Genomic DNA, 72,089 nt, shown 5'->3' on the forward strand with positions numbered 1-72,089 from the left:
TGGCAACATGGAACAGAGCTCACTTTTGCCTGACTACAGTGCTGACACTAGTAGGATTTTATTTGTGTCAGTAAAAATAAGGGCTGCCATTAAGGCAGGGAGACCTAGTGCATGAAGTGCCATTTTTATCACCACTTTCCTCAGCATAACCTCACTTTAAACAAAAGCCACAAAACAAGAATGCCTCCCCAATGCTTCATCTTGTTTCATTCAGGTTGCCAGAGAGCAAGCAAATTTCTCACAGGCAATGCCTGCGTTGTCGTGCTTTGCTGGTGACTCATAATTCTGGTGCAATTTATTCAAGGGTTCTAATTACTGGTTCATGGGTAAAAATGAACAAAGGCACGATATGTAGGTGTCCCTTTGCCCAGTGCCTACTCACTGCCCGCCTGTGCAGTTTTGAAGCTGAAAGAGCCTCCATCTGAATTTGGAGGTTCATGATTTGTAATGTTCCACTTTATTCATGGTGCACCAAATGAATGTTGATAGAAGGTTTTCTTGTGTAGTGGGTAATAAAAAAAGCAATAAAGGAATGTTATTCCCCATACTTTGTATGGAAGGAATCAGGGACACAGGTCTGGACCCAGAGTCTTGAAAAGACTTATCTTTAGGTGTCTGACCATCAGATCCAAAAGATCACATGCAGAGAAAGAGACAATTCAAAACAGAAGAAATGGTTTGCTGGCCATGATGCCAGCAAAACCCACATTGCTCAGACTTAGACTCAAGTCACAAGTAATACTAGGGACAGGCACATCCTAAAATTTGCCCGTCTCTTTGCATCTGTTCCACTGCAGGTAACCTTTTCATAACGTTTTCAACCTCACTGGCTTCCTTAGAGCGAGGAACTTGAACAGAGATGGGAATTGAACCTTTTTTCTTGAGGTGTCTAACCACCAGGATCCAGGCTATTCTGCATTGAGATGAATGGGGAAGTGATAGATTGACCACTTCTTCCATTGATGCCAATTCCATGTGCAGCCCAGAGGCTCCCTGCACCAGACGGAAGTAAGGAAGGAAAAGCGAGCATGTTAATCTGTCTTAGTTTCAAGTGGGATAGAGTTAATTTTCTTCCTAGTAGCTGGTATATCACCGTTTTGGATTTAGTGTGAGAATAATGTTAACAACACACTGTTGTTTTAGTTGTTGCTAAGTAGTGCTTACACTAGTCAAGGACTTTTCAGCTTCTCGTGCCCTGCCAGATTGAAGCTGGGAGGGGGCGCAGCCAGGACAGCTGACCCAAACCGGCCAAAGAGATATTCCATACCATATGATGTCATGGTCAATATATAAACTGGGGGGAGTTGGTCAGAGGGCAGCAATCACTACTCAGGAACTGGCTGGGTATTGGTCTGCAGATGGTGAGCAATCGCATTGTGCATTACTTGTTTTGTATATTCTTTTACCATTATTATTATTTTCCCTTCCATTTCTGTCCTATTAAACTGTCTTTATCTCAACACACAATTTTTACTTTTTTTTTTTCCCTGATTCTCTCCCCCATCCCACTGTGGAGTGGGGAGGGGTGAGCAAATGACTGTGTGGTGTTTAGCTGCCTGCTGGATTAAACCAGAACATAACCCAATGCTTTTGGCATGTTTAGGACAGGGGATATTTCATGCACTGAGCTCTGCTCCAGAGGAAGGCATCCCATGCCTTTTTCCTATCAATTTTTCAAACTGCTCTGGGGTATGGGCTTTTCAGATCTGACCTTTTATCATAGGTCCTGATGCTGCAAATTTTTGCATCCTTGTGTTATCCCCCACTGATTTCACACTCGGGTTAAGTAGGGAAGCCTGCACAGTCATTGAACATGTGGAGAGCAAGCTCATTCTGAAAATTAGTCCCAAGACCCCTCTTGCCCCTAGCCATGTGAACAATGGCGCAGTGACCATGAGAGAGAATGGTAGACGCATAGCTGGGAGCTCTGCCCAATTTTCTGATATTTAGAGGAAGACCCTGTTCCTTCCTCAGGTCTATGGCAGATCAAGATTACTGCTTGTGCTCCATGATCATGGAAGAGTGTAATATGAAACTCTGCTTTGGAGCTCCTGGCTTGGGCACTGCTCCTGAAAAGCAAAGACTTGTCACAGAGTGAAGTCAAGTCACTTTAACAATGAGAAAAGCCTGATTCACTCATTCCGCTCACGGTCTCTGCATCCCTGGGTTTTTTTAATCAGTTTCATGCTGGGAAGTGAATCAGGCCCAAGATTAAAGCGCGTCCACATCTGAGGAAAGTTTATGAGTGTGTGTATGAGCGTGAGCATGTGGGCGAGGATTAAAGCGTGAAGGATAAGGAGAAGCCAAAAGTGAAGTGTTTTGAATTACCATTCTCTGCTCAGAAAGCTTTCTTCAAATTGCCCAAATAGATATTCCTAGATGAAGCCTCTTGCATCTATTCCATGGCAGGTAATCTTTTGGAAAAAAGTGTGCTTTTATTGAGTGCGGTAATTATTTCTTACCAGTTTCAATGGCAACATTCTTAAGAACAGGAAAAATCATCTGTCTGCTTTGGCCAGTTTGACCTGCTAGATATTTCTTGAGAGTTTTTGTGATTTTACTGGCTTACATGAAAAAAGCTCATGGCCTGCCTTTTGCCAGACCAGAGTGGAAAACAGCACAGAAAATTTTGACATGGATACAAACAAGCCTGCTTCGTCAAGAACATGTGTTTTGCACCCCAATAAATCGAGACATTAAATATTTCTTTTGAAAATTCAAACATTTTCTTTATGAAATGCTACAGAAGTAGTAGCTCAGGTGCCTCCTGCTCCCCCATTCTCACTTTAGACTGACTTTCCTACAAGAATTACATCTCCTACAATGCATCATGAGCTCTAATTTGGTAGGAACTAGTGATGCCTCACATCAGTTACATCATCCTAGTGGAAAATGGGAGACGGGTCCATCTGAGTCCAGCGCAGAGAACTAATGTAGAGCATGGGCTTCTGCACTACATCTACCTCAACTCACCACATGAATATTCTGGAGTTTAAAAGTCTGTTTTCATTTAAAATCTTCAGAATACCAATACTCTCCCTTCTTTTCCTATTCAGAAGATACAACGCAGAAGATGATATGCTGAGATTTGGAAACCCAATTTTTCATTGAAAAACAGTCAACAAAAGCCCTACATCTCATTCTTTTGAAGCTTAATATTTACTAACACCACAAATGGTCATAACAGCCACTGTTGTAACAGAAAAGGCCAGGGAAAAGAGAAGCTGTCAAGTAGACACAAATTCCACAGCAACCAAACCTTGCATTTTCAAGCCACCACTAAACATGATGGGTGGTACCCGGGGTACAGAAGAAATGGACTTGGAAAGGTGATTTAGCAGAACAAGGGACAGGCTGCAGAACCACAGCCTGTTCTGCACTGAGGGGTTTAAGAGAAGGCCTTGGCCTCCAGTGCTGTCAGCTTATTGCTCGTAAAATAGCTTAAATGCACTTTACAACTTTCTTTAAAGCAGCAGATGAGTGTGAAATGTGGCAGAGAGGAGTTTTCAACCAGTCAGCTCCTTTGAATAACAACTATCTTCTTTCCAAAATTTAAATCTTGTTCCCATTCCTCCTCCAACTCATTCTCTCAGCCATTGCATCATTTATGTTTCCTCTCTGACTTCTAGAAAGAGTCATTCACATGAATGATGAGATGGGGAAGAAAAAATGTGGTAACTTTGTTTTGTCTACTGCAGTTGTAGCTTCAGCTTCAGCTGCTTTCAGTTGACAGTTTCACTGAGATCATGATGGAGAAAGGACTTCATGGCATGTCCTGCTGAGCAGAGTAACTGCAGAACAGCTCAGTCTTTCCCATGGAGGCAGTGATGGGGAAGAGTATATCTGATTAAACTTGCTTGAAACCAAGTGACAAAGTTGTTTCACCTGTAGGAAAGCAATTAATTATTGTGAAAGATAGAGCTAATTTTGTGCTGGAACAATCTGGAACAACATACTGTAATCTGTTGTGTGTCAGCTGAGTTACATCTTCCCTCCACAAGGAACATATATTAGAAATTCAGTACCTGTTTCAGTACAAAGTGCTCTCTGGGGAGAGCCATATTCCAGCTAAGGAACTGAGTCCTTTAAGGTGGAAGCTCTGTTTTAGGGAAGATATCTCTTGGAATTGTTTGTGTGAGATGATATGCCTCCTGTTTTCCTAAATGCTGAGAAGCAGAGAAATAAGAGACACATCACCACCAGGGTATTTGGACCTTAGGATTGGGTCATTGAGAGCCCCATTGCCTGGTATCACAGGCACCATATTAAATAACCCCCTTCAAGAACCTCTCAGGACACATCTTGTAATGTTTAGATTTCCTACCCTCCCTAGTCTTACTGGTTCCAGGCACCTCTGCTCCTGATTTCTGATCTACATTGACTTTCTGTGCATTACTTTCCTGCTAAGTTAGGCTCCAGAGAATCCTATGGGGAAAAGAAACTAGTTGCTGAATTTTTCTGTGTGTGAAATAGTTAGCAGTACATTAGTGAGAGATAGACATGTTGGACAACCTTCTTCTGAGAAGCATGACTACAATTTGGCCTGGATACCTGAGCAAGATATAAAAGGCAGTGGCTTCTCCACTTGTTGCTGTTCACTTTCATGCCATATGTAGTGAAGGAGGTGCTTTCTAATCTGGTGTTCAAGAAAGACCAAGTCTTGGCATATAAGGAACTTGGAGATCCACCAGATCAAAACTTGTGAGTTAATCTTGATTTCATAAAATTGCTTTTTTTTTCTCCTTTCCTCTACCACTAAGGTTTTTTTTTTTTCTCTTTAGTATACTGTGCTTGCAAATATTGCTTTTCCCTTATTACTTTCCATTTTTTTCACTCATCCACAATTCAAGATTTATTGCCAGGGTAGGACTTCATTCTCCCTGTTCCCCATTATTTATAAGAGAATTGCAAGTAGCAGGTATCTCAATGTTTTCTGTTCCATCTCTGAGCTTGTTGGTCTCTTCTGACACAGCTGACTTTCAAGGCTAAGCAAGCTTCTCAGTACTGGTTTAAAATCAGAGCTTACCCTCTTGAGGGTAGCAGCCTTTGGCTGCATCTTCTGGGTACAATACCTCTAAAAAGATGCTGCCCAATATCTGCTGCTTTGGCACAAATCCTTACATTACTCTACACTATTGTTGAATGCCTGTAAAATTCACTCACAGAACATTCACATTGCTCCTTACTTTGTGAGGTGACCTTTCGCAGACATACCATGAGAGCTGGAGATGTTGCAATTCCTTAGCCCTTGACATTGCACTACTTAAGTTAGAGGGCTTGCAAACCAGGTGAGACCCCAAACACTGTACTTGTGATGTCTGCTGTAAGCAATATCACAAGGTTTCAACAGGATCTTTAGAAATCAGCTGGCTGGTCCCAGCTGTTCTGCCACCCCATGCACAAAAAATGCTGTTGTAACACGCACTCAGGTAGAGAGAGAATTAGTTTTGCACACAGAAAGGGGATCCGAACTACAAAAGTCTATATGCCCTGAAGAAGTGTTTCCAACATCAGCAATGAACAGAGGGAACGGACCTGCTCTAATGCATTTTCTGTGCCTTAACTTTCTATTGATATCTCAGAATCACAATTTAACTCATCTGAAAAGGAAAAAAATATCTTTTCTTAATTTTCCAAAGTGACTTTTCTACGGCCCTTTTAATGGATAGGCTTATAATAATAGCATCATTTTCTCTTACTGCAACTTAAAAAGGAGGCAATACATTAATGTGACAAACTTAGTATCATTTGAACTAATGAGAGTCAGTCTGGTCAGAAAGAAGCACAGGGAAAGAGGGGTCGGTTTCCCTAAGAGGCCCTTTGTGGCAGTTCAGTAGCTCAGCTGCTACTCTCAGCTTGGAGTACGCTAATGCAGAGAGATCAGTCCAGAAATGCCTGTGGGCAAAAGTGAAATCCAACCAAAAGGGTTGAGCGAGTTCATGTCGTGCCCTATTTCCCAGGCTGAGGAGTCACAGCATGGGAAGACAGGGTCCCTGTAGATGCCAGGGAGCTTTAGCTTAGCTAAAACCTCTTTAGGCTCCAAGGAGAAAAAGTGCAGCAGACTGCACTGGGGCAGACACGTTGTTCTAGACCACCTGCATTTTCTTCTAGCCAAGCCCTGAAATTCCTTCTGGAGGAATTACATCAAGGGGACCTTGCATGAAAAGCCACATGCAGTGCCTCCGTACAATAACCTGACAGCACAGGCACAGAGCCCCGGAGTACAGCTATAACTGACACATGAGAGACAAAGATCTGCACAAAGAAGTGCCTGTAGTTCATCTTATAAGTCTTTATTAGGTTCCCAAAATAAATGTCTGCATTTTTTCAGAAGAGTTCAGCACTGAGGAGATCCCTTTCAGAGTCTTATTCTTAAGTATGGTTACCATTAAGCAGGATATTCAGATCCCATACTGGGAAGCCCAGATTAGCATAACCACATGCAAATTTTCACACAGTACAGAAAAGAACCAATTTCAGAGTATAAAGTTAGTCTTTTAATAGCTTTTTTTGATCCTCATATTAAAAATCAAGTTGCCCCTGTGAGCAGTAGGGATGACAAAGCCTGGGTTTCCATTGATTTGTGTCTCATGACTGGATTTCCAGGAATTTAACAAGATGAAAGCTCCAGCTGAAACCTTTGTTGCCCTGAAGGGCATGGATAAGGGTGCACCTCTGTACATGGGACTCACATGGCTGATTTGCTCATAGGGGACACTGAAAAGATATTTCTGGGCATGTATTTTTGTGAAGCTTGCACGAACAAAACATAACAGACCTCTTATTTCTTTCAAAGTTGGATCCATTTAGAGAAACTGGCTCTGAAATTTTTGGAAATGAATGGACTGACAGAGGTATCAGACAGACTTATTAAGAAAGCAGGCCGAAGATTAATGCAAGTTTATTTGCAAGTTAGTATTGGACAAATAGGAATATCAATTGTCAAATATCAGAAATTGCAATACACTAATCCATTTAGTTTGTCTGCAGAAATGTCTCTCTTACACAAAGGGACAGATGCTTTCTCCTCTACTCCAATTGCCAGCCTGTATACATTTTTTTCAGTGGCTCCTTGTGCAGTTAAGAGAGATCACAAAGACTGCAATGCTCCAGGCAGGAGCATTAAGTCGCATAAAAACCAAATGTTCTCTTTTCCTTCTGTGTTTTCCAGCAGTACCTGGGGTTACACATACAATTTGTCAGACTTTGTGACCAGCACTGCCTATGTGATCCCAGCATCCCAGAACACTTGCAACTGTGCCTTTTGCTGCAATGATGTGACCCACGGAACTGTGACAGTTCTTTCACTGGCTTTCCAGCTTGTTCTTGCAAATTCTGCTTGGATAATTACCATATATAGTGCAATAAATCTATAGTGCAATAAATAATAGCTTATGTCTACTTATACAAATAAACAACATAAAGTGAAAATTCCTCAAGTGTTCGATGTTTATTAATTGGAGCAAATACAACTGCCTGTTCTATCTTTCTCCACCTCTCTCCCATTGTCTGCTTGCATTTTGTCAGAAACTTTGGCTTTCTATCTCTGGAGCCAGCACTGTCTCTGTGCTGCCCATTCTTACAGGAACTCATAGAATCACAAGGTATTTATCAGGGCCTCCAGCTGCTACTACAATATAAGTAATTTTATCAACCTAATGTTTTATTTATCTGCACTTAATGTTCCTATTTAAAGGGGAGTGAATGTGGGAATGGAAAAGTTGGGGGCAGGGAGCTGAGGCAAGTTATTAAAAGTTGCACCACTTGAGCTTTTAAGCTTCTCTGTCTGAAGCTGCTGAGATTGATGTGAATGCATCCATATCTCTCATGCAAATTGTCCCAGAGGCAGCTATTTTGGGCAGAGTGTATATTCATTGTGGTGTCACAAAAGGTCGATTAGGTCTGCCGAAATTCCTGGTTGATGCTGATTGATTGTGAGTGACGTTTAAGTCTTTCAAACTTCATTATCTAACCCGTTCTCTTCAGGCTGAACATGGATGTGTTCCTTATGCAACCTCACAACAGACTTGTGCACAACGAATTGCAGATTTAGGAGCTTTTTAATTATCTTTGTGTATGGAGGGAAAGAAACCGTGATGATATTCTTCTCATGCTGAGGGAAGTTCTTTTCAGCCTCCTGCAGGAAGTGACACAAAACCCAGTGAGATGAGTAAACAGGGCTCTGCTCCCGAAGCAGAGAAAATTGAACGGATTTTCCTCAGATGTTCCCACAAAACCATACGTGTCAGCTAATAATGACGTAGAAAATCATCTTCACCTGAAAACCCAGCTTGTCATAGAAAGTGCTAACCAAGTGAAAAGAGAGGGGTGAAATGGGAACTCTTTTGAATCCTGAAGTCGAGTGTTTGACTTCACATGGACCCTGTAATTCCTACCCAGTGGTGCCAGCTACGCTGGTGCAATGTATCTTTACTTCACTAATCTACTTTGCAAAACTGCCAATTTTCACTTCATCTTGCTGAAAAGAAGAAACCTAATTTCTACCGCTGAAATGTAGCTTTGCAAAGAAAAGTGATGGTCTGCTTGGAAACTGCACATTTTGGAAAACGATTTCTGAGGAAAATGTGACAGCACTGCAGCCTGATGCATAGGCACACACATATATACATATATATAGGAGTGAAGGGAAAGGAACAACTAATGTCTGCTTTTCATTTTCTGTGTAGATTTCTCCAGGTTAAACTCTAAGGCTTGGCAGGATTGCTGGGTCTAGCAATCAAGTGATTTGGGTTGAAATTTACTTCTGTGGAGATGCTTGAAGATACAGATGAAAAGGCTTCCAGCAATGAACATACTGAAAGTGGATGGAAGGAGCCCAAATCCTTTCTCCCAAACTTCCCACACACTCCTTTTGTGTAAGGAACGTGGTCACCTGTGGCAGTGTAATTTCCAGTATCTCAAACAATGCCTGGAATGATAAGCACCTACTGGTTCTCATGATTGGCAACTTTTGGCAGGCATTTAAGAGATTTTAAACAACCCTTAATCCCTCACAGCTGTGACTGAATATAGACCAAAAGAATTGGCATTCCCTCTGCATCCTTTCACTTTAAGTATAATCATTTGGTGGCAGTGATCGTGTACATTGTCTTTAACCGTGGAGGAAATTAGCTTTAATTTAACAAAGTGATTGCATCTTGGCTTTCAGAAATGCCTATTGCAAGCATTATTCAACACATCCCCCAGCCCCTGGGCCCAGAACAGCACCATAAGCAGCAGAACACAAATCCACACATTACATCTCTAGCTATCCCCTTGCATAGCTAAAAGGCAGCTTTGTCTTAATGACTCAGGAAACATGGTGCTTCCAACAGCGCTCCTTCCCACTTTGTCCAGCACTACGTGTGTGTGAAACCAGACTTTGCTGTGGTACTTCATTGTGGAGCATGATCTTGGAAATATGGGGAACAGCATGTTTCACCTGAAGTCTGTCGTATGCTGCTGGTGCTTTATCTCTACTGTTAGTAGAGCCCCTTCCCCTCTTTTCCTGTTTGTAAAACTTCCCTGCTTTGGGATTTTTAAGTGCCTGCTTTGCTGTAAGTGTGCATTTATTTCCTTTCTTGAGTCAGGGGCCAAAGAGTGTTATAAGAAGAGCACAGGTAAATACAAGTGTAATTTCAAGTCAGAGGAACCTTTAGCAGTTACAGAAAGATGAGAGTAAACATAATCATTACACAGTCAGACCATTTTCATTTATTTATAACACCTCAGGGCAATAACTGGTTTGATGGGGCTATTTTAAAATCATTACCCTACTATTTTCTGTATCCCATCCATTCAATTTCCCACTAAAGATTAAACAACCCTCTTGGAGGAAAATATCTTTTTATTAAAGTAGCTTTTAAGAGACAGGTACTACGCTTTTGAGGAATTAAGTATTTACATTCATATGAAAGAAGAACTGTAACAGAAAGAAGCATCTTTTCTTCCAGGCACTGAAAATACAGCTATGATTTAGAGAATCCCCTCTCTACTGTAAAAGAAACATACTCTTTCTCTCCCACATTAATTCTTCCCATCACGCACACACTGCACTCTTAGTCAGAAACAAGGAGAGACCACAAACAAACATTAGCCAAGTGAGATTTTCCCTAATAAATTTTCCAGCTGACCCTGCAAAACAACTCAGTGCAAATACTTGTAACTAATTGAAAGAAAAAAGTCATCAAAAAACCCCACACTAAATCACTTTACCTATTCACCGTAACAGAATAGCTAATAAGATATGTAGTTGATTGGAAAAACAACTTGGACTGATCCTGACAGCAGTTGTCCCTACGGCATCATGACCTCAGCCCATGTCAGAGGAACCTGCATCCTCAAACACCCCCCACGCAGCCTGGTACGGGGTGAATAGGTTTGTGGCCTTTTGGCGGGTTTTCTTGGGGGCACAGGCAATAGCTGGTTGTAGGTACGGGTAAGGGTACACCTAAACCCCGAGCACTTGCAGCTCCCACAGGAAAAGGTGAACTTGCACATACCTTTTGTGTTGTGGGATCCTACTTGTGAATGTGGGATTTGAAGATTTGGGCTTACAAATAGTTGTAAAAGGATGTTGCAAAATCTGTTTGTGTACAGTAACATTTTTTACGTTACTGGTTTATCCATTGTATTGCTGATATTGATCCAGAAAGTATAGTTGACTGATTGGAAGTCAATTACGTGTCATAAAGTAAAACGATAGACTGCTTCAGTACTGATCTAGTTCAAACAACGTCAGCCAAGCAGTTTTTCCCTTCAATACCCATTGCACAATCACCCATTGTTGCAGACACATGGAAGCTACAGCCATGCGCTACACCTCACAGGGCAGGCCGATTACACATGCACAGTGGTGAGAGAGAACCTCACAAAAGTGTAATCCTCTTATTTCCTTCCCCATCCCCAAGGCTGGGACAAAATAATTTTTCCCTCTTTTGAGAGGACTTTGTGGCACCTGTGATACCCTCTGTGGTAGTAACAGGGGGATGAAGAGGTAACTGAGCAAGGCTGCCTGACTTCCCACCAGATTCAGACAGACTGGAGACAAGGTGGTAGGTCTCGAAGCAGTGACATGAACCCTGACCATGCATGCTTATGTTGTCTGGCCCCAGCCCCAGCTCCTGCTATACCACAGGCACCTTGGCAACCGCCAGCAACTCCATATGACTTGGGTCCCAAAAGGGCATGGCTGACTTTTAAAGGGTAGAACTCCATACAATGTTTTTGGTCACAGTAGGAAGGTTTTTCAGGGCCTCTTGGTTTCTGCATGAATTATACCTCATGATCCTGGTCAATATACTCTCCTGGTTTCTGCTGGGATAGAGCTTATTTTCTTCATGGTAGCTAGTATGGAGCTATGTTTTGGGTTTGTGCTGAAAACAGTGCTGATAATGCAGAGATGTTTTAGTTGTTGCTAAGTAGCGCTTACACTGGTCAAGGACTTTTTCAGCTCCCCATTGGTCTGCCGGGTGCCCAAGAAGCTGGGAGGGGACACAGCCGGGACAGCTGACCCCAACTGACCGACGGGATATTCCATACCATGTGACATCATGCTCAGTGTATAAAGCTTGGGGAAAAAGAAGGAAGGGGGTGATGTTTGGAGTGATGGCGTTCATCTTCCCAAGTAACTGTTACGTGTGATGGATCCCTGCTTTCCTGGAGATGGCTGAGCACCTGCCTGCCCATGGGAAGTAGTGATTTAATTCCTTGTTTTGATTTGCTTCCACACACAGCTTATGCTTTACCTGTTAAACTGTATCTCAACCCAGGGGTTTCCTCATTTTTCTGATTCTCTCCTCCATCCCACCAGGGGGAGTGAGCGAGCAGCTGCGTGGTGCTTGGTTGCTGACTGGGGTTAGACCATGACATATCCCCACAAGGCAGCCTCTTCATTTCACTTCAGCTGTGAGCCACGTTTGTGCTGGGAACTTGAGTTGTCCCTTTGCTTGCTGAGGCCCTGATGTACTTAGGGGTTTCAGCATCTCCACATGCTTGTGTAAGCTATTTCTGTTGCCATCTCGGGACGCTCTGTTGGATGATGATATGATGTCAAGTCACATTGCATCCAGAGAGATGCGAAAAGACAGGTTTTAATATACGGTGCTACTCCCATATCTTACCCAGCCTCGGCTCTGGCAATTAATTCTCCAGCTCAGAGGTTCAAACTTCCCTTTAGGGCCACTGAGAAAACCACACTTCGTGAACTCTGTGACAGGGATCCTTTCCTCTCCCACCTCTAGATGCCTTCTTTGTGCCTCCAAGAGCTTAAAGAAAAGGCAGGAACTTTTAGCATTTTTAGTGGCCCTGTCATATCATTAGAGGCTCTTGCTCCCAAGAAATGTCTCATCCTCACCAGCATCCCTGCAGAGGAAGGGATGGGACATGGCATCATCCCTGTGGCAGAAATCCCCACATCACAGTCCTCTTCCTAAGACCCTTGCGGGGAAATTGCCAGTGACAAAGTCCATCTCCCTTGAGCAGCGGCTAGGCAGTGGCAAAATTTCTTGTTCCCTGAAATGAAAGCAGCACATATTCTACTTGGCATTATGCTGCCAAATCTAGGGGCATCAGTGAACTCAAGAAAATTACTGGGAAAACAGTGTCTTGAAAGCTGCCCCTAGGTCTGCAGCCAATCCGTTCTTGAGGTAGGTGCTATTTCAGGATCTCACAGGAGTCACCAACACCCCTTCAGATAATTTTCCCTGAATTGATATTCCTCTTCCTCTGCGTTCCTGAATTAGTATGACCTTTTTAATTGCTATTATTTCCCTGTTGTTCTTATCATTTTCAACTCTTGAGAAAGTAAAAACAGCACAAAAGGAAAAGGAAGAGCAATATTTTTCTCTTGGCAGGGCTCATCATGGAGTGCAAAGAATTACTGTGCCTCAGCTAAGCTTCTCTGCCTGTTCTTGGTCCACTACAAAGGGAAACATCTTCCTCTGGGGCTCAGTTGGGACATTTTATTTCCCAGAAATGGTCAATTGTCACATTTCAAATAACATTTGGTACTTGTCTGCAGCAGCTTGTTCACCCACCTGAGGCACTCTGTGGGAGGCAGGCAGACTGTCCCTCTTTTACAGCCATATATTGTATTAGCCACCCTTATCAAGACCACATTTCATTGCAGGGTTCACAGTTTAAGTCACTGCTTTCACATGAGATCTCAAGCCCTGTTTCAAGCCTTTTCTGTTATTTTATAGACCAGTGAACACCATTTTGTTTTATCTTCCTGCCTTATGGTAGACATTCTTTTGTCCTTAAAAATACTCAGGCACAAGCTGTGCACAGATCTAAAAAATAGCAATAACCACAGTCTGATGGAAAGCTGAAGCCCTTTGTATGAGAAAATAAAAATAACAAAAAACACAGAACAAATGCAAAACCAATGAGAAACACACTTATCTTGTTAGTCCTGGCCGTGAAAGGACTCACTAGTATGGCTAAGAAATGTTGATTTCAGAATTTAAGACCGGTAGTATGGGCAATAAGGAATTTCTCCCCAGCCTTGTCTGTTGTCACTGCTTGGCTTTCTACTCAGAGCATGCATTCTTCTTAAAAGTTTTCCTTTCCATTTAGCCTGTGCTAAGCTATTTGTTGTTTTATACTAAACTCACATCCCTCGTTTCAATCCATGCGCTTTGTTTCCCTCCTCTCTTGTGTTTAGAATCATCACTGAAGTTGATATACCTGCTTGGGTGCAGACCTTCTCCCTAGGTCTTGGTATTTCTGTGGCTTCAGGCAGAACTGTTCTCTTCTGCCTATAAGTCATAGTGACTAGTCATAGCCAAGAGAGGCAGAGAATAGACACGTGCAAATTCTGGTCCTACATCTTGCTTGAATGCAGAATAGGGGCAGTAAGTTATTGACAAGTCCTTAAAAACATTTTAGTGTCACTGGATTTGCTGGGACTAGAGTGGACATGACACATGGCACAGGAATATTTTAGCCAAGGTCAGATCAAAGCTCTTAAGGTACTCACTTATCAATAAGTGCTTATTCTTTATAGTTAGGTCTAAAAGTGATTTATTCTGAAGGCAAAGGGGGCTTATCTGCAAAGTAAGAAAATGCCTCTGTCTGACACTTCGTTATACAAACCCATTTGCATAGGAAGCACTTTGGTATTGCAGTGAAGGGGCATAAAACCTGCTAGGTGCTGAACATTCATGGCCTTGAAATTCATTTAGGCATGCTTGTCCTTGGGATCATTATGCACTTGAACTTAGCAAAGCACCCTTAGCACACACCAGGATTGGGACCAGAATTCTTACCATATGTAGGGTGTGAGTTGGTTCATCTTTAAAACTAATTTTAAATGTCGACTTGTGTAACCTTCAGTGTGTCCCTCCAGATGAAAATGACTCAGTCTTACCCCAGTAGATAGATCTCCTTGGAAAGTTCATGCATAAACTGTATTTAAGGAAAATAGCTTCTAATTATGCAAAGTTATTAACAACCATCCCATCTGATTGTAATGAGGATAATTTGCATTATTCCCAAACAAAAAGCTTCGTTAGAAGAGAGTTACGGCTGAAATTCATTTTGCTACCGTCCAGCTAATGATCAGAAAATCATTATTCTACTTTCTTTACAAAAGTTCTACAGCTCAAAAAAGTTGGAATGGCTGAAGATGAATAGTTAACAGTCTGCCAACGTGTTCCCCATCACTACATAACCCTCTGTCATTCAGTCATTCACCACCATGGTTTCTTAATTTATTTCTCTTTTATAAGCTTCCTTCTGCTCTTTGTTTCTGATAGAAATACACCATTGGATTTACATCGCACTTTTAAATACAGTTTTATCAAACTTGCTGTAAAGGGCTCCAAACAGACTACAATCCCAGGATTATTTTGGTTATGCCAGAGGACAGTAAGATCTTGTACCAGTATTATGTGGTGAAGCAGAAGAACATTTTAGCTATTAGGATCAGAGTGATCAATCCATTTGTACTATGAAATGTGTAGATGATATAATCTAGGGAGAGCTCCTGTATGGAAGTTTGTGTTTAACAACGTGGTTTATGAGCCTGTACAGGATGAATGTACACAGTGCATAATAAATAATCTCTTAGTGCTACAAGCTGAAGTTTCAAAGCAGCCTAATAGAGTCATGCATCTAACTCCCTTATGTCTTTGAGACCCTAGACACAATATACTAGAAATAGGAAAGGGAATTGAGTAGTAATTACAAGCATATTTTGAAACCCATAGAGGAAAAATATGGATTAAGAGCATTGTAAATTGAGAAAGGAGAGAATGGTGAACTATGTTTTTTGGAGCTAAAGGACCAATATACTTTTTTGGCCTTGAAAGTTTATATGAATTATCTAGCAATTGTACAGTATGCTTGTTGCACTGTTTTCTTTGCAGAAAGCTCTAATTCTGTTCAGGGTTTGATAGGTTATTTCCTTTTTGAAAAGTAAAATTAGGTAGAGGGCAGAGGGAAAGAAATGCAGCTGGTGGATATGTGGGTTTCTTCTTGATGTTTTGTGTGAACTAAATATTATTTAATAGGCTGTATCCACACTAGGAGCTGTGATGAGGGATAATGAAACCCCTCATCTGCACACGGAGAACCAGCAAAAGGAGGCAGCTTCTTTGCTAATGTTAATTGGCTTGGTTAATGAAAATCAAAAGAGAATCAGTGGTTTTCACTACCTGAGAATCTCATCCAGAGTGCTTAAATCTCTTCAAACAATGTAAAAAAAAAACCTAGTGCAAGGTTTGTGTCATATTATGATCAGGTAGCAGTCGGCTGAAATTTACAAGCTTTATTGCAAATACTGCAAATGTATAATGTCACTTATTTGGAATTAAAAGCGAGTGTATGTGTACAGGTATGAAGAGAAAGACCTGACTTTGGTTTGTGTTAAGCTATATATTCCTTTATATCTAGCCATTTAAATGTCAGTTACTTCAGGGGTTATTTTACTGCCTACACATTTTATATTTTTCAGTAGATATTTGCTTTGGCAGTCCTAAACACAGATATGTGGAACTTCTTTGTGCATTGCCAGTAGTAATCACTTTCAAAGGTAAGGAAGGAATTTCTGTGTCTGAGGGAGAATCCCTGGGCTACACACTAATTGTAGGGCCTGCAACACTGGAAAAACATAACCCTTCTATTAACATAATTCCAAAATCCCAGTGAGGCTGCTTGAGCTTTCGTTGACAGTAACAAAGAAGAATTGAACACCAGAATCAATGAAGCCCAGATTTCTATGGATTTGTGTATTGTGCTCAACTGCAGTTTCCAGGGGAATATAACTTCTGACTGAAGTATTGCCTGTGTTTGGGGAATCGATCCAGGATGGATTCTGCATGGATTCTCTAGTCTGTAGTAAAAGGTGGTCTCCTCTTGTACTTTTTTTCACTTCTATGGCTCTCAAAGTCTCTTCTTTCTAGCCAGATATTTGCATTAAAAATTAGGAGCTTAATTACCTTCTACATCTCTTCCCTTTCTATTAAATTGGATTGAAATCAGGCAGCAGGTTCAAGAGTCACTGGGGGGAAACAATTCAAAGTCACACAGACATGCTGAATCTATGCATAACTGTGTACATTAAGAAAAAGAATAAAATAAAGAAGTTCCCAATTCAGGCAACTGAAACTGCAGTCATTCTATGACCCTTCAGCATTGTTTCCCCCCATCTTCCTTCCTCATAATACTTTGCTGGCTCCTCTCCTCTAATTCTTTGTCTCACTGTTCCTATATTTTTCCTGCAACCCTTTGCATGCATCTTTCTCCCTGTTCCTACTTCTGTTTTTCTCTTGGAAATGTCTTTCTTATCCTTTTCTCCCTGGAGGTTCATAGCTCAGCAGGGTTGCTTTTGCTCTGGGGTTACAATCTAGAAAACAAGGCAACAGAGGAATTTTGCTTTGAAATGAGAAGCTTGCCTAAACACATCCAACAGATTCAGCAGGAACACTTTTCCCTCCCTCCTTCCCTATATACATTTGGTTCTCTTAATTGTTCATCCCTATTCAAAACCATTTCCTTGGCATACACATTTTCATTAAATGTAATGAAGGAAGGACAATTTAGCATCCTACCTGTGACAACCCACTGATTCAGACCATGATGACCTATTGTGAATACTTGGGCTTCAGTCAAGATTTTGATCAGTGGCAAGAAGTAACCTCTGCATAATTAAGACTGTAGCCAGAAATTATTTATTCTGAGCCATTTTAATTTAAAAGTCCATTAATGAGATAAAAGATGAAGGTATCTTTATAGCACTCACTGGAGGAATATCTGAAAATTTGTAGTTTGTCTTACTAACTTCATATTCTGAAAAGTTTGTCACATGTGTAGTCTGCAGCAGGGGGATAATTTATTTGTGGGTACACTATAGGAAAAGCAGAGAAGCAGCTTGTAAAATATGGAGTTTGAAAAATTTGGTGTAAATCATATCTGGAACAATTTGAAATTATTCTTGCTCTACTGTCATGCAATAGCTTATGAATGGTTTGGCCTAGAAACTTCAAATATGATTTATTCAAAAGGTCCTTATCCCTCCCACTCTGCATAAAAAGAGGAGGAGAGGGTTGGTGAACTTGGAAGTTATCCCCTGGAAAAGTGGAAATAGCAGAGCAGCCTGATGGGATCTGAAATAGCTTATTGGGTTTGTCACTGATACTGTAGGCTTCTGAAGTCACAGGCTAGGAGAACAGATAACAGCAGTCTGTATTGCTGTTGGAGAGGGAGCTTCAGTCTCCTTGCAGCCAGCTGTTCTTTTAGTCACATGCCAGCACCAAGTCTTAATACATAGGAAGTATTAATATTACTATCACCATCCCACACACACAGCACCCTTGCATGGAACTTCTAATTCTGTAACCCCTCTGTTAGCTCCATAAACCACCACACGATGAGACACACAATCATTTTCTCATTGATTCTTGTTAGTCTCCCAGCATCATATCATCATGGGAACACTCAAGAAACATGTAGGAGTGAAGAAAAAGTGGTTTTCCTTATGATGTATTTTCTACCATCATCATGTGCTCTCTATTGGAAACACAAAGCCAGTTTATCCCCTACAAAGGAAAGGGAAGTAAGTGGAGCAAGAGGCCTCCTTGGCTCAACCATGTCCTCCTGGGTCTACTCAAATCCAAAAGGGAAGCATACCAGAGATGGAGAAGTGGAGGATTATCCGTCAAGAACTACAAGGGCATTGCCAGAGTGTGCAGAGATGCCTTTAGAAAAGCAAATGCCCAGCTCAAATTGAAACTGGCTGTAGATGTCAAAAATAACAAGAAAGAGTTCTTCAGATATGTCAACCATAAGCAGAAAAAGAAGGAAAACATAGGCCCACTGTTAAACGGAAAAGGAGAGTCAATCACCAGTGATGCTGAAAAAGCAGAGGACCTCAACACTTTCTTCACCTCTGTCTTTACCAACACTATTGGGTCCCAGGCTTTGGAAACGAAATAGCTGGTTGATCCAAACACCGACCCACCATCAGGGAAGGAAGAGTTAGTAGATGAATTACTACAGCAGCTTGACCCCTACAAATTGATGGGCCCTGACACCATCCACCTGAGGGTGTTGAGAGCGCTGGTTGACATCATCGCAAGGCCACTCGCCATAATCTTTGAGAAGTCATGAAGAATGGGGAGTGTCCCAGAGGACTGGAGGAAGGCAAATGTTACCCCTATCTACAAGAAAGGCTCAAGGGAGGATCCGGGTAACTATAGGCCCATCAGCCTTACTTCAATCCCTGGGAAAGTTATGGAACGAATCCTCCTGGGGGCCATCACAAGTCAAATGAAGCATGCGATTGGGAAATGCCAACATGGCTTCACTAAAGGCAGATCGTGTTTGACAAACCTGGTGGCCTTCTATGACAAAGTGACTTGCCTGGCTGACATGGGGCGGGCAGTGGACATTGTCTACCTGGACTTCTCCAAGGCCTTTGATACAGTCCTCCACAGTCTCCTTCTGGAGAAATCAATCATTGCGGCCTAGACAAGTGGTTTGTGCAGTGGGTGGGGAACTGGCTGACAGGCTGCACCCAAAGGGTGGTGGTTAATAGCTCCTTTTCCAAGTGGCAACCTGTCACAAGTGGAGTCCCCCAGGGATCAATACTGGGCCCAATGTTATTCAATATCTTTATAAGCGATCTGGATAACGGCATCAAGTGTAGCCTGATGAAGTTTGCGGATGACACCAAATTGAGTGGGGAAGTAGACACTCCAGAGGGAGAGCCGCTCTGCAGGGAGATCTGGATAGGCTGGAAGAATGGGCCAACAAGAACCTTATGAAGTTCAACAAGGAGAAGTATAAGGTCATGCACCCGGGAAAACATAGTCCGGGAGTGCAGCACAGACTGGGATCCACCTGGCTGGAGAGCAGCTCTGTGGAAAGGGACCCGGGGGTCCTGAGGGACAGGAAGCTCAACATGAGCGAACAGTGTGCTGCTGCAGCCAAGAAGGTCAACAGGATGCTGGGTTGCATCAAAAAGGGCATCACCAGCAGAGAGAAAGACGTCATTATCCCAGTCTATTCAGCACTTGTCAGGCCACACCTGGAGTACTGTGTACAGTTCTGGTCCCCGCCATACACAAAAAGAGTGCAGACAGGCTGGAAGGGGTCCAGAGAAGGGCCACCAAGATGCTCAGAGGACTGGGAAGCCTGCCATATGAGGATAGTCTGGGAGAACTGGGATTGTTCAGCCTTGACAAAAGGAGGCTGAGAGGGGTAGCCATCACCATGTACCAGCACTTAAGGGGTAGCTACAAAGAAGATGGAGACTCCCTTTTTACAAGGAGTCACATGGAGAGGACAAGGGGGAATGGATACAAGTTGCTCTTCGGGAGATTCTGGTTGGACACGAGAGGGAAATTTTTCACAGTGAGGACAGTCAACCATTGGAATAATCTACCCAGGGAAGTGGCTGACTCGGCCACGCTGGACACCTTCAAGAGTCATCTGGACAGGATGCTGGGCCATCTTGTCTAGACTGTGCTCTTCCTGGAAAGGTTGGACTTGATGATCCCTGAGGTCCCTTCCAACCTGTGATTCTGTGATTCTGTGATTCTGTGATTCTGTGATTCTGTGATGTTGATGCCACCCAGGGCTAAAAAACTCACTGTAATTGCAGCTCTAGCAAGAAGAAAAATGAAATCCGAAAAGTAGCTGTCAGATAATTACAGAGCTTTATGCTGCAGGCTGCACGTGTGAATTTCATACCATGTTTATTAAAAATAAGTACATTACAACAGGAAACCTTATTCGCTTACATTTGTGAGTGTACATTGAAAGTTTGCAGAGCAAATGTTATACAAATAAGCTCTTTAAAAACACCTGGGATTGAGGACAGTGTTAAAGCAAAATTTACTCCTTCCCCACTCAAAAAAAACAGGAAGAATGTGAAAACGTAAAGCTAGGGCTCTTCAGACAATAATGCTTTTGTCTCCATAGTTGTATCCTGTACACTCTCCTACAAAAGTAAATACAAGCTTGTTACATATACCCCAGCTCATTAACATTGCATATTGTCCTTCTATCAATTTAAATATTAATAGATCATTGTATATGAGGAGGATGACTCTTTTCAATAGCAGAAACTGATGGTCAGAAATTGTATCTCGAAAGGTTTTTTTCAGCAGAAAAATGGGAGTTCCAATTAAAGAATGCCTACTTCTGCTTCTGGGAGTGTGCCAGGTGTGTGCATGGAATGCCTTTAAACCTGACTTCTGTCATATTTTGCTTGGCAGTCTGCTGTGCTACTTCATCTTGTAGTTGGCTTCCTCTTGTCACCACCGTAAAAGAAGTTTGCAGAAGAAGTAGAGCTCCCACACTTCCACAACTACAGACACTAGGTAAGTGGATGTTAAGAGTTTTCATCCAAATAGTGAACTTGCTGCACAGAAGCTCTAGAGATCAGGGACCTAAACTAACTCTTAGGTGACTTGGTAAAAACAGTATTAGCAAATCATATTGTTTGTTTTTGTGCCAAACTACTTTGGCCTTTGACTTTCCGCCCCCAACCCCGGCTAAGAAAAACGTGAGGATTTTTTCTCCTTTGCATTTTTACAAGAAACTCTTGACTAGTCCAGAATATAAACAAGCCTTATGAACTTCAGTTAAATGGGTGGGAGACAGAAAGAAGTTTTCACCAGCCTTTCATTTGATGTGAGTTTTGAACAGAAGACAAAACATCATCAGCCTTCTCTTTCTCATTTTTATACTTCCATGCAGCAACCTGGAGCTGTTGAAAACTGCCAGTAAATGAACCAAACGGGAGTTATTTTTTTCTACTCCTCAGTGAAAGAAAGTGAGGTTATTCTTTTCTCTCCCACTTAATGGTTCTGCAAATCTGCCGGTGTGCAGGTATGTTTTGAAAGCCTCAAATTACACACCAATTGTTAAGAGAAAAGACAGCCAATACTCTGTGCAAAAATTGGCAGTAGCAATAGCACTCCAAGTGCTATTTGGAGCAGTTAATCACTAATTTTACATTGATGCTACACAGTTTTATTCCATTTAGTGTTGACTGATACAAAATGGCATCCATGGTAGTGAATTAGTGAGAAGTGACCTGGTAGAGAATTAGTGTAAATTCTCTTTACAAGGCAAGTGACTATTTCCGTTATACATTAAGCTTAAAAAAATGTTAGTAATCCTAGCTAAAATCTCACTACATATGTTTCAGGGAAACTTGAATTCTCAGGAGTCTGTTTTTATTTCTGGAGACTGACATGTCAGATTCTTGAGCCCTAGGCAGTAACCTGCAATTTTCCTGTAACAGATTTCTTCTGGGTTTGCACTGAAACAGCTGTTTACTATGTCTTCTAACTCCACTTTCCATTTCTTGAAAGCTTGGAAGCAAGAATTAAATGCTTTCTTTTCACTCTGCAGAACTGTCAGGGAGGGGGGTTAACATACATTTATTTCTACAAACTAGTGATGGTGAATATTACACCTAAGTATGTGTTTGCACAGTAGTTCTCAATGTGGAGTCTGTGATGTCTGGCCTATTTTTAGGTGAATAAGCAAGACTTACATTCCCTGTACAAAAGCATTAATTATATTCATTTAGGGATCACAGATCCATAGCTTGAAAACCATAGTGTCTGAGGAAGCAGATGAGTAGAGGGTACCATCTGTAGGTCTAAATAACTTCATATAAACTGCCCCAGGATGCAACCAAAAACCAAGATGAAAGCTAATGCATCCTGCCTTTTCTTCTGCTACCCACTAGTTTGCCTCCTTCTCTGCTTTCCTTCAAGGAGGCCAATACAACCAAACAACTATGTTTATCTCTTCCAGATGATCATGGCCTCATCCTTTCTAATACCCCTCATAAAATTCATCTTCTGCTATGGGATATGTTTGAATAAATATCTCATATTTTCTCCTTTCCCTCAATTTTGTACTATCCACCTCCAGGCAGAAACAAGAACCCCACTGTGTCTGGAAAAGCCAGCACATGATTAAAGCCATCACAACAAATAAATGTGAAATAGAAATGCTCGTTAAAGCTGGTGAAAAGAGAGCCCCTTCTTGCAGCTAGTGACCAGCTCAGTCCCTGCCAGTGGCTTTGTTGCTCCTGTTGACTTGAAGTCTTAGCACTGACTGAGGGGCAGCTCATGTCAGTACCCAAACTAGCTTTTTTGCTTGCTTTGTAATTCCCACAGGCAAAAGTTATATGAAGTATCCTTCACAAAAGACCTGAAGCCAAGTGTCTTCTCCACACCTTGCTGTGCTGTGGTAGCCCTGCCCTACTGCCTCTTTTGCTTCCACCTTTCCATGGAGCAATGCAGGCAGGTGCTCCCATTTCTCTTCACTGACAGAGGCTTTAAGGCCTCTGGTGTTTCCAGAGCAAGAGTCAGGGACCCTGCAACAGGTTTTCATGGGAACACAATGCCACCCAGACACCTGGTTCCCCTTGAGTGCCACAGTTGGTCTCTGTAATGAGTGTTTAAATATGCTGTATGACTAGTGTGTACCTATGATTTCTGGGGCTTTATGTGTGCTGGCATTTCTAACCTCAAGTAACTGTTGGTTTTGCTGTTCATGAAGACAGATGGCGACATGCTGCTCCTTCCTTACATAAACACACATACACAAGAAAAGGCAGAGGGAATAGAAATAGATAAACAAATGCACAAAAATGGTAAGCATAAATATTGCAGATGTAGATAGGGTAAAAATATACGGCAGGCAGATCTCTAGAGAAACAGATGGATAGCCCACAGCAATAAGCAGTGGTTGTCTATGAAAGATGGGCAAATGCAGTGTTAAATGACTTGTGACTCTTCAAAATTTAATTTGCCATGAAAGCCCATCATGAATGATGCAAGGGCAATACCTGGTGGAAAACTATCCAGCACTACTTTTTTCTTCTTAACCTGTGGGATGGAAAGTTATCTGACGGGTTACAATAAGCAAACATGAATGCAGATACACAGAGATATTTCAGCACTTGACAGCTTTCAAAGTTTATTGTCAAACCAAATTAGCAGAAGTCTGCCATGTATGAGCAGGCAGAACAGCAGGCAAGATGCTAAAATGTCTTCAGTGAAATCATTGCCTTCCATGGTATTCTTACAACCCTCTCCTTCCCCTTGACCTCCGTTTGCTAGTTCATAAGATATTAAGGTGTCAGCAGCCAAAAGCAACGCTGGGGAAGGTTACAGCAACGTTATTTACACCTCATTCTCTTTCCTACTTAATTTGCTGGTATCTGTCAGTTATGATAATGCCTGAGGAAAAGGTAAGGGCTTTTTTTTACTCTGTAGTTCTTAAAGAACACTTTTAAGCACTATATCTCCAGTCTCTGATAAGCAGACTACAGTTGAGGTTGTAACACAACACTTGGAATGGAGATAAAGTACCCACAGAAGTCTGGCTGTCTTATGGCTGTGGAGGGACTGTGAGGAAGAGTGATGCAAAGAATTGTGCGGTTACTTACACATGCTGGTCCTCAGAGACTTCCTTGTCCTCAGTTTGAAACCCTTGTTCTCTATTTATCTTATGATGCATTGGTTTGGGTAGATAGCCAGCTGTAGTGTGCAAGTTTCCCACAATATGCAATGGGAACTGTTTTGTCCACAAGGCAACTGAACCTGCCCTAGAGCTGATGTCCCCTGATTCACCTGCAAGCTCCTCCTCTGTGGTACTTCTACCTCGTGTGCGGCTGGTGTTTCAGTGCTTTGCTAGATTGTCCCATATGAATGTTTTTAAGTTAAATATGTATTTATATGTGCACAGTGCTCAGCCCTTGTTGGTGTTATGCAAAAAACTGTGAGCCTTAGTCACACTTCCCAGTGGGGAATCCCAAAGCTCTTCAGACAACATTATCCCTCTCTGTCCTTATTCCATTGCATGCCATCAGGCCAGCTTTCAGAGATGCCCCTCCTCTCAGCATTCAGTCTTGCGTGATGTCCTCAGGGAAGCAAGGAATTAAATGGAATGTATTTTTAAAAGAAAAGCAAGAAAGCGCTACTGCTGGAGCTGAATAAAGTTGAGACAGCTCTGTCAGCTGCATGTCTTCACATTGCAGGGAGCTGTCAGTAAGCTCTTTAAAGTTGGGGAACTTATGCAGGCAAAACAATTGTGTGTGTCACTTGTAATCTACATGCACAAATTGCACCATGTTGAAAGCATGGAAATTCATTATTATTTATATAAATAGATCTTGTAGATTTCATTAAGATTAGGTCAGGCTGTGGAGTTATCACATAGGCTTGTTTGCACTTTTGTTAATCTTCATTTGCAAATGCTGATTAGTGCCACAAAATTCTTTTGCTGTTTACTGCAAAATCCTGCTTCTCTTCTTTTTTTCTTGTCAGGAAGACTCAGGAGGAAGGAGAAGGGAGGTGGAAAGGGGGTTTGGACGAGATGAGGGGGGTTGAACAAGATCTCCAGAGGTCCCTTCCAACCCCTACCATCCTGTGTGATTCTGTGAAGAGAGAGAAGGGAGTTTCAAAGCCAGCAACCAGAACCAGAGGGAACATGAAAGTAGATTTACTTGAATCAGGAAAGGAAGGGAGGGCAGGAGAGAGAAGCTCACTTGCTGTCTTGACATCCTAGGTGGAGCAGCCTCAAGCAGGATTTCCTGATAAGGAAGCAGTGGTGCAAGAACAGTGCAGTTCAGTGGGATCAAAACCCTTGGGACACAGAAACACTTGAAAACTGGGCAAGTGGTATTTTCCCCTTGCTTTCCTGTTCATACAGTCCTTACATTCCTCTGAACAGTAATATACAAATCCTTCCTGGTGGCCCATCAGGTGACATGATCAATGTCTGTTATCTGCAATTATTTGCTCTTCTATTCTCTCCAGAAGGAAAGGGAACATACTGAGTATACTGTATTATTTTGGACTATTTCTGTTGGGTTGCTAAATTTTGTCCTTTACATGGACTGACATCTACAGTGCTATTATCAGCTAGCTTTCAGATCTGAAAATAAAGAAAAAAAGTTATTTAATTGATGTCATTATTTAACAGGTATTTGTTCATAGTGCTAATTCCTCTGGTGAAATGGGGCTCCAGGATAAGAAGCCAGAGAAGGCTGCATGAAGAGGAAGAAGCAACAGAACCTGGAGTGCCAACACAGTGTAAGCAGTATTGAGGGAGGAGTATGTGTAGGGCCATGGGGAAGCAGTGAGTGATGCTGCAGGGGATTTGTATGTGTGCATGATAGAAAATGCTCTCACACCAGGCCTGGAACATGATCCTTGCCTGGACAAACTTACCTATAATTTTTTCATTATGTTTTGTTCCAGTCTCTGCTTCCTGCCATGCTATATCAGAATCCCATATGAATCACAAAAGGAGAAATCTTGTCTCCTCCTTTTTTTCGAAACATTTCCTTTCTTGTAGTTACTCCTTCATGTCTTTATTTAAATTCTGACTGGTCTTCAAACACCTTCCCAACAATATCTGATAACTAGGTCAGTTTTTTAGCATCCAATTGTGTTACCAAATACTGAACATGTAAGTCAGACTATTTAAAGTACATGAGGGGTGCTGGCTTGCATAGTCAGCATTCAGCTTCCCCCAACCTCCATTCTAGAATAATGGCCCTGGATTGCTCTTCAGTGACAGAGCCCATTACTGCATGGAGGAAAAATTAAACTGCTTTCCAAAGGTCCCAAGGGTGGAGACCATGGGAAGCACGTGCAGCGCTTTCTCAAATAAAGTATTCACCGCAAATTTTTTTCGAGTAATATGCTAGAATAAATTGTAAATAACAATACAAAATTAAATTTGGTGAATGCGCTGAGGGGTAACCCTTAGAGAAACCTTATCTGTCTTGAATATTCAAACACATCAGCTTGTTGGGCATGATGGCAATTACTGCACTACATATATTCAATTTGCTTTTGTATATACAATATTATCTTCCATAAGGAACAGTAAACTGCAGAATATATTTCAGTAAACACTATTCTGAGTAAACAGAAATGGCTTGAGTGTGCACTTCCGTGCATAATAATATAGCAATGAAATATTGCTCTGACAGAGCTGTTGACTGTAGGGGAGATCACATCCTCTGAGAAGTTCTTCAGTGTTAGCAGGTTCTTCTTTAAGGGCTGGGAGAGACAGCCTTTAGAATTTCTGGTGTCTCCTAACGTAGGGTGGGAATGCAGGTGTTCTTTTTGTTCTGGTAAATTAAAGAAAAAATGATGGTAGTTCCATACTACTCATACTACTCATACTCATACTCATACTACACATACTACTATGAGTAGTTCCATACTACTACTCATCATGGATGTACTACCAGTCCATCCATATATACCCATATGAATGCATACATACATATGCATGTGCGTGTATATATATCTGCGCATATATATATATGCATATTTGCCGGGTTATGGGTTCTCAACCTGTGAAGGTACTCTCTGAAAGCTTAAAGCAGAGGTGCCCCCTAGCTGGTAGAGGAGGCTTGTAGAACCACTTTGTCCTATTTTTTTTCCTTCTTGTAACCACTTCTGTATTCTTCATGTGACTAAAATGATATCTCCTCTTATATTTCAGGTGCATGTCCAACCATGTGGTAGGCTGTGCAAACCACCCTTTTTATGTTACTTATTACAGGAGCACACAATTAGCCATCAGCCAAATACATCCAGCAAGCTGGATATGATCTACTGTACTGGCTTTGAAGAACCTGCATTAAAGAACCAGTATTCAGGCCTGGAGCAGAACAGGAATTTTTCGACTAAATACTTGTTGTCAGAAGATGCTGATTGATCGAAATGAAGCTTTTTGCAGAAAAGGGCTAGCTCCTCTGGCATTTTCCTTTGATGCTACATGTTGGCTTCTTTTCAATTAAAATGTTTTATTTGAGAAGTCAGGATGACCTTTCTTTTTTAGAATAGAAAGTAAATTCTAGTTTAAAAATGAGAAAAATTAACACATCTATTTAAAAATGTAGTATTTTGAAATGTTCAGGAGAGAGCAGTTCACTCATCCAACTGATCATGTGGAAAACTGAAATATTAGCATCCTTCTCACTTGAGGTGGGATTCTTTTTAACCACTCTTACCGGTTTTCATGATGTTGTTAAAATTCTTCCCTTATTCAACTGCATATGTCTCTAGTCATAGTACTCTTCTACCTGTGTTTCCTTCCTCTTTGCAGAAGTTCTGCACCGTATGCAGTGATATTTTCAGCCATAATTCAAGGGTATAAGCATTATGTCCCCTTTTAAAAGGCACCCCGTGTCTTTGGGAAAGAAAATGGCCACAGTATGTACACATGCACTTTGGGATGTGCATGTTTTTCTCTTGGTTTCCTCCCCTCCATGTACTCGATGCCTGTTATGTTGAAGGTTTCAATACCAAATTCTCTACTGATAAAAATGGGTTAAAGTTCATTGTAATCAAGATAACTGCAATTCTTTACATGAGTAGAGAATTTGCTCCATTTTATCAGTTTTTTAAGGTCCTTCTTCCTACTGCTGCACTCCAAGCTTCCTAGACTGATACACTTCCCCCTGCTCTTTTTGATGCGTCTTCACTGTGGAGGCCAGCAAGCCATAGATTCAGTGGTGGAATTGCATCACATTTGCTTTTTTAATTACAATGCAGTGAACTGAGAACACTTGTAAAGTCATGGGGTGTGATGGGGTGAGAGGCTAAATTCCAGCTGAGGTGGTGGGATGTGGGGTATGAAATTTCCAACAGAGAGGACAGTAGCCTTCGTCTAAAGAGACAATAACTTCTTGACACACTTTAACTCAATCATTTATGATTATCTGACTCTACCCTTGAGCAATAAGGATAAAAGGCTCTTGTAAATTGACTTAAAGTCCACGTAAAAGGTTGCACCAGTTCAGTTAAACTCATTTTAAACCTGATTATTTAAATCAATGCCACTTTTATGTGCAGACAAGATCTAAGTATTATGCTTTGTGGGTGTAGTGAGTCCTACAGAGGGAACTGAAATGGCCAATTTTTCTCACAATCACACCCCACTGGGACTGAGAAAGGAGTTTTAAAAGATTGAAATTTGGCTTTCCTGGACACTTTGCTATTCAAGGTATTCCAAAGAGCTTTTCAGTAATAAGCTGGATGCTGGTGCTACAGAGACTGCACAGACAAACACAGACACTGTTAATTCAGCAGCAATAGCTCCAAAAGAGCTATGGAGGTTAAAGTCTCTATTGCTAAAAGGGAGACTGCTGGCAACCTGCTTTAGAAGTCACTTCTCTGGGACACCCCTGTGGATGGCCTTCATCCTGATGAGCCTGAATTTCCATCTGACACCAGGTGCCATTACAATATTCATGTCACTCTTTAGGAAGCTGTACAGCAAGCTTACATGCATGGGATGTGTCCTGGGAAGTGAGGGGAGGATGCTGTGAAGGTGGACCAGAATAGACCCCTCCTGAGGGGGCAGATATGGAGGCAGAAGCCAAGAGACAGGCTAGCATTGCTGGCATGGAATGAATAGATTATGGTTTCTGCCAAATTCAAGCTGCAGTGAAGGACTTTCAAACCCTTTTTCTTGGGCTGCCTTGGTGCTTGACAGCTAGACTGAGACTGAAGGCTGCTACTGGGTACATAAACAGTCAGAATCAGCTTGCAGTTGTGACACACACACACGCACCGTTGCATCACCTGGAGGCATCCCAAATAAATGGAATTACCATTCCCACCAAGCCAAAGCTATCACTATTAAATTAGGTTTGCTCTGAGAGATGCCCTGTTTAAAAAAGATTTCCTGATTAAGTCCAAGTGGCATGTATTTTAATATATTCTCTTACCATACACATGTGGTTTTCCTAATTTTATTGTTTCTTTGACCCCAAGTTTCTGACTGTCATAGGATTAAGCCCTTGGTTTAACCCTTAAGAGCAAAAGCTCTGCATACACAAGCCCATTTATCTTTGCAATGTCATTTTCCCTTTTTATTAAAGGGAATAGAGCGGGTTTCAAAAATCTGGGCCTTGGTCGTGGAGGAAAATGATATATGCAAAGCTAAAGCTAACACAGTTGATTAGGGAATCAGCTGAAACCTTCAGCAGATTGCAAGCTGTTGAAGGGTGGGTGCAGAATGTGTATAAACAATCACATGAGTATGAGGTATTTTCAATTTTCCTGTCAGAGTATCTGCTCGTTCCCTCACAGCTGGACTGGAATGAGCCTGGCCTAACTTTTCTCTCTATGGATGTTCAGGAACGTTACAGTATGACTTCTCTGCTCCATTGTTCCCTTCTTTTTCCTTCCTCAACATCTGTTTGCAAGTTACCAAACTAGAAACTTGAAAATTTCTGGCATTGAAAACTGAATGGATTTCCAGTGTTTCAAATGATGGTTTGAAAACCTTGAAGAAAAATATCAGAAATCAAATATTTGTAAAAAATTGTTTGTGTCAAGAAGGTTGGAAAGAGAAGCAGAGGGGAAAGGAGAGGGGCAACCCCATTTCTCTGCCAGAGCAAGAGGAGGCAGGTCAGGAATATGACCCAGAGTGACACAGGAGCTTCATGGAAAACAGCCACATTCAGAGAGGGCTTGTTACAAGCCAAGGTAACTCATCACAATCTTTTCTTTTTTTCATACAAGACACAGTGTCCACTACTAGCTACAGAGCACCTCACTGACAGCCATGATGAATCTGGAGTTCTGGTGCCTGATCAGCTTTAGCTCAATGTAACACACTTGTGTCCTGTACACATGTAAATTCCCAGTGACAGGACGCAGCCTGGGAGTGCACAAACATCTGGGGAGGATAAAAACACTTCTTAAGCCCTGATGTTCAAACATAACTGGCAGTCCTGTCACTCTGAATATGCCACCTGATACCAACAAAGAAAGTGTGCAAGTAGATATAAGGAGGGATAAGAGTTAACTATTAAGGTGGTTAAGCATCAGAACAGGTTTCCTAGAGATGTTGTGCAATCTCCATCCTAGGAAATTTGCAAAATTTGGCCAGACAAGACATTGAGCAATCTGATCTAGCTGTAAGTTTGCTTCACATTGAGCAGGGTTTTGGACTCGAGACCTTCAGAAGTCTTTTCCAAGCTGTTATTCTATATTTTGTGCAGCTCTTCTTCCCAAGTAACAGGTATTCTCTCTCTACATCTTCTGTTGAAATTAATGGGAATGATATACCTAAATCTCCTGAAGACCCCAGCCCGTGGTCTCCAGACCTCTGACCCACAGTCTCAGACAACCTGCTACTCTGAGCAGTTATATGAGGAGCTACTCACCTGGCTCAGCTTGGAGTCTGCTTTTACACTTGATGAGGCCCAGACCAGTCCTCTGAGGAATGGAAAGTGAAAATAGAAAACACCTATCTTTCTTCTCTAAGCAGTCCTGGGAGCTTCCTAGGGATGTGCCAGACAAAGGATCAATAAGTCAGCAGCCTTTCATCCATGCAGCTCAGTGAAGGCACTGAACAGCTCTGTTACTGTTCAAACCTGAGTGCCATCTGAAGGAAAAAAATGAGAATGTCATAATGGTCTGCAAAACTGAAGAGTAAAACTTGCCTCCATCATAGATTTTATTCACATGACTTTCCCCATTTTACAGATTGAGAAAGTGAGGCATAGAGCAGCTTAGAGGTTTGGCACAGCATTACCTAGAGCAAGGATTTGAATCTCATTTGTCTCACCCTTAACCTGGTACCTGGAGAAAGTGAAAAAAACCTAAAGCTGAACTAAGTAAAGAAATTTATTTTCTTGACACAAGCTGCCACATCAGTTGTTCAGGCTGGTTTAAAGAGAAAGTAGAGCAAACATACATTGCCTTTGTCATGGATGCTGAAAATACAGTATCACATCACTGCATGGAGGACACTTGCCTGGACTGTGCATCTGGCCCTCACCAGAGCTGTCAGTCACAGGCAGACTGGAAATTACAGCTCCTCTTTGGACTCACACTGCCCACATTAATGTGTTCAAAATAATCTTCTTATTTATTTTAGACTTTGCCCCTAAAAACACAAGCTGAATGCTTCTCTGAATGCCCTTGTACAACATAAAAGCCTTTCTCAGCCTTGTGATTTTCCACAGCTGCCTCAGGTGTCTGTATTGCTGCAAACAGCAATTAGAGGACAAGGAACTTGTCTGTCAAGCACAGATCCAAAAGACACCATGTTTACCCCTTATTTGCCTTCTAGATGGCAAAAACTCTCTGTGATGAAGATATGCACTTTGCCTCGGGACTCCTTTTTCTTTTATGAACATAAATATTGTTCATACAGAAAATAATTGAGTCCGTAAGCCGGTCATTTGGGTAGACAAATATAGATTGAGGGCTGCATGCTGATGCCCTAATATGTTCACCCAGGTCCTGCAACTAGTGCTGTGTTTGACTGCCATTAGGCTGCTCCCCTCTCAGTGTCAGATTCAGATCCTCTGAATCACTTCTCAGAGGCAATAAACCTTTCTCCACTGAATGGGTCTAAGTATTTCTCTCAGAGTTGTACTTCATTCAGGAGCAATGAAAAAGCTACAAGAGCAATGCCCTTGGCTAGGAAGACTCAGGGCCATTTTGCTTTTGAAGTAGTACTAAATTGCAGTATGTGTCAGAGCTAGATTACAATGCATTCTCTGTCCAGGGCATCTTACAAAATACTGTGTATACTTCCTGTACTCAGAATAATGACACAAATGATGGGACATCCACCTCTGCTTTTCATTAGATTAACACTGAACACAACTGTCCTTGGCAGGACAGCTTTTGAAGCAACCAAAAAGTTTGAAGTACCCACATTTTCTTTAAAAAAGACAGAGTAAAGTGTGCTGTGATTTATTCTTGATTGATACTATTGCAGTAATGCAGTAGCATTGTCTTTATATATAGTATGTATTGTCTTTATGCACTGGAATACATGACTACATCATCCCTCTTGCATTGTACAAAACTCATGTCATGTTTTTGATGGGCAATATAAGCACATATTGTTTTCCTAAGAAACAACAGCTGAAAGTGTTCTTATGCTCACAGCTACAAACATCATCTGCAATTGTTACAAAAAGCACCATTTCTTTTATTGTATTTTCCACAGCTCAGCTTCATTCTCTGCTTATTTATATCCACCATGAAAATAAAATATAGCCAAGTCATCTTTAACAGTATTCCTACATATCGAGAAGAGAGAACCAGGCTCTTCCTGGTGGTGCATGGAAGGAGGAGACACAGTGGACATGGCCTGAAACAAGAAAGGTTCAGATCAGATATAAGGAAAAACTTCTCACACTGAGGACAGTCAAGCAGTGGAACAGGCTATCCAGAGGGCCCGTGCATCCAGTTCCCCACCCTTGGAGGTTTTGAAGGCCTAAATGGGTACAGCCATGAGACTGTACCTATTTTCTGGTTTGGCCTTAGAGCTGATCATGCTTTGAGCAGAAGGTTGGACTAGAAACCACCTGAGGTGTCTTCCAACCTGAATTATCCTATGGTCCTATGAAAAGGCAACTCTTTATGTGCTAGAACAAACAGACAACAGTGAAAGAAACAACCTCCTCACCATATGGTTGTAGAGATTGTGAACAGCAACAGTACGAGGGGAATGGCTTGTTATGATGCTCAGGGCATCTTTTCCTTGGAATGTTAGTCCAAGGAAACAGGCAGAATGCCATTTTTTCTTGGAAGCTTATATCCGGCCAAGACAAAATGGTACCCAACAAACATCTTGTGTGTATATTGTATGTGTTAGTGTATTCTCCTGTTAGGCAGACAGAGCTGTCACTGTCGGACCAGGACTTCTATGTTCAGACATGGATAGTATCCAAAGATCCTTGTATCCTGGATTTGGTAGGGCAAGTGTTCTTTTAAGAGAAGCCTGCCAGATGAACCAATATGGAGAATCATCTTGTTTAACCTACCACCATCACACAGGCCACAGATAGGATTTTACCTTGTCTTTCCTGTAGCAAAGTAAATGTAATTAAGGCAAATAGCTTCCAGTTGAGCTGTAACAGTTTTTTTGATGTGGTAATATACTGCCATAATACATATAGCAAAGGGCTATAGGTGCCTAGTGGAGGTGTCAAAAGGAGTACAATCCCAGCTGCAATCCACTGACTGCGTAGGGTTTAGCAGCTTTGGATAATAAGCAAGCTGAGTCTTTCAGCTCTCTAGTAAACTTTGAGCTATATTCAGATTGCCTGGCATTTAAGTTCATCCCTTGCTATCAGATGGAGAAATGCTGCTGGGTTTTGGTTTGGGTTCTTTTTTTCCCCACCTTCTTCTCCAGAGTGTGTCTGGAGCTGCTTTTCTCCTCAGAGGACTACCGTCTGACCACTGGAGCAGGCTGTGATGAATACTTAGATACCCAAACTATCCTCTGTTATGTTGTCATCACTGAAGTACCAACAGTGGAAAACCAAATTAGCCATCCCATTCTGGACAAAGCTGCTCCAAAAATAGACCAGAAGAACAGATCTATTCGATATAGCTAGTTGATAGAAGCCATCTTTTTGTCATCATCAGATCACTTATGTATCTAGCATATAAAGGAAACTTAAGAGTTGTAAGTATTTTTGGCCTAGGATACTAAATGGAAGGTCTGGCATATGTTTTTTGGAAAGGATCCTAAGGGATACCCTTAGTATAGACTCTCTTGGCATCATCCTTCTGAAGTAATGAAAATTATGTTTCAGAGACAGAATATGAGTTGCATGATTGTACCAAGGGTGAGAAATATACAATGTTCATATGGAAACAAGAAATCGGCTACTTCCATCCAAAAGAGTATGGAATACCACGCTTCCAGGATATTTTTCATACACTCAGTGAACATTGACTTGACAGTAGATAGTAAAAAGTTTGCCTGAAGTATATCCTATCACAGGACTTCGCTGGTTTAGTTGTATCACTCCTGGATCTAGGAATGTAATTTGCATTAAACTGCCCGAGGTATTTATGTAGTTTACCCTTGTGAGTTCAGTTCCCACTGCCTGAACTTCACCCAGAAATGTCAAGATTATAGCCTATGTGTGCTGAACATAAAAGTGTGCTGCGATGTTTCTGGCTGGATGGCCAGGCCTGAAGAGTTTTGGTGAATGGATTTAAACCCAGTTGGCGGCCAGACACAAGTGGTGTTCCCCAGGGCTCAGTATTGGGGCCAGTTCTGTTTAATATCTTTATCAATGGTCTGGATAAGGGGATTGAGTGCACCCTCGGTAAGCCTGCAGATAATACCAAATTGGGCTGGAGTATTGATTTGCCTGAAGGTAGGAAGGTTCTGCAGAGGGATCTGGTCTGGATTGATGGGCTGAGGCCAGCTGTATGAAATTCAACAAAGCTAAGTGCCAGGTCCTGGATGTGGGTCACAACAACCCCATGCAACGTTACAGGCTTGGTGAAGAGTGGGTGGAAAGCTACCTGGCAGAAAAGGACCTGGAGGTATTGGTTGACAGCCAGCTGAACATGAGCCAGTAGTGTGGCCAGGTGGCCAAGGCAGCCAACAGCATCCTGGCTTGTATCAGAAATAGTGTGGCCAGCAGCAGTAGATTGTCCCTCTCTACTCAGCACCGGTGAGGCCACACCTGGAATATTTTGTTCAGTTTTGGGCCCCTCACTACAAGAAAGACATTGAAGTGCTGGAGCGTGTCGAAAGAAGGGCAATGAAGCTGGTGAAGGGTCTAGAACACAAGTTTTATGAGGAGCGGCTGAGGGAACTGTGGTTGTTTAGTCTGGAGAAAAGAAGGCTGAGGGGAGACCTTATCACTCTCTGCAACTACCTCAAAGAGTGTTCTAGCGAGGTGGGTGTTGGTCTCTTTTCCTAAGTAACAAGCAATAGGACAAAAGGAAATATCCTCATGTTGCACCAGGGGAGGCTTAGGTTGGATAGTAGGAAAAATTTCTTTACTGAAAGAGTTGTCAAGCATTGGAACAGGCTGCCCAGTAAAGTGGTTGAGTCCGCATCCCTGGAGGTATTTAAAAGATGTGTAGGTGTGGTGCTTAGGGACATGGTTTAGTGGTGGACTTGGCGGTGCTAGGTTAATGATTGGACTTGATGATCTTGAAGGTCTTTTCCAACCTAAACAGTTCTATAATTCTATGATTACAGTGTTTAATTAGTTTCTATGGGAGAATGTGTGTGTGTGTATATGCAAAGCATACTTTTATCTGAACAAGAGTAAGGTAGTGAATAACATATGTAGCAATAATGTAGCAGCATGTACAATTGTATATGGATGCATGAGGCAGTTGTATATGTCCGTTTAACTCCAGTTTGCTTTCTACCCTCCTTAAATAGCATTTTTGTCACTGTTCAATGAATGAATGTAGCAGCTAGCATTGTCAGGATTATGTTTTTAAATGTTGTGTGTCTATTTCTATCTCATATACTGTGTTTATCTTGTCATCTGTGCTGTGGTCATTATACATGGTTGAATGACTCTCTGCTTCTAGAAAACCAGAGTCTGTCAGTGCTTATCCACCATTCCTTTCAGCAATTTCACTCTCCTACCAAGCCACAGGTATTTTGTGGCCTTATGAAAGATGTGGAATATGTCACAGCTGAACTGGGTTTTCTGAACAACAGCCTTGGCAAACCATTTACCTCCTCTCAGCTCCCCAAATATCCCTGCGAGTAAAGACAAAGAGGTGCTCACGTTCATACGACAGCAGCAAAGGAGGCATGGGTCAAGATTATCAGTGCTAAACAAAGAAAGTGAATATATATCACTTAAATTCTGTGAAGAGCCATCAGTACATTCTCTCTTATGGAGACTACAGATCAATGCAAAGTGTTCAGAAATGGAAAAAGAATAATCCAAAATTCTCTCTCTCAAAAAAAAAAAAAATCTCAAGTTTTATTTCATTTCCAGGAAAACTCAGGTGGGATGTAGGTTCCCTCATACAATGACATGTCTGCTTTTCTTCCTCAGTTTGCTGGCTGGGCTCTTCAGGAAGCTGGGCACACAACTGACTTGGCTATGGGCATTTACCAAAGCATTTCAAATAGAAGGGGCTGTATAGTCTAAAGGCTGGGGCAGAGCCTTTGCCTAGCCTGGCTGCATTGTATGACCCGAGACATATAAGTGGATTTAGCGCAGTGATCTTGTGCCCATTCTGAGCCCCAACTACAGCCTCTGTCTGCTGGCACTGAGCACACAGCCCTCCTCCTCCTCCTCTTCCTCCTCCCTGTGCTGCTGTCCCTCCTGCCATTCCCAGGGAGGCTGTGCCCTCTCTTCCTATGGGGAGCAATTCAGCAACCTCTGAACCCAAGCTGCTTCTGGGCTTAGCACAACCACATCAATAAGAGCCTTCCTGATAAATGTTTAACATTACAGAGCTTTTTCCTCCATGAAAATAAACTAAAGCTTAACTGTTCAATTCCTTTCTGCTCCGTGCACATTTATGTTTTCTCTAAATGAGGCCACATACTCTAACTCTGTTCCCCCTCCTCCCCTGTAAGTTCCTACCCTCTCATTATTTTAAGGCATCAAACCTGATTCACTAAATCTTTTGTTTCAGAACTGTCATGTTTTAGCCTCAGAACACAAACAGAGTTTGTTCCTAGCATGCTTCCTTTTTAATGCTTTAAAAATGTCTTGTTTCCTTCCAGCCACAGCTGTATTAAATTATCTGTTCTGGTTTGGTTTGGTGTTTTGTTTTTTTTAAGGAAAAAAGTGAAACACCTGATGCAAACTCAGCCCTTTGGAACAGCAACCGATTTATAACTTTGTACTCCCCAGACCAAAGGTTAACCCTTCTCGTCAGTTATTAAAGGTTGTATTGGATACCAGGAAGGAGCAGCATTTGTCAAGTCAAGATTTCTAGAAGCAAAATTGAGACACACAATTTCCAGAGTGTATCTAAAATAGGCAGCCCGTGGGGGAGAAAGCGGGTTTGTTAAAATTGCAAAAGGATGAAAAGAGAAGGCAAAGGGAAACTGACTGCAAAGGACTAAATGTTTCTTTTCCCATGGTTGCCTCAGGATGTGATAGGAAAAGACAGCTGCCCTGTGGTCCATCCTTTTATGTGGTAAAAGCAAAGCACCAGCATTAAAAGCTATCAGGAAGAGGAACGTTAAAAATACCCAAACATTCTCTACTGGTTAACCCAAGATTTTAAACTGTACTAAACTTAGTAGAATATGTTTCAAACAGTGATGAAGAAACACAAAATGGTGTTGATTTGTGTGCTAATGAAGAATATAATTTCTTTAAAACAACTACCTTCCTGAACTCCAGGAAAATCAACAGATATATGTTCTGAAATTTTGGTTTTGTCTTCTTAAAAACAACTCAATGGAATCCAAGAAATTTTAGGCAGATGTGCCTTAGTGCAGTAGATCATAGTTTAATTATTGAAGCTAGAAATATAAATATGCCTAGATGAGAACAGTAGGAACGAAGCAGTATGATTCTGTCAACATATACCCCATCTGTTTAACTTACTAGAATACTGTATAAGAATGACCAATATAATGGATAATGGTGGATTGATAGAAAGATATAAACCATTCCCCCCCAAAATGATAAAACTGCTCACAGGAGGGTAATTCAAGAAGCTTGATAACCACACCATGAAAAATCCTGTCATAGATTTAAAGGCTGATTATGAGGAAAAGAAGTTGGAACAAGTGGACAGTACTTTGTATTATTTGCAAGACTGCTCTAGTACCAGTCCCTGAATAAGTATTTTCCAGACCCAAGGCTGGAAAGCCACGCCTTCAAGAGCACCATGAATGAAAGGATAAAGTAACACTTCAGAGCAAGGAGAAGGAACACAGCATTAGGAGCGCAAACCTGGATTGAATCTTTCTGTATCAGGGAAGAAATGTGCTCCACTGATGTCAAGACAGAGTTTCTTACAAAGAGAAGTCTTCAGGAAAACATGGTCAGCAGCACCTGCATTCTTAAGGTAGAGATGAGGACACCAACCTGCTGATTACACACATTCTTGACTGAGAAGATGTGTCAGCCCAACCTGAGCTGCGGTGGGCAGGGGCTGGCTCTTCCCTTCATTATGCAGACTCACTCTGGGAGATGGAGTTGCAGAGCCCAGTTTGTCTCCTTCAGAGTAGAGGTTGACCATGGGAAGGCTCGGCCCCACCAGTAGGGTGGATGGGAGCTGATTTTCTGATGCCTGCATTAACTTGCTCTGCTTCCTTATCACCAACAAATGCTTTCCTTTGAGGGAACGTGGGATGCTTCTGCAATTTTTTCTGCTATATCACCTGCTTATACCTCTCATAGCTTTGTAAGCAGGCATGAGGAAAAGAAGTATGTTCTGGAATGAACGTCCCTGCCAGAATCCCAACATCTTTACCCTAACTATGAGCACAGGCGGACCCGCTAGCATCACAGTCCAGTATTTCTCACTCCTGGAGTTCTCTGGAGGTTGCTGCCACTGCACTTGGCAGAGCCCAGAGTAAGGTACCCCTTAATGAAAAATGGAGGAGCCTTTCCATGCTATAAGGAGGCAGAGGGAGAAAAGCAGGTGGTAATTGTAGAGGGATGGGCAAAACTGGAGAGTGGAAATCTGCATCTATCTGTGGCCATAACACTGCACAGCTATTTCTTAACTGGTTTTCATGGCCCACTGGCTTTTGTTTTGGTTCCTGGGTTAGACACAAGACAGGCATGCCCTCTCCCTCTTGCTAGCATAGTTTAAAATAAGCACTGCTTCAGGCTAGCCTTAATGTGCATGCTGGGGCCTCTCTTTTCCTCAGTTTGTAGTGACTTTTATTTAGGTCCTCTGCTTGTTTATGATTTATGAAGCTTTCACTCTGCCTATCGCATTTAACAAGCACTGTGAAGAAAAGAGAAAACTTTTAGCTCCAAGATGAAGAGAGAAAAGCAATGGTTTCTCCTATTCCTTTAATGCAATTTAAAGGAGATTGGAAGTTAAAGAAGCCAGAAAGTTAAAGATGGGATGGCAGAGGGAGAAGAAATAAAACCCTAGATACCTTTAATTTTCCCTAGAGGAGAATGCTAGGAAAGACAAAGACGACTTTTCCCCGCCAGCACCCGAACAGAAGTGGTTTTTAGACATACAGATTGGGTTTGCAGCAACCCCAAATCAGCCTGGAAAGGTAAAGATACCTTGCACAACCCTCTTCATCTTTTATTATCTATACTAAACCAAGCCAAATGTTATTTAATTAAAAGGGATATGTAAGGACAGGTCAGGCAGCTCAAGCAACAAAGGCAGATACCCAAGGAAGTTCCTCAGTTTGGTTGAGATGCTATAAAGTTTGGGGGCCAGGAAAAAGGCACCGCAATAGATCACCTGTTGTTCAGAAAGCCACTCTTCCTGGGGAGTGATGGAAATGGATGGGACATCTGGGGTAACCTGGACTGAGGCTGCAGCACTGGGTCTGAGCAGAGGTTGTTCAAAGGGCTTGAACATAGGCTGTAGTTTTGTTTCACTGACCTAAAAGGCATTTTCTGACCGCTCTTGGAATGGAAACTATGTGCATCCCCATTAGTTTTCTAGCAGATTTCATCCTCCAGATGTATTGAGCCATTTTCTAGATGCAGTAATATAAAGTCAGTGAGCTAGGTCCTTATGCTGGACACTATCAGTTCTCAAAGAAAAGATGGGATGCCAGCAAATCCTTGGAGAAATAGGACTTAATTTGGTCTTTATACTTAGAAGTATCCATCCTGAAGCTCTTAGCTTTTGCTGGATACTGCTCTAAAGAGTGGAGAACTAATACAGACATGACTTTGAACCTTTACTGTGACCTACAAAGAAAGATGATTTCACTTCTTTCTGTTGACAGAGAATTCAGGGTAAGCAGTATATTAATGATGTAGGATCTGATGTTTGTTGAAATTAACTGAAAAGAAGTCCAGAGGATTAACAGTCTTTGGTTCAAGCCCAGAATGATGACACTGTTGTGGTGGTGGTGTAGGGAACCCTTCCAGTCATTCTGCGTAAAACTTTCTTTTTGTTTTGTTATAGGTTTGTAATTTTTTAAACGCCTCAAACTCTGAGGAAAAAACAATATTAATTAAAAAGGAAAAAAGCACAGCACATTTATTAGTGATGGGATACGTTCCTCCTCACCTCTTCAGTTTTCTGAGAAGCCTTCCCTAAAAACCGGTAGAAATAATGTGATATAGTCCCAATAATTGTGAAAGTAATGAAGAAAGAAGCAGGAGGAAAATTACCATTTCATATCTTCTTGCATGTCAGAAAAAGGGAGGGGAAAGGAGTCATACACAATAGTTTCCATCCCCAGGTCAGCCTTAGTCTCTGCAAACATAAGTTTTAAGCCTAAAGGATATTATTTTAAAAAATTTCTAAGCACCTGCAAATAGAGGGTTAAGATGAAAGTCCCTTCTCAACCATAAGTCACTATAATTAGTTCATGAAAGTGACCAAAATATTTAAATGAGGTTTAATTATAAAGATTGAGAGGATGAGTTCAAGAAAGAGAATTGTAATATTCAGAATTAAGAAAAAAAAAAAATCCAGCCAGAATTAAAAAAAAAAGTACTTTCACTATATTTTATATTTTTTATCAAACTGCTTGCAAAGGTATATGGATAGCAGTCATTGCACCCACACTGAATTTGGGATGTGACACAGCAGGACTTTGGTACCAGCAACCCCTACTATTCAGCCTGGGGATATCAGAGGGCCCAGCAAAGTCAAGAGCACCGCTCCCCTTGACTCCTATGGGCTTTGAGGTATGGAGAAGGCAGTGATTAATGAAGGCTTGTCCATTATTTTCATAATTCTTCCACCTGGCCACTTCCTAATTGTACAGTTTTGCTAGTACCTAGGCTCTTGCTCCTATATACAGTCAGGATTGATGGATTTCTTCATCTCGGGTCTCCCACTTGCTCTAAACCTCTGATTCTTGCAGTGCATTAAAGGTCAGGCTTCAAGCAATTTTCTTGCCCTGATACTTCTTATTCAGTCTCAGGTGTTTTGTAATTAGATCATACAGCACTGTGATGTATGTGAAAGGTGCTTTATAAATCAGTATGTAATAACAACATAACAATACTGCATCCATTTGTTAAAGAAGAGGGAGGGTATTCTGACTATCCAGAACATAATTTCCCCAAGGTGAACCTCAGGTAGGACACCAGGCCTAATGAACACCATTGCTGTGGGTAAATTGCCATCCATATCTTTAAAAAGAGTGCTGCAGAGGCCTGAAGCACAGAGCCAGGCATTCTGTCACCCTGATTTTGTTCCTGGACTTGCCACTTAAATTGTGTGTGAATTTGTAAAGTGACTTGGAAGTCAAGAGCCAGACTTTCAAGGGTGTCAAGATGTCCAAGGCTAATCAACAGGCGCTGGGATTTTCACACCTATCTCCAGATGCAGTGAATGAGAGAAGGTGTTTAAGTGCTCTTTAGACACCCTAATGCCTCTGAAGACCTGGCTTTTCATTTCCCTTTGCTCTTGCTTCTCTATGCAGCAGAACTAATGCTGTCTGCCTGGCAAAGGGCTGAGAGTTTTCACCTTGTCATGAGCACATTTAGATCTGTGCCAGAAAGGTGCTGTTTAAAAAGCAGAAGGTGTTATTGCATTTGCAGGAAGCGTTAATGGCTACGACATGCTAGCCTTTGACATACAGGTGACTACAAACACAGCTACAGCTCACTGGGGAATTAAATCAACCTTCCTGAGGTAAGCCTACCTGGCACGATACCACGCTAAGCAGAGATACCTAGGCATGCCCTAAAGCAGCTAACCCTGGCACCAGGAGCAGCCCAGTGTCTTCAGACACCAAAGACTCACTTTGATGAGTGTCACAGCTGGGTGTGGCCCCAGTGCAATGTGGTCAGACTGGGGAGAACCCTCCCAAGCCCCTTTAGGTGACAAGGGGGTGGGAGGCTTTAGGGACGGCCTCCCGGCTTTGAGCAGTGATAACCCCCTGCTGCACTGGGTATTCCTCAGCTGTGGCAGCAAACACATGCAGAGTGTTTTTTTGGTCAGCTCAATGGGTGGGAGAGTAAGAAAAGGGGTTGTCAAGGGCTACATCAGATCTTAGAAGCCCTGGGAGTGAAAACAAGATGCCCACCACTTCCAATACACATACATGCATATTTTCTCTCACAAACAACATGGTATTCCTGTGTTCAGTTCTGCTCTGAACCATGCTTTCATCTTCCTAAAAGCAGCAGTTCCAGTGACAGGGTACTTTCTACCCTCAGGTTGGATGCTGAGTGCTATGTGCTGAGATACACATGTACAGTCAAGCTGGTTTAACTGCCTGAACCCTTCAGCCTTAGCTGTGAGATCATCTGCTGATGGTATGTCTGCAAGACTTAAAACCTGCCAGTTACAATATTCATCTTTCTACCATGGACTTAAAATGAATAAACTTAAAGAAGATTAATTAAGATTTTAATGTCCTTAAAATGGCATGTTTAAATACTCCTCATTATAAATTAGGTCCTTTTTTGGAGCTGGGAGAGTGAGGATTTCTTCAGGACTGCAGCTGAGTACATGCTGGGGTCCTGGTCCTCACTCTCCCTCCCCACGAGAGACAAACCTGCACACAGCAAGTGGGCTGGCTGCCACAAGCATTGTGCAGGAGAGGCTCCTTCAATCGCTTATCCTTGCTGAGGAGAGCTGAAGGAGAGGGTCCCACTTAACCCTCCATTGTTAGCCTGCACTGTGGTCGCATCAGAGGAAGGAGATGCACAAGGGATCAGTCTGTGCTACTGTTGCTCAGTGCTCAAGCTAGCTAGGCCAGATGCTCCTAGCAATGCAGGTATGACAGCATAGAGCTTAAAATGTGAAGCAGAAACACATGGGTTCTTGTATGGGAACCACATTAACTCCAGCCTGGGCCCATGTTCCTAAATTCTGCTGAAGGGTGGTTGGCATATGTTAGTCTGGGTTCAGTGCTCTGTCTGAGTTATCTGGCTTCTGGAGCATCTATACAGACAAACAAAGCAGGTACTTCATAGGCTGTCCTTAATTATTCCCTTTCCCAGCAATCCTGGGAGACAGACGCTTTGTTGGAAGACGAGGAAACAGCCTTCTGTCAGGCCTGAGCTGTTCCATCTCAGATGTAACCTGGTCCATCTCTAGAAATTAAAGGTCTGTATAAATGATGCCTGGTTCACTATCCTCTCCAAGCAGATCAGGGAACTGATCTGCAGGTCAGGGAGTGCTCAGAATTCAGCAAATGATTAACAGAAGTAGTGTCAGGATATGGGGATCATCCCTAGTGTCTGAGGTTGCATCTGAACAGAGTGGGAAAGTGATTCGAGGCCCATGGTCCTGGTGTCCCAGCTGTTTGCCTTGGGGATCTGACCAGAGCATGCCATAGCTCTCTGTAGCCCATGTGTCTAGGTTTCCATCACACAAAGACTAGGAGGGTGGGCAGGAGTCCAACACCCAGTCTGGACTCCACCAGTGTGGAGTCAGCTTGTGGCTAGAGTATCTATCAGGAGATCTTCTGAGCTCTTGAGTAAGTCTATTACTTCAGACACAGCTTCCGTTTTGCTAATGCATCACATGTGACTCCCACAGTCTGAAGTGAGCTTTTGATATGGATCACCTGAATTACGTCCTGGATCCCATTGCAGACTCCCAGCTGTAGCAACTTCTGACAGCTACCAGGCTGGCCAGGAGTGGAGGCAAAGGCTCTACAGCTAGCTAGCTCATGCCTGAACCACACACAGATTAAATAAAGTAATTGGGTTTTTTTAGTCTTTACTGCAGACAATATTGTTTCCCTCTGTATTTCTTCTTTCTGTTCCTTTCTATCTAATAAGGTTTCTGAAGTCTTCCTGAAGTGTCAGCAAGTAACAGTTGTGTGTGCATTTCTTGTTGGTGCAAAATCTTCCTCAGTGCTTAGATAAACATCCTGTCTTTTTAAGCAGAAATATTTGCCCTGTGGGCTTTGATCTTTGTCACTTTTAAGTGTTATCCCATCTCAAAAGCTTTGATATATTTATTCACTAAGTCACAAAGAGTTTTATTACTGTTGAGATCTGCAAGAAGATTATGGCTGAAGGCCCTGCATAAAAGCAGGAAGTTCTGCTTTGTGTGTGATATGCAGTGGTCAAGCATGAAATCAGAGATTGCATGGAGGCTGGACAGAGTCAGCTACATCTTTCACATGGGCAGCTGCATACCAGCCACTGATTAGATGCTTTGACAGAGACATGTAACTGCTGAAGTCACATGTAGAAGGCAATGATTAAATCTCTAGTGAAAGAGAAATACCTGTCCTGATTTCAGAGCTATGTTTGGCTACTGAGATAAGTAAAGAGAGGTTAAGAAAGGTTTCCCTCCATATTTCTCCTACATTATCTATTCTGGCCCCTGAAATCACACTTCTAGGTAGAAGACAGGCTTAAGTATTTTGGTACCAGGTGCTAAGTACAACGTAAGTGGATATTATGCACTATCCTTCTGCTGCCTTCAGTCCAAACAGCATTATCTTCATCTAAAAATGCTTTTAAAATATATTTAGTCAGAGAAACTGGTAGACTTGGTTATGCTGGGTGAAGATTCATAGGAAAAGACAAGCCCACAAGAACCACTAAACAGCTTTTATACTTCCTTGCTTTCCTGCTGCCTATTGAATTGCTCCTTGTTTTGTTTTGCCATCCATTAACCTTCCTTTTCTGTGTCTTTACTGATTTGAATTTGCTGATTTCATACCAACTCTTAAGTTTGTCAACATCCTTATCATTGCATCCCTGCCTTTCAGGGTGCTTGCAACTCTTCCAGTTTAGTGCTAGCCTGAGAACCATTAGGTGTATCCCTTATTGTTTCATTCCAGTGCATCTCAGATGTTAATGAAATTTTTTTGTAGAACCTGACTAGTGACTGAGTAGAAACACTCAACCACTTTATAATAATTATATAATTTTTAAAATAACAATTTATAACATGTCCAGAGAAAGTAAGGTTAGGAGGGACCTCCAAAGCCATCTTGCTCATTCAGGACCTGTTCCTAGGATTTAAGCCATTTTTGATGGATGGTATCTAGTCTGTTTTCAGAATGCCCAGTGCTGAGCACCACACAGCCTCAAAGGGCAATATCTTTGTCTCTATTCCACCACTCCCTAGCACTACGTTCCTTGCTGGTTTTATTGTGAGAAAATGGTTCCTAATATTTAGCATATGTCACATTTCCTTAGTTTGTCATGCTCTATTCTAAAACAAAATTTCTAGGTAAAAGAAGCGCAGAAACGTTAATGTTGATTATTGTAAGGTATGCCCGTAGCAATGTGTGTAGTCACAAGTATGTTCCCTTCAGTTTGGCTGGACACAAAATAGGCCTGATTAAAGAGTCATAGAGCCACACTAATGAGTTGCTGCATCCAAGGTTTGAAGCTTTCCTGAGACACAGTAGTATAGCCAGGCCAGAAATGGCTTTTATTTGGTTATTTGCATTAAATATGCAGCAAGAGTATGGATGCACTAATTGTTGGATGTATCTACACCTAAACATGGCTGTACCTGTTGGACCAAAGGATTGATTGTTTAGTGTATGTGCTGTTTGTGGCAGTGCCTAGAAGTGAGTATCAGGGAGACCTTAAAAGCAGGACAGCCATATTTGTACTTTGCCTAGTACCGTTCCAGCTACTCTTTCAAACTCAGGGACCACCCATAGAAATGCCTACCACAGAGAGTGAAGTGACTTCTGATGGATGTCTTGTCCCAGATCTACACTTTGAATTTTGAACAGAAAGAACAAGTGGAAAAACAGCCTCCCTTTCCCTAATCTTGAAGCAAGAAGGATTAATAAACTCTGAATTCCCAGGGAACTCTTACTCAGCTGAAGCCATGTCATCTTTCATTTCCTGCCTGCAACATCCCTGAGGCATGTAGAGCTACAAAGTCACACTCATGCACATTCCATCAGGTGCTGGAGCAGGTTCTCTGAATATTTAAACGGGGAATCATCCTTTTGTATGATTTTGAGACTTCTTATCACTTTGGAATTTTTTTCAGAGGCAGTTTTATTGAAAAAAAAAACAGAATCCACTCAAGCTCTTATAGTTTTAACTAGTATGTTGCCCAAGACTCTGCCTTCAGTGACATCAAGACAGTTACAAAGACTAAGAACAGAACTGGACTTCACCTTGGATTTCTATGATGGTTTTTCTGGCACCTTAATGACTACAGCATCTTCATATATTTTTTTAACATAGAAATAATTCAGATTAATTAAAAAGCTGTTTCTCCAAGGTTCTTCCATCTACTCATACTTCTGCTGTTTAATGAAGTCACCCAATTCCCTCTGACAGTACATTACAGCGCTTCCTTTTTCTGAAGACACTTCATCCCTGGCTGCAACAGTTGCGGAGGGCACAGGGGAGGATTTGGCAAGTGGTGGGAGGTGGTGATCACCCTCTACTGACTACAGAAGGATTGAGACCTATACTAGATGCCTTTCAGATGGTTAAACATAGGTGAGAACAATCCCTAGGCATCCCAAATGGTTACTTTGTCTGTTCTGTTTCCCAGGATTGGCAAGGCACGTTCCATGGAGCTGGAAGTACACAGCATCAACCTCCCAGGATGGGCAGTCTGTGCCATGAAGGCTCATTTCACCCACCACAGGGACACTATTGCTTGCTGTTTCTCTAGAGCTGGGGAGGCAGGATTTTATTTGTTGCCATTCAAGCCAGCGAAAGAGACCAGCTGTGCTACAGAAACTGTCTGAGACACAATCTGATTCACTGAGACCAACAGAGAAAAAACGTTTGGCAGGTGTAAGAGAGCAGTCATTTTAATTAAGCAAAAACCTCTGGGAGATTTTTACACTGCATCTCCCTCAAGCATTTCCAATGTCAGTGCTTACACAAGGCTGGCATCTGGCACCCTCTGTGTTTTGAAGGAAGGTGCAGTACTGATGTACTGCTGGGTTCATGTTTCCCACTGGTTTTGTTCCAGCAAACTGCTGACATGGGGTGTCACAGCAGGTCTGGTCTGAGAACACACTTAACCAAGCAGTGCACCTTTCACTCTTAACCCGTTGCTTCATTTGCTCCATTTTATTACCCAGAAGACGTTATGGCGAAAATGCTGAAATTCTGTGAAACTTTCCCGTTTGTTTTCACAGAGCACTTCTCTGTACTTTGTCGTCCTTACCTGAGAGCTCCTTGTGTGGATAGGAATGGAGTTCATAACACTAATTAAACTCTCAGGACATGAATGGAACCTGAAGATGGGCTGTCAGCAATATCAATCTGGTGTCTGTAGTCCCAGGCAAATGCATAGATTTGTCTCATTAGATTTTTTTTTTAATTGAATCCACTTCCTTTAAGTTTCTCCTGGGCATTCAGTTTTTAAGGTATCTTTTCACACCTGAGGAGGCTGGAGACATTGATCTTTTAGCTTCACACCTTGCAAGCCACTTAAGGCTCATGGCAATTATACAGACTCTAGATGCAGCTGCTGCACTTCTCTCAAAGTAAAGTGTGCAGTGTGACCATTGGTTTGTTCTCCCAAGCCTGACTAACTGATTCCTAGAGGTTAAGATACATTTTCTTCTGGCTGAAGGTAAAATGGTGGGGTGGGTTGGGTTTTAAGTTTCAAAGTAGCAGGAGGTGGAAGAACAAACTATAAGAAGAAGAAATTATCATGGATGTCTCAAAAGTTTACATAGCTCAGTGATTCATCTCACTTATATTTCATAAGCACTAATCTTAAAAAACAAAAATCCAAACAGACATATTGCTAGAAATGGAAAGTCACTCAGTGGTGGCAAAATTCACTTCAGGCTGCTAATTTGTAAACTAATGAACTCTTTTCAAACATAAAAGCTACATTAGGCATCTATTAAAGTATTAAGGAGAGAAGGCAACCAAGTCAGAGATGACGTATGTCTTTATTTCCCACACACCAGATACTATATGTGTCTGGGATCATGGCAGAAGGAACCATGATATTGCCTTATTATAGGTTATAATGGAAAGGAAATTAGATATAAAGACATCGCTTGACTTAACAGAGCAACAACACCATGAACTGGAGAGCCTGAAATACTAGAAATAACGCATCTGAGTCTCTCCTGGTCTCCTGAGAAGTTTGAAACAAAGATGTGGTTCAGGAGGGAAGAAAGCCACAAGGACCAGTTGGGGGTCAGCTGGTCACAGGCACTGGTGGTCACAAAAACGCACCTGCTGTGTGTTCCTGGACATTGCAGCTCTGCTGAGCCACACATGCCATGTGACAATCTGCACAGTCGACCTCTGTCTCACACTGTTTTGGCCTCTTTCCCACTGCAGGACTCCCACGTACAGCCACAATCCGCAGCATCCTGTAGTAGGAGAGAGGCTGTGACATTGCATTGCAACAGGGCTGTGCCACCCTGCAGGGCAGCAGCTTCAGGGGAGCCCTGCCGAAGAGCATCCTGCCCAGTGGTGGCATGGTGGGGTGTCCTCAGACGCATGACCCAAGGCAGCACTGCTTAGGCCACTGTGAGTCAAAAGCTGCAAGAGCCCTCGTTTGTGAGAGGTCGGGGACCAAGACAACCCTCCACATATGTACGGCAGAGCAGTCTGAGAGATTGCCTTTCCTACAGAGGCTTTTCCACAGCACCTGCACCATAGCCCGGAACCCATTTGTGTCTCACTCTCCTTCTTCAGCTTCAGGCAGTCAGAGGAGTTTTTTTACGGTGTCTCAGAGAGGCAATAATACTACTAAGAAAAGTTGGATGAGAACAGGACATATGAAAGGAAAAAAAAAAGTGGGCTATTAGGAAACCTGTGCCCCAACAGCACAATGCATTAAGATGCAAGATTTCTGTAGACTATTTTCCTGGGGAAAAGGTGAAAAACTGCTTAAGACAAAGCAACTAGGAGGAACAATGTCCTGGCCATTTGCACAAGTGAGACAAGCCAGTTTACCCTTTCCACAATTTCTTTCATTTACTTGCTGGGGTTTTAAATTTCATTTATAGATCCACATTTAAACAAACAAGCAAAACAACAAACTAATAAACCAAAAACCCAAATCTAGAGAACTTTAATTTCAGAGTGTGGCTTCAATCTCAGAAACTCAGCTTGGTGTCAAAGACAATGAGCATGGTTCTTTGTAAAACTAATCATATCGAAGTCTCACATATCCATGGTTGTCCCAGCTGAAAGACTGCTGTTGTCCTTACTTCTGCAGGACTTCCAATGCACACATAAAGATCTGGTACCCTCTTTGAGTGCTGCATTACATTTGGACCTGAAGCAATCAAGGTCGATTGAAAAAGCACCCTTGGACAAATCTGCTTGGGATGCCCTGGGAAAGGACTTCCTCTATTTCCCCTCACTAGGGAAGTGGAGGCTGCTCCGGGCCACATGCTTCTGAATTGTCTTCTGACAGCTGGAGCACAAAGACCTCTCGGGTTTGTAACATGAAATCAAACAGGGTTAAAGGGACCCTTAAATTTAAGGAACGCCTTGCTTGGTTTGAAATCCTCAGAGGGCTGTTCTGTTTGGGTGTTCAGAGGTTTCCTTTTGACTCCAGGAGGTTCTTCTCTGCAGCAGTGGAAAAGCCCTTCAGGGTTTTCTGGGAACTTTTGTTCTTTTCAAATGCATCTTGTCCCTTCGCTTGTTTGTCATTCAGACAGCAGCCTCCAGGGAAATGCTGTAGACAGCAACAGAGGATCGGCAGAGAGCTTTCACAGGAAAACGAATATTCATTCTGCTCTCTGCTTTTCCATAGCATCTTAGTGTGTTTCAAAGGTTTATTAGGAACAAAGTGGGGAAATGAGCTTTTTGAAAGTGTTATTCTGGCACATATCTTTTGGAGAAGAGTTTTCAGGGAGAACAAAATAGTGATCTGAGAGGGCTTTGATGAAAGCTGCCTGGACAGGACAATGGTGGGGAGGAAGGGGACTTTCCCGTCAATGAAAAGGGGAGAAAACAGTGGAAGAAAAAAAAAATGAGTGCAGTTGTGTCACAGGAATGATCAGACATTATGCAAACATCATGTGGAGATTAACAAGACAGGGCAATCCATTAAGATCAAGCCCCATGACTATTGTGGGACAGGACTCCTGAAATTTTACTGTATTATGATTTTTTTTAGTAAAACCAGTAGTGTTTCCCAAGCCACTTGAACGTCAGGGTCTTGAGGTGCCTACCCTGGAGACATCTGCTTGGTCTGAGCACTTTCCCTTTGAAATTCACAGAGCTAGCAGATGCTTGGTTGTGCAACATGGGTGGCCAGGGTGGCATGGGTGGGTGGCCAGGAGAAAAGGAAGTTGACAGGAAACCTGTTTTCCCTCAGACTGTGTTAGAAAATCAGTACAATCTCCTGATGCACTTTTATTTCATTGGATGGACAAAAGGAAAAAAAAAAAGAATCTTCTGCTGAAAAACTTCTGGCCAGGTTTAGGTGAAGGACCTGAGGAAGAAGAAGTGGATAAGGTCTGCGAAAGGCCACTGGGGATGGAACTTATCCAGCAAGTGATAAGATGAAATAAATAGAGAGGAGCTTCTACTGTAAGGAAGTGGGTCTGACACTCAGTATATTGTCTCTTGGCTGCAAACAACTGCCCATGAAAGATTACTTCACTGGAGTGGAGCCACCCAAAAGGTTTCTTTTCTGTCTGGGTCTACCTCTCCAGAGACGTTGTGCTAAGGTCAGGTTTTCTGCATCCTTGGGGAAGCTGGTGCTTCAGAACAGCCTGAGGAGTATCTAGGACAGTAGTTTGCAGCCTGCGGGCTGTGGTCACCTGGGGCTCACTACTGTTTCTAAGGGACTGGTGAAAGCTGGCTCAGAATAGAAAGGTCAGTACACTTGAAGTGATTTTTCAGGAGTCTGCAGCTCTCCTAGCAAACTGCAGGGAGCTAAAAGTTATCACTCCAGAAATAATAATGAAATTAAAGCATGGGCTTGATTCAAGTACTGAGGCTTGTACGTGTGAGACCTGTAGCCCCAGCAAGTCTCATGTCTGAACCAGAGCTAGTCACCCCTCTTGACTGTACACTGATGCCCAATCCCCTAGCAAGCAGATCTCCACATTTCTCTGTGCCTCTGGCCACTTAGATACACAGATGCTGAGCATTTCAGTGTTCATTATTGTTCATTATTTGCCCTGACAGCTTTCTGCCAGGGCTCTGCAGTCACTGAGACCCCAGTTTTTAAAAGTCCTGCACACACATCATCTTGACCAGACTTTCAAAGAGCTCATCTCTGTCTCCTTGGCCATGTTTTCACCAGACCTCAGCTTGCTGGGATAGTGCACACCAAGGACACAACTTCCATGCTTGTGCCTTGAGCATGAGCTGAGAATTGCTATTACTCCAGGTACAACATCCAGAAAATCGTCTCAGGCTCTTTAAAACCACAAGCATCCCACCTGCAGTCAGACTAAGGATGACAGGATCACCAGGTATGCATACTTGGATGAGGTTTCTTTAAGGACTTCTTAAAGTCCTTAAACCAGAAATTAAAATTTCTTTAATTTCTTTAATTAAAATTAAAGTTTTGCCACTGGCCTCAGTAAAAGCAAAATTTGTCTCTGCAGCATCTGCTCTTGAGGAGCATAATATGTGACTACCCAGTCGGTACAACAGCTAGATCAGTCTTATTGAGACCTCTGATCAGCACTGTTATATAAATATTAAATAATAGCACTAAAAGAGAAGGGAAAGAATTATTCAAATTGGACAGTAGCAATAAAACAAGAAGTAATACATTAAAGCTGAAAAAATTAAATTTACATTATTTAATTCTGTAACTGTGTGATTTAACTCAGTAAAGAGCTTAAGGCTCCATTTTGCATGAAAAGTACTATAAAAGCTGAGCTTTATTGTCTCCCATTTATCTTGGATGTTACGAAAAGTTTTTCAGAGGCTGCAAGTACAGCCAAAGAGTGAAAACTTTGCCTAATAGAGGAGGTGGAATTTGGACAAGGGTAGGTCTGTGCATCCTCTGTGTAGTGCAGGCACAATAATGGCTATTTAAGAGGATGATCTGGGTGCAACTTCTGCCTTAGGATGTCTTTACACATTCATTGACATATGTGGGCATCACAGTGTGCAGGCTCTCTTTCTTTTATCCTGTGCAACCCTTCTCAGGCACAGCAGAAAAAGGAGGCTCAGCCAGGCTCAGCGTTGCTCAGACCCAGTCCAGCTTTTCTTTCATTCTTCTGAGATGTTCCTACATTGTGTGAAGTGTGTGTTTTCCCCCTGAGAAGTTTCTTTCCTATGTTATCTACAGTTATATTGAAGAGCAATTTGTGCCTTCCTTGAGTGTGGGCAGTGACTGAGAAAATATTTGGGAATTAAAAGCATCAGCACTGGTAAAACTGGAAGCTGTAGCTCCAAGTGGGTGGCAGTAGCTGTGGTGCTCGTGTCTTCCAGCCAGAAATCACTGGCACAGGTAGATACGCATCACCTCACAAATCTTATACTATTTTGCCCGTCCTGCAGGTAATGTATGCACAGGCGCTACTTTTACCTCACTTCATTTGGTGAAATCCAGAGCTTCAGGTTTCCAAGCACTACTGGCCTTATGTAAGATCAAAAAATCCTGACTTCAGAGAGGTTAGAGATAGGGCTTTTGGTTATTACCCTGTGTATTTCCCAGAAGGAGCACTAAGAGCAGGAAAAAGAAAGGAAAAAGGTGTACTGCCTTTTTGTCTGTGTTTGTCCAGTGCCTAGCCAGACGAAACCCTGATCTCTCAATTTACTGCAGCTTTGAAGTGTAATGATGTAAATAGTAAATAATAATGGGTTCAGCTTGTCTCTGCCTTTCCCCTCTGTAGTTTCTAGTACTGTGCTAAATTCATTTCAAATGGGAGTAAAAAATTGTTCTGTCCAGGTGCGACTGGTGCTCTGATACACAGTGCAGGATTATTGCCGCCAAATGATTCTTTATCCCAGGTAGAAAATGGGCACTCAGAATTGTGCCTAAGGATGTCAGTCCATTTCTGAAAGTTATTGACTAGCCTGTCTCTTTTATAATAAATAATAATAAATAATAAACCTTGCTATTTTCTGATCAGGAATGGTTTTGAAATCCTGCAGGATCCTATATGCACTTGCAGTACATTATTCTGTCACTAGAGGACACTGTGCGATCCAGCTCACAAATATTCCTGGTCTACAAGTGAGGCAAAGCTGAAGCTCAAATGGTGTAGGATCTGTTAGTGTTTTCTATTCCTACAGCCGTTTTTAACTTTTAATAGATATCATCTTTTTAATACCATTTTAAATTGTATTAAATAAATGTTAAAAAATAAATAAAATACAGATATTTCTATATTCTCCATGCTTTCATGAAAGATAGGGGACTCAATGATTTATTAATATTCAGCAGCGAAAAAAACCTCAGGTTTCTGTCTTAGGAGCAGTACTTCTCCCTGTACATTAAAATGTGCAGGACAAAACCACAAGCTTGCAGTATGCATTTGAATTTCCATATACCAGAGGCAATATTTGCTTTCAGTATGTTGTTCCTCTAACGAGAAATTGGTAAAGTACATAAGTGTCTTTGAACAGAGTACTACTTTAAAGTAAGCTGGAATCAATATAGTCAATACACAGTTAAAAGTAAAAAATTGCAGTTTTGGTAATTGTTAATAAGATGACACTGCATCTTATGTTTGTTTTCACTTCATTATTCACACTTGTATTTTTATTTCTTTAATGTCATTAAGATTTAATCCAAGACCTGTATCAGGATCTGGCTTTTTTAGCTATTGTGTAGGTTCTTCTTCTCAGGTCTCCCTCAATTCTTGATAAAAGATCATTAAAGTCTTCTGAGTAGGGTCTTCCTTCTTTTTTAATAATAATAACAGCTACAACAGTGGAATTGAGCCTTAAATCACAACATGCATAAGACATTCCTCAAATCATGGTTTTGGACTTCCTTGTCCTATTCCTCCACTGATCCTCTACCTGAAGGATGATTCCAGTTTGCAAAAAGTCATCCAATCCTTGATATACACAAAAGCCTTCATCTCTGCCTGGCAGCTGTGATGGATATGGCACTTGCCCATCCTCTGCTTCCAGCACAGAGGAGTTCTTCCCTGCCATGGCCTTGGCTGCTTCACCTTCTGTTTGCCCCCTCCTCACTTTTCTTACATTTTTTCACACTTTCCACTTTTTCTGTCTTTCCTGCCTTCTCATGCAGTGTCTTCACCTTCAAAATTGCCCCTGCTCACTGCAGAGGGGTTGGACTAGATGACTTCTAAAGGTCCCATCCAACCTAAACCATTCTATGATTCTATTCTGTGAAAATCAGACAAAGGATTGGAAAATTGTTTGAGAAAACATGGAGATGTTGGTCTTGCACAACCCGTGTCGTGGTTCAGCCTCAGTCGGCAACTAAACACCACGCAGCTGCTCACTTACTCCCCCCACCCCTCTGGGATGGGGGAGAGAATCAGAAGAGCAAAAGCAAAAAATAAACCAAGACCAACCAACCAAACAAAACAACTTTGTGGGTTGAGATAAGTACAGTTTAATAATTAAAATAAGATAATAATGATAATAATGATGATTATAGTAATAACAACAACAATATAATAAAAAGGAAAAGGGAAAAAAGGAAAAAAAACAGAAACACAAATGATACAACCGCTCACTACCTGCTGACCAATGCTGCTGGTCCCCGAGCCATGATTGCTGCTTCCCTCCCCCGCCCAGCTCCTCCCAGTTAACATACTGGGCATGACGTTACATGATATAGAATATCCCTTTGGCCAGATTGAATCCACTCTCTTAGCTGTGCCCCCTCCCCTCCTGGCTTCTTGTGCACCGGGCAGAGCATGGGAAGGTAGAAAAGTCCTTGACTTGTACAAGCACTACCCAGCAACAACCAAAACATCTGTGTGTTATCTCAACATTGTTTTCATACTAAGTCCAAAGCACAGCACTATGCCAGCTACAGTGAAGAAAATTAACTCTATCCCAGATAAAACCATGACAACCCATCAAATGGCAGAGCAGCAGTCCTAGCCAGACCCTGTCCAGCAGCATGTATAACACTGAAGGCTAAGTAGGCAGGGTTTAAGACTAGAGAGACATACTGCTAAGCTGCACCTTGCCATACCAACCCCCTCAGCCCAGAGTGCAATAATCATCTTTCTAATCAGAGGATATCATCTTTCATTTTAGCAAACTGCACTCAACACCTCGGGAAATTTCCTCTGAACGAATCACAAAAAATCATTTCATTTCTAAATTACAAATTAAATGAATGATAATTAATTGAGCAAATAGCTAGCTCTATTACTGCCTCCCTTCCTGCTGCCTGTGGAGCAACTCCAACTCAGGCTTCCTTCTTCCCTTGTCTTGGGATCCAGCTTCATCCCTATAACCAGAAGCAGCTTTTCTCAGCCCCTTCCCCTGCTGGCTCAAACATTTTCTATTCCCTCAACTCAGCAGCAGCTTTCTTCTTTCTCTCTTGGCTGAAAGGGAGCATAGTAATAAGGGAGAGTGAGCGGTCTACAGAAGTTTTTCTCCAGACCACGGCCCATAAAGTTCCCACAAGAGGTTTCACAGTCACGTGGCTTCCAAGAGGTTACCTAATGCCTTCTGCTCGGTGTTGAGGTACGTAATCAGTTCTCCTAACTTGGTCCCTGCTGTCTCTTTTGTCTCTGACACCCAAACAGAGTAAGTGGTGAGGTACTCCTTTTTGCCCAAGCTCCCAAAAACTGGACATTGCACTGGATGTTCCCACATTGCCAGTAACAGTGAGGAGCTTCTCAGAGCTGCCTGAGAGAGGCAATGGCTGATAGAGCGCAATAAGCAGAAATGGAGGTGGTGGGATTGCCTGGGAGAAAGTTTGTTCCTCTGAGTGAAAGACAACACGTTAACCATGTCTTTTCAGCTGAAAATAAAGGCTTCCTTCAGCTTTTGCTCACTTTCAATATCTTCTGGAGTCTGTGTCATTTTGAAGTTTTTACGTTTCCAAGAAGTATGTTCCCTCTGAGCTTTTCCTTCTCTCAAAATTGATTCCAAGACCTTTCAACTGAGCTTCATCTGAAGTTTCTAGGACAAGCTGGCTTGAGGATAAGATGCCATTAAAAAAAAAAATAGAAAGCAATGGAAAAAAATTTCAGGATGCCACATTGGTGAGGTTTACATCTATTTGGAGACCCAGCCAGAGGCTGTATCAGATATTAAACCTTCAGTCAGATGCACCACCTTTGCTCCCTGGCGAAAATAGTGGTGTCTTGACAATAGCAAATAGTGAACAACAAGAAGAAAAAAAGACAGTTTATTTTATTTTCGTCAGAGTAGTTATGGACAGAACCCATTCTGAGGAAGGAGAGAATTCTCTTTCAGAGGCTTGTGTTAATTCCAAGTAAGTACATAAATCCAGTTTGGGGTTTTCTACTTCACATGGCACTTTTCTCCTGAGATTAGATATTGGTAAATCTTGAACTTAAGCTTTGTATCCAGCTCAGACAGACTTTTGCAGAAATGTAATTGAAGCGAGAACACAGACACCCATGCGGGAGAGGAGAGAGCTAGACTTATAAATATAAAAAATAGAAAAGGAGCTAACTGATGAGGAAAATGGGGTATTATGGGATGCTGGAATCACACGAATGCACTAAATGATGGAACATGCCCCCTGCTCTCAGAATTAGCTGCTTCATTAGCAACGGCTCTGCTCAGTCAGGGAGGTTAATTAAAGTCTGCAGCCGGGCGTGTACAGAGAGAGCAGCCACGGCACAGGGAGGCTACCGCTGCTCCATGCAGGCTGGAAAGAGAGATTTTGTCCTTTTTTACTTCCATGTCTGCAGCAGACATGTTCATAAGCCTCCATTAAGGAGGTGACAATCAGTTTCTGCTCCAACCGCCTCATCACTGAAGGCCCGTGCTGTGCCATGCGTTCTGCCACAGAGGGAGTGTCACTGATACAAGGGTACATGCAACGTAAGTATGAAGCCTTGTGTGTAGTGGCAAGCCCATAAAAGCACATGATCTATGTTTCAGTTGTCCAGATGGACAAATATGGCCAACTGCAATGTTGACGCAATTCCCCCAATTTCAGTACTGTTATGCTAAGGGATAATTTAGCCCAGAATATCTGCATTCTGGGAAGATAGGGTCAAATAAGGCTTCATTGCTCACAATAAAAATTGGTTGTATTCATACCAGCAACTTTTCAGAAAGAATCCAGAAGGAATAAACCCTCCAAAGCCAGAGAAAGCAGCAGGGTAGGTTTGGATTTCCCAGGAGTTAGCAAGTGGCTTGTGAGATTGTGCTCAGAATTAGTGACACTGAGGTTTAACTATAGATGGTGGGTATGGACTGCTTATTTCTGGTTGCTCAGTATTGGGCCAGTGCTTGTCATGGACATACATGGGCACACATAAACAAATAGCAAAGTTTGAAAATCTTGGCTTTAGTTTACTTGTGGATCGATACAATAGCTCTCCCAGCCTTTCCACTCTGCCTCTCCACCGGTCAGCAGGAGACCAGCAGCAGGTGGGAGAACTTAACATTTCAAGTGAATGCCATAATTTTTAGCCACCCTGTTACCTAGGCTACTCTGAGGCTTAGAACCAAAGGACTCTCCAGTTAAGAGGAGTGGAAAAACAGCAAAAACTCTCCAAGGTTACAAAGCAACCTCAAAACAATGAAGCTAACTTCTTACAAGATTTGTAAAAATTAATAAATAATGTCTTCAGGGCTTTCAGGCTTTGCCATACTTCGCTTGAGTGACTCAGTAGAGCTCAACTGTGAGGGAATTAAAAAAACAAATCCCAAGCCAGCATCCTCCAGTTTCTCAAGGGATTGCTCCAAAGTTGTCAGCACTGCTCTGCACTTGGCAGCATGGCATGAGTCTGGTTTGCTGACTGCCCCATCGTGCTTAGAGGTTCACTCAGCAATGGAGGTGAGCCAGATATCTCTCCCTTCCTTTCCTGAAGCCTTCCTGAGCATGAAGTCTGTGCAGGCAGAGGATTGCCACCTGCATCCTCAGGGAGCCTGAAGGCAGCCATGGAGTCCCTGTGGTAACCTGGGCCCAGCTGTCACTACTGCAGGGTAAAAGGGGATAAATTAATAATAAAAAAAATAGGAGGTGAACTTATACTTTAGGTAGATAAATAGAAAAGCAAGGTTAGTGTGGAGGGGAGACCTTTCAAAAGATCAGAGATGTTATCTGGAGACAGTCTCTGTTTCAGCCATCCTGTGCATGACTTGGAGTCCTGAATCTCTGAGCCAGTGATGGGCTCACACTGACATTCAGTTTTCTCACTCTCTTCCATTTCTTCTGACGGCCACTTTCAATCTTCAGACCAGCAATGAGATGAAGGACTGGGCAAAACAACACAACATCGGCCAGAATGAACCCAGCAAGTGCTTTCAGTGAATGCCTGTTTGTTTCCCCCCACCCACTTTGTCTGTGTTTAAGATCCTTTCGGTGTTTGCTTTCCAGAAATATTTTAGCAAAGCAGCTTTGCCAGAATGAATGCTCATGAAAAATGAATGTTGAGACTGAATCTGCAAATATTCACTGAGAGTAAATTTCTCATTGTTCAAGCAATTGTAAATTCATAATTTGCACTGTATTTTGTTATATAAATTATACAATCAGGGCATAGTAACAATATGAAGTGAATTATGTATCTAACCAACATTGCATGCATTCCAAATATCCTCAACAAATTGCTGGTGAACAATCTACAGACTAAAAATTATTTGCTAGCAAAATGCATGAATCATTTCAAATAACAAATACATTTGAGGAAATCCTCATCTATTCCCAGACAATCTGTAAATAGAGAGTAAAAAAGAAAAAAAATATCCATTGAGCTTAACTCACTCAATCCAACTTTGTAATTGACCATTCATCTGATTAAAAAGCTGTCAAGGACAGGCTCTTCAGAATGGAGTACCTGGTACAGATATCAGACTGTGACAAAATCAGAGGCTTCATTTGGACAATCACATGGAGAGCAACATGCCAAAAAGTAATTTTTGTGTCAAGAGCTTCCTAAGGGAGAGAATCAAAGAGCTTAGCAAAGATCTGCAATGCTTCCTCAAATTCTTCCTCTTTCATGGGGAAAGTAAGACATGACTCTGTAGAAACTTTGGCAAATAATGGTCTTTGGGATCCCACCTCAGCCTAGGTAGACTGGCTTTCATCTTCACTAAGCCAGACACCTATTGTTTGAATCTCCATCTTGCATACTTATTAAGATCCCAGGTGACTCAACACTGGACTAAGGGGACAGGAGGTCTGAGTTCTGCTTCCTTCTCTACTTTGAAATGTGCAAATAATTTTACCACTTTCTACTGTTTTTCTAATGGCCCTCTTGCCCCATTGTTCGTGGCAGAGATTGGAATTCATTTGGGCTACAGGCTATCTCCTCCTCAGGTAAAAATGCCACACACCAGGGGTGATTTTCACCTGAGCATCCTGAGACAGTGGCACAAAAACCAAGCTTCTTGTTGAGGCTGCTACAGCTAATGGACAGAGTCATTCCCCGAAGAAGACTCATCCCACCTTTCTGCAATACGTATCCTAGAATGGGCTGGTTTGCTGTTGGCTTTTACACTGTAGAGCATACAACCCTTTCAACCAGGTAAGCGTCAGTGCTTTACTTTCAGATGGCTAAAATCAGCTGAGATGAATCCCTTTCCCCAGGTTCATACAGCACCTTGCACAATGCAGCACAGATCTGCATTGAAACCTCTAGACATTAGTGTGGTACCAATGATAATCAGTGAGAGAAAACTTAATTAAAAATTGTGCATGGGGACTGCCTTCTATTCTAGGTATTCAAGGCTTTTAATTTAAGAACAGAATGTTTAAATCATCCCATCACATCAGTAAGGTAGATAATCACCTTTAAAATTTCTTCTAGCATAAAAATTCAGGCACAGAGAGACAGAAAGTACAACAATAGAAACACAGGCTCTAATGCTGCCTTCACATCCCAACAGGCACACTGTTAGCAAGGATACAATAAGACTGGATAATAAAATAAGGTAGACAAATGGCTTGTAAGAGGAAGAAAACGTCTTGAAGTAAGTTTTACTATATATTCAGAAGTGTTGTTCCACAAGAAAGGAAAGGAAAGCTGGTTTTTGTGCTATTATGTTCACAGGCCAGTGACTTTTGAAGTAACTCAGAAAACCCACAGTGAGGTATGGTTACTTGATTCTTATTCCTCCACCTGCATGAGGAGCACAGAAGTCCATTCCTGCGCAAAGACTGCAGCTCCTCCCTGAAATGAGCTCACTGCAGGTGCTGTCATGCAATGCTAAAGGAAGCATGGAGGTGCTCTGCTTTCTGGGTCCTCCTGGCAGAATCCACTGCAAAGCAGCGTTGCCTTCCAACAGAGATGGAGATACCCGAGTCAGCACTGGACTTTGCTGTGAGTGTCCATGGCCACTTTCCAAACCGTCATTTGCAGCTGTGGCTGGCTGCCAGATTTGGAACCATTATGCAGGCAAGCTCACTATTAGACAGCCACTTTGAGTTGAGCTGCTCTTTTCTTCCCTTAAAGGACAGTTCCACATTTCATGTCCACAGTGCAAAATTATATCTGACATGTAATTTAAAACCCAAGATGCCTTGATATAAATCCTTACTCCAGTAAATGGGATCAAACAGCAGGGCATTTCATTTGACAGAATGGATATTTCTAGTTTTAATATTACATTAACTTTTCCTCTCTGTGCCTCACATGGATTTTTCATTCTTAGGCAGCAGTGCCTGGCTGCTAACCAGAGTCATAAGTTTGATGGGGGTTTCCCCAGGATTTCAATGGTTCCCTCGGAGTCAGAGACGGTTCCTAGATAGGTTACATCAACTCCCTGGTATTGTCCATACCTTCCTTCACTTGCAACCATTGAGAAATGTTGCAAGCCCGCAGCCCAGCTGTAAGAGCCACATGTTTTACTTATTGAACCCAGCTTGCTCCAGAGACAATGGCATTCTTCTTTGAGGGATTAGAGTGACCTCATCACTCAGAGGTGATGTAGGATTAAATTGTTGATAACCACAGCATCTTAGCAGGCTGCTTCCCTCCAGCTAATACATCTTTGCAAGATGCCTGCAATATCCCCTCAGGTGTGGGGCCCCAGTAACACACTCACAGAATCAGAGCTGCCTTGCACCCTCCTAGTTCAGCGTATACGGAAATGTCAGTGTCTGCCTACACAAAACCTCACTCCCTTGTTTTCCCTTGCAACCCTTGAGAATTTTGTAGTCACAAGGAGAGTGTCTAGTAGAAACTTATTGTGGAGTGAGTGTTAGTCATGTGAGTGCTAGCAAATGTGATGTTTTACACTTGCCAGAAGGTGATTGCCTATAATATGAATAATACAATAGCTATCCTAGACATCCTGGATGAAAACTGTGAGTAATCACTCCAGCATGATGAAGTAAAGTGCTCTAGCTAAATGCCTGAGTGCTACATAACATCAGTTTTTAATTAAAGTAACCAAATATATCTTTAATGTTGATTAAATGAACTGTAGATTTGAGAATTCTGTAACACATTTTAGACATCAGATAAAGATTTATCTTTGGTCAGAAACAAACCATGGAAAATTTAGCATGACAAGTGAATTTCAGGAATACAATCACAACTGAAACTAGGAGGGTTTTATGGAAACTGTGGCAGAAAATTTACAAGCCCCGCTGACCAGGAGCACCACAGCATCTCTACTAGAGGGGCAGACCCCCAGAGTAGACCCCTCTCTACACTGCTAATGCTGTGTTACTTCACACTGCCAGGAGGGAGAAGGACGACCTTCATGTTAATAAAAAACCAGCTCAAACAGAACTGTATTGACATGCATCAGATGATAGCTAGCCAGCACTGTCTCAGGTCCCTTAACAAGATTGCTTGTAATAATTTAATCATGTACCAGTTTTTGTTTTTCTGTCTATCAAGCGTTGTTTCTGTACTTCAATGTCTGAAATGTTATGGAGTGTTTTCCATAGGACTTTGTTATTCTAGACAAAGAGTAATGTCAAGAAAAATGCCTTCTAACTGTTTCTGCCAAAAGCAGGAAAGAGAACAAAAGAATCAACACTTGCACATGCTGTCTGTGGCTTTTTGGGTGAAATTCCGAGTCAGCTGTGCAACATAAAAACACTTCCTCTTCTTTAAGAAACCCACATGACCTCTCTGTCTTGCCAGCAACTCACCGACTGATCTGAAATGAATACCACTTGAAACAGTCACAGTAGGTTTCTTCAAATGATGTATCCTCCCTGCACAGAGCTCACCCACCAGGTCCTGTCTGCTCTTGCACCCCTCTTGGAGAGCTTCATCTGCAGCGACATTTATAGTGAATAAAGTTTACGTGAGCATAACTCAGACTTTTCTTATGTGTCCTTGAACATTTTTCCTCTGCATTCGTGTACTGTCTGCTTCTTATGGAGGCTGTTTTCTCAGTGATTCAAAATTCTGAGCCAGTGCTGTGGAAACAGTTAGGCTCAATTTTAAGTAACTACTTTAGGTATCTGGGCAGTAAAACATGTGTTTCAGTTGCCAGACGTTGCTCTGGGTTCTGGGTATTCCTAGGTTGCCTGGTCACTGTGGAGATCAATATGGCGGTCAAGGGATGCCATCAGATTTTGTGTCTCCTTATGAAGCAAACCAGGTGAAGCCTGTGTTAATGCGGTTGTCTTGCTAACTGTACCCAACCAGCTAGTTTGCTTAGCGCTTCTACATTGTCTGTTCATGTTTTGAATGTATCTGGCGTATCACAAATCCTACAGAAAACACATACTTAATCCAGATTAGTGAATTGTACAATATCTAATATCTTTGAATCATTAAATGGATTTCTAAATGCAGAAAAATTGCATTAATTACATCAGTAAACCTTACTCCTTCAAAATCATTGAGGGGAACTGGTCTCTCTACAGCAAAAACAGCAGCTGACTTGACATCTAGCATTCTTCCAATTTGCTTTTTACTACCATTTCTTTGTCCTTTAAGCAATGCAGCAGTTCATTTTTATCCTTCAGGTTTTCCATGAAGGGAAGCCCCCTTGAAAATTCATGTCCCTGCTGGTTTTGAAGAAAATGGGCTATAATTAAGCAAAGTTGCATTAGTGACAAAGTTGTCATTTGCAAAACACCAAATACATAAAAGCAGGAGAAATGCATCATTAAGGACATAAATCTTCTCTTCTACCTACCTAATAAATAAACACATTATTCTTACCAGGTACAAAGTACAACACACTTCATCATAGCTCCACAAATGTAACCCCCCACCTGTTCTCTCAACAGCAGCATTACAATGAAGTGCAAAGCTTTCCTTAAACAAAGAAAAAGTCTGGACTCAGATTCCTACAATGGCATAAATCAGTATAGTTCTTTTGGCTTCAGAGATTCTGAGTTGTTTTACATTAGTTGAAGATGTGACACATTATATGTGAACTTTTTTATTCCACTCCATATTTCTCCTTCCCCTTTGGAGCTAATATTCTGCTTTGACTCCTACATGTTGTGGGCTGGTAGGATCCTATTTCTACATCAAAACTGGTAACTTCTTAAAGATGTGATTGAGCTCAAACACCAATTAATTCAGGGCAGTATTAGGCAGTTGATCAGACTCCATCATCTTGTTCTTTTCACCTTGCAATGAGTGAAGCTCTTTGAAGAGCTCATGAACAACAGAATTTTGGTCTTCCCCAAAGCTTATGCAACCCAGCAAATCTTTCTTGATACCAATGGGTTTGGCTGAGGCCCTTGTTTTGGCAGGGTGATCCAATTTGGACAGGTGTTCCAACTTTACCAACTGTGAGGTCTGCACTGCAGTTGTGGGACCCTCCTGATGGAAGAGCCAGCACAGTGGTAGCAACAGCAACAACTTCCAGAAGCTCAGATTAAGGAGGAGACCGGTACAGTGAAAGTAGAAGGAGCAGGGATCAGATTAAGACTTGGTATATTAGGAGAAGGAGGACAGAAGGAGGTATCTATATTTCCAGGCCATATTTACTTACTGAAAAGCTATTCCCAGCCATTCTAGGGAAAAAGATGATTAGAGAGACTAGCTGTGGTTAGGACGCTGTGGGTTGAACCAGACTTTCACAGGGTGTAAAGGTGTTTCCCTGTGGGGTTTTCTGTGGGATGTACTTCAAGGGTGTCTTCCCTCCTTCCTGCAGTCCCCAGGTCTTAGTGACACTCAGTCTACCACTTTTTGCTTAGTCCACCTCTGCACCATGGGCCATGCCTGCACTAGTAATCCATGACTGACCTACTTTCTGGCCCTGCTGTCAGTAGTAACCTGGCTGAAGTTTGATCTCAAAGCCACGCTGTGCTTGAGAAACACAAACAACAGATTTCACAAACTTACTGGTAAGTGGATTATAGAAGATTTTGTCCAGTGGTCCCAAACTGTTGAGAAACCATAGGTTTGAGGAGAAACTCCTGAATCTGCTCCAACCTCAATCTCTGTAGCTTGACCAGAGGCCATGTCAGAGGGCAAGCTTGTAAGCAGATAATGCGGTTGTGGCAGGTGAACATAGTAACAGCTTTGGGGTCCTGCTAGACTGACAGTGCTGGCATGTCAAGGGGCACAGAGAAGAATGGACTGCAAGGCTAATACAGACACCTGGTCACTGTGGAGATCAATGTGGTGGACAAAGGATGCCTTCAGACTTTGCCTCTCCTTGTGAAGCAAACCATGTGGAATATAAGCACTTCAGGCAGTGGCAGCATCCCTGTGGTTAGTGTAGGTTTTGCTCTTTTCCTCATTGCCTTAGGAAAGCAGAAAATGCCCCATTCTGTTCCTCTGAAATCAGGAGGAGTTATGTGACTTGCCTTCTGCAGCTATGGCACAGAACCAGTCAGACCGACCCAACAATTTGTTCTCATTTACTACTGCTTGCATTCTTTGCATTCTTCCTCTCCTCTGGCTCTGTGAAAGCATTTCCCATTGTGCAGCAGTCAGACCTGAACCCAGATGGATACGTTTCTGCTAATTCTGTGGCTTCAACAATAGGGGGCAGGTATTGTTGATACTTGGCAAAGTATGAGTGCAGTGCTTTCTGCCTAGTTGCTGGCTTCTGGGACCTCTGCTGACTGAGGACATGACCCTGGCCAGGTGAGAAAGTGGTTACATGACCACAAAAGAAGCAACATTTCCAAAATTCATCGATCTCCATAATAAGTTCCCCAGAGATCTCATGGATGTGCACTCCAGCTTCCCTGCGGTATACACAAATGATTTGGTGGAGAACTCTTTGGATACAAGTAGCAAAATATATTCTCAGTCCCAGGCAGCGCACAGCTAAGGAATGCACATAACAAATCACAGCCAGTGAAAGAGCATGAAGAGATTTTTTTAAAAATCAGTGACTATAATTTTTAATCTCAGTAATAGACAGCTCCTATATTTTTTAAATCCAACATCACAAAGTTTAGTTACTGAGTAGTCTGAGACAGAACTCATAATTAAGATAGAACTTTAATATACAGCAGTTAATCTATGCATATTAGATGAAAGGTCCTGAGAGGAATAGTCTAAGACAGGAATGTCTTGCCTTCTTCCATGCCAGGATGCTGCTCTGTGAACCAGTCAAAGGAATACTTTTAGAAAGATTTTGGGGTGACACAGGGCAGCACAACGGTTTTAATGATGTCCTCATGGATTCAAAGATTATTTAAAAGACTTGGATTTTAGCTACTGATTAACTTCACCTGAAGGTTATGTTAGGCAGTGGGCTTTGATTAAGATAGTCCCAGTAAAATCTCACCCCTAGAGCAAATGAACAAAAAATTTAAGCTGTGCTCTGGACCCATAAACAATGGCCAAGTTTCAGCTGATGACTTCTAATCAATTCTGTATGTAGTCTGGAAATGAACCTAGCCCTCCTTTGTTTTCTTATTTTTTCCTGTGAAAACAGCCCTTCTCTCCTCTCTTCCTCTTTGTTTTCACTACCTCCTGGAAGCAGGTTGCACAATTTATAAACCAGGCTGGCTGTGCTATTTTTAAGTGAGCATTATTTTGAGTTTCAGGTTTCAAGTGAATCAAAAAGCACAAAAATGGTAGACCTGTACTTAAAAAAAAAAGATTCTGACAATACCTGGATATTAAATCCATGGATGTTCAGAGAGTCCTGGGTGCTCATCAAAATGCTGTCTTTTTAATGGTTATGCTCATTATAAAAATAAATGAAAATAAAACAACGGGACAACTGCAAGGTAGTGTTTACTGCATGTTGTGGTTTTTAATGAGATTTTGAGCAAACCAACTCCACTCCAAAACAGGTGCTAAAGAACAATAACCACAAAATCCTTTAAAAGAGAAACAACAATTACTGTGACTTCAGGTTTCATTTGCACATGGGAAAGACAGACTTGCAAAGTGTAATTTAATTGGAATTTTGATTATTAATATAATGTGTCACTAACAGCAGTATTAGTCAAGACCCATGCAGGGTTGAGCTGATTAATGGAGTTGACTAGCCCATTGAGAGCTTAAAGTTACCCGACAATTCAGCCCATTAATTAGCAAGATGCCATATTCCCTCCCACTGGGCTCTGCTGCATTGAACTCACAAAAGCTTGCAGCTCCTTCTGCAAGTTTTTCAGAATTTCTTCTAGGAAGTTTTCCTTCTTCATAAGAACATCCACGTCAAGTTAAAATAAAGGCTATGTTGTCACTGAAAGTAGCCAGTGGCAGGTAGCAAGCAGGGATTATAACAACAACCTAGAGTACATAAAAGTGTTTCCTTAGAATATGCTCCTGATTTCCAGGTTCTAGTTGCTTTCTCAGCCTGTGTAAACTTTTAGCATCCATTATTAACTCCCACAAAGAATCCCACTGCTTACTTACCCATTTTGTGAAGAACCAGCTCATACATGCATATCATTTGCTATCTTAATTTTTTAGCCTAGAGAAAGAGAGGATGGGAGGCTGCTGTGATTTGGTTGGTCTTCTGCAGTTTTAACTTTCCAACAGGAATTTTCCCTGTAACTGAATGTCCCAAGAATCGGGAAGCTGCAAAATTGGCATAAATCTCCCTTTGCATTGATTCAGTAACTGTATCAAAGATATAGCCCTTTATTTATGCAAGTTGCTTCAGTCATCCAACAGACTAAATCTATCACAGCAGAGCAACTGTGCATTAGCATCTTCTACAGGGTGATCCCAAGACATACAGGAAAATTACCATTTCCTGTTAGATTGCATTATAGAACTTAGGAAAGTTCTATAATGATTTAAAATTAAACCTGAAACTGCCAAGGGTATTTTCATCATCCTGCCAGAGAGGGCTGTCAAAAATAAACAAACCAAACACAAACAGACTGGAATAGAGATTAAATCTTCTGGAAGGGGTCCGGAAACTGCTTGCTTGCTTTATTTTCAAAACCAGCGTAACAGAAAGACTAGATAATAATACAGAATGAAAGCAAATTAATTGGGCCCATATATTTTTTGTACATGCACAGGATGAAGTTGTCTTGCAGTCTTGCTCTACACATGTAGAACAATAAGCAATCTTTTCTATTTTGCAAGGCTGATGCATGTATACACAAGCTGCAAATCAGACCAAAATTCTTCATAAACATGCTCTGAATGGACACTGATTTCAGCTGCTTACAGCACTGGAATTTAGAAAAAACAGCTTTTTCTTTATAGCAAGCTTCTAAATTCCACAAGGTGGTGGAGGAAAATGAAAGGCAGTGGGAGGTGGGCAGAGGGATCGAAAGGACAAGTCTGTCTGTGAAAAGGCAGCTGCGGAGAAGTCCAAGTGCATCCTGCATCCAATCCTGCATAAAGCCTTCAAAAGTGCCTAAGTCACAACAGAGATACAGTGAACATCCACAGGAACATTTCAATGCAGAGCTGGAGCAGGATACTTTCCCACAGCTCTATTTCTTCCTAATTGACTGACTCATCTGTCCCAAGAAATGTACACAAGTATACAAGGCTCATGCCCTATGTTCAGAGGTACTCAGAGCTGTGATTGCATGTCAGGTGAAGCTGGTTTGTCTGCTGGAAACCCAGCCTGCTGCAAACCTAGCCTTCTGCTCCTAACCATGACAATGATTTGTGAGGCAGCCCCAAGCTATTCAGCGTTGTGAGACCCCTGCATCCCTGGGTATGTGGTGAATGGACAGCAGCAGTCACAAGCGTAACATGAGGACCTTACAGTATGAGCTCTGGGACTACCGTCTGCTCCACTCCTGCTTCAGACTAAGACCCCAGAGCAGGCATCTCAATCCATCTTTGACCATTACTTTAGGCAGTCTAAATATGGCCCCTATACTCTTGATGGTTTGATGGGATTTAGACTCCTGACTCACTTAATGCCTCATTTTATGAGCTGTTTTAGGTACCTGCAGATTAAGGTAGGCACTTACTAAGTTTTTGTACAGCACCTAAAGAGGTGGTTGATTTCAGTGATATGTAAGCACTTCATTTGCACTTTTGAAAGCACCATTAGGCAGCAGTGTGTGGTTTTAGGTGCATAAATACTGTGAGAATTCAGGTTTGGAATGCAGTACAGCACATGGTCATTGGGGCAGCATGTCAGCTGTAAGAAATTCACTGTATTTTCTTCCACTTAGGAAACCTGATATACCCAAAGTTTGCTCATATCCTCATGCAATTAGAAAAGAAATGCAGGCACCTGGCCACCACCACTTCCACAGCCCAACCTACTGAGTATGCCTGATTACTCCTTTGTTTCTTTCTTTCCTCTTCTAGCAAATGAGATCTACAAAAATGGAAGGAATTTCAACATCTTTTAATTTTTTACAAGCCTTTAAACACAGTCCTCTCCATTTTAAAAATGCCCTTCGCTTCAATAATACCAAGAATTTTACATGGTAAGTTTCTTCACTAATGCTTTCAAAGCACTTCATAAGTGAGTTTAACAGCTCATTGCTATTTTATATATGGGGAAACTGAGGCACAGATGCAACAGCAATGTGTACAACTTCATTTATCAGCTCAAAACTGAGAAAAATGCCATGGATTTCTAGTCCAGCACTCAAGGATAAACTATATTTACATTAATGTCACTAAATCAGATACTCAGATATAGTCTGTGCCACAAACATACAACTTTTAAAAAGATTATTTTTAAAAAGAATTTGTTGCTCAGGTTTCCACCATTAAGAGACACTTGTGAACATACCAAAGACAAAGCTACAATTAAAAAAAAAATTCACAGTGAAGGACGGCTATTTCAAGGCAAAGACGACCAGCAGCAGCTCCAGCAGACAGAATTAAGTTCCTGCTGAGGTCTCCTGCAGCCATAGATGATTGAGTCCCAAACCAGGTGGAGTTTGAAGGCCTAATCAGTAATACCAATACACACCATAAAAGCAGCTGCTGGTTCTCAAGCATATTTTCATAGCCAAAAGGGTGATGTGGTATATGAGGGATTGTAGGCTAGGCTGGGAATAGCAGAAATAGCAATAGGGGTTTTGGCGGGGTTGTTTGTTGTTTTTAGGTTGCGTTTTTTGTGAAGTTGAGACTACTTTTGAAAGTTAACTGGTAGTTGAAAAGCAAAATGTTGTAGGCAGCCATAAGGATTAATGCTCTTTATGGCTAGAGAGGGTCTGAACAATGGTAATTCTGTGATAGAACAGGGGAACCTCTCCTAGATTTTAGTTGAAAGTGAATTCTAAAATATCTCTCACTTCTGTACTTTTCTAGTGCTTTGAAGAGACAATATGAACTTCAGGCTGATGGTCCTCTCCTCTTTTGTGAATAGGGAAATGCATGAGAAAACAAATGTGATTTCCAGTACTTTTAGTGTATTACAAAGCAAGTTAAATGACTTATGGGGAAGTGAAAGGTGAGACACCTATGGTCTAGATACCTAGCATCCTGAAATAGCTGAGGCAAGAGACCTTTGCAGCAGTTTTCCTCTGATAAGCTAGAGATGCAAACAAATGGCTTGGGATCAGGTGTCTGGGTGGGATTCAGCTTCTGAGTTCCATACAGCCCATGGATAACCAAAAACTGAAGAAAGTATTGTAAATAAATATACTATACTCAGTTCAGAGTGATTTGTTGTGTGGTGAAAGAAGGAACAAGTGAAAACATGAAAGGTAAGAAGTATAGCTGTATAACTGTTCTCTTCTTTGGGTTGTTTTTAAGCCTGGTTTGTTCTTGGCATTAAACTGAATGATTGAATTAGGAAATGCCTTCAAGTCCCCAATAATTCTGGTAACTTGTTGACAACTGTCACCAACATTGGTAGGTTCAGAGGTCATAAAAAGCTAGCTCCATGCCATCTTTTGAAAATACAGTTGCTTGCAGCAGATCCTAGAAGTTCCGTTACGGCAGGAAGGCTGGGAGGTGAGGCATAACCTGGCCTCAGGAGTGCTGTGAGACAGGGCTTAATGTCCCAAGTGCAAAACTTCAATTGCAGCTCATGGTTTTTTGCTATGAATTATAAACATGAAGGAAAAAAATAGGTGGTGATAAATTCTGTACTTGCGGAATGAGGGTGTGTCCCTTACCCTTACTAAAGAGAAGGTCTTTATAAGAGGGGCCTGTCTGAAGAGAGGAAGAAGAGGGCTCTTGTACTTCCATATGTCTCTAACAAAAGCAGAGCTTGTCTGTTCTGAGACCTCCTGTCTAGAATTTTCCAAAGTCACAATAGCAAAAAGCCCTTTATCAAAGTCAGTAGAAAACAAAAATGTAGCAAAACATATTGCTGCTCCTAACTCATTCCATGTGACTCCTGGAAGGCTTCCCCATATTTCTAGGCCCCAGCCCTTTCTTGTGATGCTTGTGACCACTGATATCTTTGGCTGCTTTTACTTAGTTATTTATTAATATGTGTTGCAATGGATGCTATGATGAAAAGTGTCTGTGGTTTGTTGCAAGGTCTGGATGCCATTGCTCTAAAAGGTCAGAAGCTGTGGTAATGGTACCTTTAGAAAACACTTGGCAAAGGTCACTGATCACTCTGCTTTTTTGGATGGTATTAGCCAAACTGCCTATGGCTACTTCCAAGGGTGACCGAATCTGAGAGCTAGCTGAAAAGCTTTCTTTAATATGATATTTTCTGTGATTGAAAACGAGCTTTTCCCCTTTTCCATATGACAGCATACTTTTCAACCCACTGTTTCCCTATTTTGGGCACTGCAGGGGCCCTCTCCACTGAACCAATATTGCCAAGGAAGCCGGGAGGGGGTACTCTGTTTCTGCAGTTTTCCTTGAAACCCCTTATGACCTTCTACATTGCATACTGAGGGATGAAAATACTTGCCTTCTCACTCTCTGCTTCCAGTCTCTTCTTTCAAGGACCATTCATGACTTCTCCCTATCTCCACTGAGTCACCTTGGGCCTACAGCTTAGTCTTCTATGGAGTTGTAATGAATTTAAAAAAAAAAAAAAAGTGTGAGGTGTGCCTGCTGCCACAGGGTCTGCAACCCTGTTCCAGGAATGTACAGGACTTCATTGAGCATCTTCACCAGGGGCAATGGGGAAAGTTGTGCTGGTTGGCATGCAGTGTAGTGGGAACTGTATGAAACCAAATCTGTCAATTCACAGTCCTTGCTGTTAGACTTATCTTGAAAAGGTTGACTTACCCACATAATGATCTCTTTCCTAATAGTTTCAGAGCTAGAGCAGTTTGGGAGTGGTGGGAAATGAAGAGATATTCCACACCTGGGGGTCCAAACTCATCCTGATCCTCACTAACTAGGTCTTCTGTGGAGCCAGTAGATTATCCTCATCCTTATGGGCTGAATTGCCTCTTTTTGGTGATGACTGCTACAACAGTCAGATGACAACTCCCCAAAGGAGACAGTGGTTCATTTCTAGTATGTTAGCTCCTTGGGGTACAGTTCAGTAG

The sequence above is a fragment of the Phalacrocorax aristotelis genome, chromosome 1 (genome assembly GCF_949628215.1).
Source record: "Phalacrocorax aristotelis chromosome 1, bGulAri2.1, whole genome shotgun sequence".
In the NCBI taxonomy this organism is placed as follows: Eukaryota; Metazoa; Chordata; class Aves; order Suliformes; family Phalacrocoracidae; genus Phalacrocorax; species Phalacrocorax aristotelis.